Below are 65832 nucleotides of genomic sequence, written 5' to 3' on the forward strand. Positions count from 1 at the left end.
CGGGCATTGGATGTAAAAGGTGCAATAATATTTTGTAATCCCCATTCATTATTCACATATTCACATCCTCCTTGCATATAGGTATACCTCGTAGACAAATACTGAAATATGTTTCTTCATCCATATATTCCTAACTTCCTTACTTCTATTTTTATCTGCCTGACCCTGCAGTTAGCAGACAGCAGTTTTACCTTATTTTTTTCTTTTTATGGTCTCCGACAGTTACTGAGTCTACTCTGTTCTTTCTGTGTTTGATGTAAAAAAGATAAATTTGGGGACATTTTCAGGTTTTTGTAACTGTGAAAGTAGTAAGAGATTCCGCTTGTGGTGTGAGACTACCACTGTGGTGTGTTGAAAACGCGTTTCTGTCAAGGTTACCTGTCGTGGCGCCACCAACACAATAAACCTGTCATGGTAATTGCAAATGCAAGAAAGAACCCACAATTATGGTCTTTTGGAACGCAAAACAAGAGATTCTTCGTTAGAGTTATTTAGATACGGATATTGTTTTACATGTATCATACTTTGGCATATAACACAGTGAAGCTAAAGCAGTGGATAATGATGGGGTAGGTTGACATTTACAGGTCAATGGCATGGCAAAGAAAGTTCCTCAGGCACATCTCTCTCCGTCACATACTGGCAGAGTGAAGTCAATGAGTGAGTGAGTATGGTTTTACGCCGCTTTAAGCAATATTCCAGCAATATCACGGCGGGGGACACCACACATTCACAATGGGCTTCACACATTGTACCCATGTCGGGAATCGAACACGGTCCTTCGGCGTGACGAGCGGACGCTTTAACCACTAGGCTACCCCATCGCCCCTGAAGTCAATGATATACGAATATATCGAGGCGCGAGTTTCATGTTTCCATTTGTCTATATACATAAGGGGGCACGGGTGTCGCGATTCGCTGTGCAGAGTTGCGTCCCTTGAGCACGCCAGAAACCTATGATTGTGGGTTCGGGCTTTCCTCCCACATTAAGTTGTAATACCGTTAATAGCGGCGTTAAACTCAACTCACTAACTAACTATATTCATAAACATGTATTAAATGTATTATTTCGTGATCCGTGTGTGTCTACCCGGTGTAATCCCGGGTCAGTCTATCTGTATCTGTAAGTGTCAGGGAAAGACTGATTCCAAATGAACAAACTGAACACATGCATCTACGTGTACAAGTACAGGATAGGATTATCGTAAGGTGATAAAAAATGTCAAGATTCTAACGGAAAAAGTATCTTTCGCACTTATCTACTCCAGATAGTACCTCACAGTGTAAGTAGATCCAGATAGTATCTCACAGTGGAAAGATATATTCTCAAACGTCTCACGATCGCAGTTGTAGTAGGATGTCTTTAAATATATGCAAATCACTATGTTAACAAAACTGACATGATTCCATTAGCACGGACCACTGTTACTTCAGTATATGCGAGTTTGTTTACAAGAGAAAGTCCGGAATCGTGACATGCAAAGTTGAGTTGTGAGATCGGCGTAGTGCTAAGTTGCCACTGTGTCGGAGTGTGTATCTTTCCTGGCTAAACTTTATGTCGACAAACGATTTTTTTTATTCATAGCAAGCAACAATAAGAAAATTGCCTGGTCATTTTGAACAGAAGCTATTTTCTACATGTACTAACAGTGATTTGAAACCTTTGGTTGGCCGATCAGAAACTTCACGGTGGAACGTTTGGCAAGTGTAGAATATCGGTATACGTTAACTCTGACAGCTAAACTACGTAATTTTCGAGACGTTCGAACGAAAAGGTATTTTTCAAGTTCAAGAGGGCTTTTAAACGACCTGTAGGATTAAAATGTTAGTAGTTCTGTAAACTGTTATCAAATGATAGCTAACGTTATAGATGTGATAAAGTAATCCAAACAAAAATTTGTTATCAGGATTCGATGATTATGCAAATTAGGTCACCTATGGGGAAGCACTTTTGAATAAGCTCCTTACATCGATGCAATGACTATATGGACGAAGAGCTAATGCTACAATCGTTCCCAACATGTTTAGATGAAAGTTTCCCACTGTGTGGGTGTGTATAAACACTAACGTGGTTGCAAATCATTTGACACTATATACTAGTAATACATAAGCGCATCACTTCGGCATTGCGGTCATGCACGGTTTCAAAAGCTTTAGTTTATGAAAATATGGCTTAATGTTTTCAATCATGAAGAATGACATTATATAATAAAGACATTAGTACCACTCATATTGTCCTTATAACATATCATATCTTAGGAACATATATATATATATATTCCTAATAGTTGATATTTACGATACCAGCCCCATTCGTGCATTAGTCCGTCGTCCGTCACTTTTCTGTTTCTGAAAAATGACTTCAACAAATGTTTGTGTCCTTCAAGCAAATCTGATTTGGGAACAATGTGTAATAAAGGACAGGTCAAGTAAGATGGCCAGTCAAATCCGTGACTATGTCCGAGGTCACTAGTCACTTAACACTGACTATGCGGATTTTGGTCTGGTTTCTGGGCGGTGTCTTGAACACATATTCATGGATGGGGATATACTTGGGAAATACACATTCCTCAGATCAACTTCCATCACCAACAAAGATAAGGAGATATATGGGACCATGTGACAAGGACCTGTTAAATATGGTCCAAGTTGGGATGCTAACTAAATTCCCCAAAGTTGGAGGTCGCGTGGGAATGACTGATGCTGGTCTGTGGGTTTTGTAACTGGAAGAAAAGAGATGGACGGAGCCAATTTATATGCATAGATTATCAGCGAAATCGGGCCTATCTGCCGTGAGTAGTGCACCTAATAAGACTGGTCCGGGTTTTGTTTCTGTAAGATCATTTTAATAAGCATTCATTAATTTAAAACAGTTTAAATATGTTATCCAAATATATATACTGAGAAAACATGAGCCAAAATCCGATGGGGTTTGGTTCCAATTATCACCAAGTCATTGAGCTAATGATTAAATCAGCATGAGTCTTTAAAACACATGAGCATGATGAGCAATATAGTTCCATCTACCTACATACTTAATAAATGTCGATGATTGGTTCAGTTGTACGGAAATTGATCCAGACTAGGCTATTTCCGGCAAGCAATTCTCAGTAAGCAATCACATATTAAAATAATCCGTGCGCGCAAAAAGGTCATATTTTTAATTTGTATTAATAACGATGCAATGATAAGGGAGGTAGGGGTGGGGTGAGATAAGATATGTTTTCACCTACAGCCACGAAACCAGATATATATAACTTAATGTTAAAAAGATGACTATAAGAAGACATGGTATACACGGTGTGTGTACCATCAGAAGGCGTAAGATACATGGCGTCTGTACCATCAGAAGACATTACTTACACGGTGTCTGTACCACCAGAAGACGTGAGATACAAGGTGTATGTACCATCAGAAGACATGGGATACATGGCGTCTGTACCATCAGAAGACATGAGATACACGGTGTACGTACAATCAGAAGACATGAGATACACGGTGTACGTACCATCAGAAGACATGAGATACACGGTGTACGTACCATCAGAAGACATGAGATACACGGTGTACGTACCATCAGAAGACATGAGATACACGGTGTACGTACCATCAGAAGACATGAGATACACGGTGTACGTATCATCAGAAGACATGAGATACACGGTGTACGTATCATCAGAAGACATGAGATACACGGTGTACGTACATCAGAAGACATGAGATACACGGTGTACGTATCATCAGAAGACAAGAGATACACGGTGTACGTATCATCAGAAGACATGAGATACACGGTGTACGTACCATCAGAAGACATGAGATACACGGTGTACGTATCATCAGAAGACATGAGATACACGGTGTACGTATCATCAGAAGACATGAGATACACGGTGTACGTACATCAGAAGACGTGAGATACACGGTGTACGTACTATCAGAAGACATGAGAGATTCCGGGGTAGAATGGGTCTTCAGCCACCCATACTTGCCGTAAAAGGCGACTATGCTTGTCGTAAAAGGCGACTAACGGTATCGGGTGGTCAGGCCCGCTGACTTGGTTGATACATGCCATCGATCCCAATTGTATGGGTCGATGCTCATGATGTCAATCACTGGATTGTCTGGTCCAGACTCGATTATTTTATAGACCGCCGTCATATAGCTGGAATACTGCTGAGTGCGGCGTTAAACAACAAACAAAGCAAAAGAAGACATGAGATACATGATGTTTGTACCATCAGAAGACATGAGATACACGGTGTATGTACCATCAGAAGACATGAAATACACGGTGTACGTACATCAGAAGACGCGAGATACACGGTGTCTGTACCATCAGAAGACATGAGATACACGGTGTACCTATCATCAGAAGACATGAGATACACGGTGTACGTACCATCAAAAGACATGAGATACACGGTGTACGTATCATCAGAAGACATGAGATACACGGTGTCTGTACCATCAGAAGACATGATATACACGGTGTACCCTTCATCAGAAGACATGAGATACACGGTGTATGTATCATCAGAAGACATGAGATACACGGTGTACCCTTCATCAGAAGACATGAGATACACGGTGTACGTATCATCAGAAGACATGAGATACACGGTGTCTGTACCATCAGAAGACATGATATACACGGTGTACCCTTCATCAGAAGACATGAGATACACGGTGTATGTATCATCAGAAGACATGAGATACACGGTGTACGTATCATCAGAAGACATGAGATACACGGTGTACGTACCATCAGAAGACATGAGATACACGGTGTACGTACCATCAAGTTTCAGCCAGATTGAAAACAACAGATTTATTACGGAATATATATCAGTCTGTGTGTGAGTGATGAACTGACATATTTTAAAAACAAATATCTACATTATTGAGCACAGTCGAAGTGAACTTCGTGAACATTGATCGTCTGAGGGTTTCGTTAGATTTTAAGAGACTTAGGCTATGGAAAGTTGTAAACCTCTTCTCATCATCGGTCTGGTCAATCATCACAAGTCCTGCACATGCAGCTTCATCAGGTAGATCAACAGAGTTTGGTTTTCTCCGATAACAAAACCCGATTTGATAACCTTCCTTTCCTGAACTGTCGCAATGGCTGCTTACATGTTGTTCGTCTAAGTGAGAAACAACAAGACAAAATAAGCTTAGTCGAGTCCCATGGCCTTTTGGAAGGTGAACAGTGTTTTATCATGGCCTATGGCAGCGGGAAATTAGAGAAAAGTGTTTCAATGTTGATTTTGTGAATACTTGTCCCACTTGTCCCACCTCTGTGGTCCCCTCCACCACGGCAATGACACAAACTAATGATCGTAACCGGGCAGCAGTGGACCCTCGGACCCACATTCAGCAAATCCTGGTACGGCTTACGGGTGAAAATCTGCTCGTGGCTAGATGTGGAAATTCACATATAACAAAGTTACGAATAAACTGTTATGTGCCGTCAATCTGGTTTTTAACGGCATCAGTAAGTAACATAAAAGCTAATGGTGGTGGGGAAATATGAAGTGCCTGCACCAGGTTCCTGTGAAGTCAACTAATGTGAGTTAATTTTATTTAAAACAAAACACCCAACTTTACGTCAGCAATATGTCCTATCACTCGATTGATAACGGTGTTGAAATCTACATCGAAACATCGCTACAGCTGTAATAAACGTTGAACATTATACAGTCTTGCGATGGCAATATGTGTTGTTAAAGCTGGCGCAAGGATACATGCCACAGACGTATTTAGCACCAGTGTGCGCATGACAAATTGCAGCCATGAAGCTATGATACTGACCTCTGGCCTCTTAACCGTTTACGGCCTGACTTGATTCAAAGGACATCATTGATAAACGTATTCTGTGTAGTCCCGTTGGACATCATCCAGTCCTTTTCATCCGCGTCGGTTGTATGTTTACAAAACACACATGGGTATTTATGTAAACAAACCACATGGCCGCGTTAGTTTACATTACCAGGAATTAGGATTCCATGCCCTGAACAAGTGTTTGTGTATTAGATACGAATAGCATGTGCACTCTGTGACCCTCTCACCCAACTGATCATAGGTTTGCACCTTTTTTTTATAAATATGCTCGACATTATGAATGGTGTGAACGCATCGGGTGGCAGGATGTTTGGAGGTCCATACTTGCAACAACGGCAGCGATGTCTGATGTCTTAATGTCATCTGCTGGTCAGGTTCTAGTGTCCCGCTGACGTGTTGGAGCCCCTGTTGGACTCGAATGAACTCTCTAGCCCGATTGAATCTGTTGTCTTGAAGTTTAAATTACGCGATCGTCCCATAGCGTTATGGACATTATGTGACACTGTAATTGTTGGCTTATAGTATTTTGTTTCACCATGTTATCTACGCTGGAACATTTGTACGGACTTATTGCTCGACTGACGCAACCGACATGAAGAAGGGATTAGTTTTGTGGATGATGGTAAGATCATTGGTTCAGTCTGCATGAATGTCTGCAGTTTTCATAAACATTCAAACCCCTTTACACTCTCAATAAGCCCCGTGGCACACAGTGCTGATTCTCCTGAGTAAACCTTAGATATCCTGGAAACAGTGTATGTACAGTGGCCCCCTGTCTAGACATAGAGTATATACTAGGGTAGGGTTGCGCCTTAGCCGCTGATCGATGATTTGCCCTGATCCATCTGATCCTAACTTGACCAGTGAGACTGCCAGATAGTGTGGTGTACCTAGGAAAGGACCGATAAGGACAATTATGTAATTAGCCTGCAGTTGGAGGCCAATTTCATTATCTATTTAGGTGTGAGGCTCGTCTTCAACAGAGCATCGACTTTATTCTTCAAATATCTATCATCCTGCCAAATTGTGTAAATTATTCAACTTATGTAACGTTGTAGATACCCGTACAAAAAATGAAATAGAACAGTCTACATATATCTGCCAAGTTGGTATATATTTTGTATAAATAGTTTATGTTTATACTCAGCGTTGGTGGTTTGGAGACTACACTCGTTTGATAGAAATTGAATGACTATCACCCTTGGTCTCTCGGCAGCGAACAAAAGTTCTTGTTTGGACCACGAAAGTGGTCAACGTCTAAGACCTACATAAGTACATACTTTCCTTATGTGTAACTGCCAAGTCGTGTTAAAAATTGAAACTCAGTCTCTTTGAAGAAATGTAGAAATGGGCAAATTTACCTATTGGATTGACTTCCGGTTATTTTGGCGATCACCGATGCAACATAAGAGATAAAAAAACACTCCTTGAAATTAAGGAAGAGAATATATGGATGTCAACTTCTTCATTATGAGGAACACAACGTTTCGGAGTATATGCTTACTGATGAAGGAGCAAGCATATACTCCGAAACGTTGCGTTCCTCATAATCAAGTAGTTGACATCCATATATTCTTTTTCCTATGTGTATCACTTCTAAATGCCTTTCAAAGTCCTTGAACTTAGTTTTAAAGGGCAAGTTCACACGGAAATGAACCTTTTTTTCTTGTACTTTTTCCACATTAAAAGTGTTAACATAGAAGTGTCATAGACAAAAATATAAAAACATCATATTTAATTAACATATTTTTGCACTAAAACGATTTATATTTTTCACATTTACCAAGTGTTCTATTTCCATAACAAAACCACCATGGCTTATGTCCCTTGCAATATGACGTCATTGGTGCCAATTGATAAACATTATGACGTCATCATGCTTTGTTAGAGCCGCTTCACGTGGTGTAGGTACAGTTTTGTGATTCTAGCATCTCAGATGCCAGCCAGAATTGTGTTATGCTGAGTCACCACTGCGCCGGAGTGTGTCGTAGACAATGTTGTTTTACCGCAAACTGGTCCTTGATATCTTTTGCGTTGAGAATAGACAGGGACCCAGTTGAATTGGCACCAATTACGTCATAATCTAAGGGGGATAACTCAGGCCTATTTCGCTCGTAAAACGAAGGCCTCATAACGGCATATCACTTTCACACTATTGTGAGCTTCCTACTTTCACTGTGAAAAAAAATGAGTGTATATTTTCAAACACAGATACTAACTAATTCTAAAATTGCTTTTTGTTTAGAAAAAGAAAGAAAGTGATTTTTGCGTGTACACTTCCCCTTTAACGATGAACTGCAAAGTTCTCTGAAGAAGAATGTTTGCATCATCATTATATCTCTCTGAGGACACAAATTAGGTACGTGATAATCTCAAGGCACATTCTTCTAGGACAGAACGTGTTGAACTGACACTACAACACATGCCACATGACAGGGTGGTTATGCCTACACTCGCTTCTTGGGTCTCCGAGGGAAGATATTAGAGGGTCTTATATCTAAGTGGGGGCTTTTGGTGTTAAGAAGCGAAGAAGAGGAAATAGAGAGCGATGAATGTCTCCTGTTCGCAGTAGAAATAGCTTGGATTACAGAGACCATTTCCTGCTCCATGGCTCCCAATCGTGATGTGTATGGTTCCAACATGTATAAAAAAAATTCCTCAATAAATAATTTAACTTCTTAAAATCGTTAATAATTTCAGTTCTGCTATAGCACTGTCGTTCCTTTTAGTTGCCTATTTTTATTTAGTTTGTTTTTTGCATCTGATGGTGGTTGTAAAATCCAATGTTTTGTTGAACTCTCCCAAATCCGGTACTTAATAGTTGAAAAGGTCATGAATGCTGTGTGAAGAAATCCGAGCCTGCCAAGTTAGGCACTTATATCTATCCCGTGTGCTTCTGGGATAAACACCACACCTCGTCAGGCGGACAATATTTCAAATAGTGTTGACACAATCTTCAAGGTGCTTTCTTCGGCAAACCTTAACCCTTGTTTTACTTCTTTTTGATGCTAATTTGGGAAAGGTTTTTATCAAACAATCTTTCAGGCCCACACAACTTGGGCTCGTGAGCTACTCAATATGTCAGAAGCTTTTCTGGTGATCTTACAGGCTAAACAAAATAAACCATCATATTTATTAATTTATCCAATACTCTTGATTCGCATTCCTCGATGTCCGCCCACACAGCGTCCCCTCCCTTGAATGCGTTTCGCCGTTGACTTCCGTTGTGCGCTCCCTCCACTCCTGGTAATTGCACGGTTCACCGTCAAATCAATAGCCTGGCGTGAAGAGGGTTCTCTGCTGTCGTTCAGAGAGCTGCGCGCGCATACATGCTCCGCCCCTTGCCTTGTATACAGAGCCTGCACGTGCAATAGTAAGTAGGTAGACTGATTACATATTTATGCGTCTCCACACCGATCTACAAAAGCGACGGCTGATTGTGTTGCGTTCATTTGTGTTGAGGAAGGAGCGAGCGCTTGAAGCCACCAGAAGGCCCCCCAGAAAAGCTTTTCGCATCCAGCAAGGAGTACCGGGTCTAACAGTGATAGGTAAGTCAACTTTACTTGTACAGACAGCCAAGTTAAGACACAGAAAGGAATTTCTGTGACTGTCGTGGGAGCAAGGTGACATCGGTATGAAGTATAATTTTGTAAATGAAATTTTATTGAACTGTGAATGTTTCGGACAGTCAAAGAACTCAGCATGTTGTGAACTTCTTAGGATGTTTATATACATGTAAGAGAGGTATTTAAGATGCTTTTCAAATCATTATTTTAATGACGGTGCGTTTTATCAACACTCGAGTAGAGGTAGGTTCTTTGAACTTGTTTTGGGGGTTGTATCAATATTACATTTTGTACTTCATCTGGAAAGAAGGGTGTTGCGTTTGTAGGATTTGTCACAAAATGGAATTAAACTGAAAAGCGGAAATAGTTATATCTATTATTTTTTGTTATCTCATTTCTCGCATATGTGTAAAGTAACCCTTAAGATGACAAAATACAAACATACTACATTTGTTAAAAACACACGTTGTAAACTTCACCAAATTTATTGCATAAATGAATTCTGCAAAGTATACCCGTCACTACCACACATGGTATGTAACTTATGATCTAGACAAGACATGGAATCAATACTAGAACCACACTACAACAGCCAGCAACTGTTCTGTAGCGGATCCGGATTCTTTAACTGCGACTCTCTAAATTATGTATTTTTAAATTGTCTGTTGTTTCGATATTCAATGTCTTAGCATTTTCAATCGGTGAGAGAGATAATCTATTTATTCTAACATTTGCCGATGTCATGGCAGCATTTTCTGTAATGTATATATCAATATGGTACTGCCATTCTAACCCACATTAAAGGATAACCTTGCAAAATAGTTTAACTTTAATAGTCTAAATAAAGATTGTAAGCACATTTTCGTAAAAACCCAAACTGAAATTAGTTCTCATCTGATCTGACTGAACGCACCATGGACTGATAATTTATTTAATTTCAGTAGAAACAGATTGAAATGAATATTTGTGCTTTGCCGCGACGCGCCTCCATTATACATGTTCAGTTAATACTATCTACGTTGATATTTCCTATCCCGGAAACGTGTAGAGACATAAGTAGTGAAACACAGGTTATAAACAAGTTGTAAATCTATTTTTCTGGATATATTTCTTTGGAGTTACTGTAGATGGGTGTAACTCAATGTATGATTGCTTTACATAATTCCTGATTCCCATTTTTAGACTGTTTCCTGAAATACATTTTCAGACCACCTTTCGTTTTTCGACAGATTAATAATTTTTGTTTTACTCAAAGTGGTTAAGCCCCTACCGACCCGAGGTCAATGCAGTCCAATAGTCTAAGGCGCCTGTGCTATCACAGTCACACACACACACAAATAATTACAATCTCAAAAACAAAATAAATATTTTCACACATTAATATTTTTAAACGTATTCCTATGCTTGACAAACCTGCATTATATAGGCTCGCCTATCTTGAACTGTCTTTGAAAATCCTGAAATGTTTTTTGACCGCCATGCCCCCTCGACGATCACTGACTGTCAGAGATATCATTAAGCCATCACTGCTCCTCCACTTCTCTTGGTCAACATCAGTTACCTGATGCCTCTCTTCCCCCCACCACTGTCGCCCCTAGATCAAACCCGATAAGGGTTCCTGGTACTGTCAACTCAATCTCACAATTTAATTTTAAAGTACACTTTTTGACCGAATGCCTTTGAAATGTGAATGCCTGGAAACTTAGATGTGGCTGGAACTTGTGGAATCCCTCTGGGAAGGACGGTGGAGAAGGCCATTTTAATCTTTTAACATTATTTGACGGTTTTTGGAACATTGCCACGTCTTTAGGAACCAGTTGGGGCTGCTGCACGCGGAAGAACCAAACACACTAACAGTAACTCATTGAATGTAAAAGAATTGAATGGTACGTGTTTCTGTTTTCTTGAATAGTCATTTATTTGCGAAGGTTTCTTGTACGTGGGACCTGGACGCTATGTCAAGAGTCAATGAGGTTAATGTTAATGACAGAATACACACAGTTGTGTATATTGTTTCAAACAATAAGCATTGGATTCTGATGATTCAAGTAAACGTTTCTAACCACCCAGAGTCATCAAGTTGTTTCTTGTACTGGCAACTTTTTAAGTAAGTGGAATGTCGTAGCTTACTAGTTTCTCGGTGTTACGAAAGCATTCAAACATTGCCTTAAGCAAAGCCGTCACATAAACTAGCTTTATCCGACGGCAAAATTAAGAAGTCTAGCCAAAATCCTGATAGGGATTATTTGCTATTGACGAAGAGTGGAAATTGGACAGGAGGCGAATTGGGAGACAAGAGAGGTGACGACGAGATTGGCCATGTTCGTGTTAGGTTTGCGGTCTGGTGGCAGGCTTGGCTAACACTAGATGTTTGGTTTGGGGATTTGCAGGCATTTGCAAAGTTGCCGTTGGGTTCTGTAGAGAACTTCCTCACGACACTAGCATTTCAGTCTACTAACAAACGGCCATTAAACCACCCTGACAGAATCTATTTCGATCCCCGTTACCGAAACATATTAAAATCATTTGTCTGACTGAATCCGTTTAGACAGTCAGACTGGTTAAGCTACTGAAAGCATCTCATTTGAACTACAGAAACCAATGACACCACCACATACAGTGCTCCTGATGAGACACAGACAAGGATCTCACAAGGCAACATCCACATTGTTTATTAGGTCCGTGGAACTTGTGTTAAAAGCAGCATATCTTCCAGATATATTAAAATCCTTTATTTGTGACAGTAAATCACAATTATTTCAATCGAACTGGATGAAAGTGCGATCGAGAGTGTCATCTGTACCCCTAGCAACATCAGAACAAATCTTTTAAAAAAATGCTCATCAGGTTTGTCCATTGACTTCCAGTGCAGTATTACAAGACTTCCTTTATGTCCTTCTCTGACCCAGCTTCCGCCCTGTATTGTAACAGCTTATAGCAATGCCGCAGCTACTCGGGTGTCAAGCCCTGTATCCTACTCACAGTAGTAATTATTGACGCCCTCGCCTGCAAGTTTGTTTCAAATGAAGTCCGCCAGAACGCACAAAGATTTCAAGGACATCAAATTACGCCAACCTGACTCTGGCAAAAGCTGGCGATGAGCCTGTTTTGTAGTCTACTGTCGCGCATACCAATCTGTATATAGCTGTATATGCGTACACATGGATTCCACTACACTTGACATATTTCTGGGACGATGTATGAAAAAATTCTTCTTTATCTGTATTTTTCGAGTACTTGTATTTTGTGCATTTGTGCTATTTCAGCTGTTCCAATGTTTACAGTGCTGAATGATCTGGGTGTAGGCGTGCCTACTAGTCTCGAGTGCTCATGTTGTTTGTCTGCCTTGTATTCTATACTACAATGGTATATCTGACGTTCTCATATTACAATTGCTGGTGTTGTAATTATCATTTATTAACACTCTAATCCTTGAAGAGTTATTGCAGGAAAACGCCACTAAATGGTATTCCATGTATTTCTATACAACATCCATACAACCACCCACTCCGTTGTATCCCGCGGAGAACGACTCAACAAAAGAACCAATCTAGGTGTGATGCAGTCAAATAATACTGCTAAGGATAATTGACAAGTGGCTGGACGAAATTTGGTTTCCCTGTTCAGAAACAAACTGTATGCTCTGGTGAATGCACACACAAGTGCGAACAATTAGTTTGAAAGCTATTTGTAAAATTAGATTCAAATGCTGGAAATAGTACCAGACTGAATAACATTACATTACATGAATTATAGTGCTCACATCATATCTGTTGTTTTAATAATTAAGTTAAGAAAATGTCAAAAAATGGTAAACGGTGATGAATGCCCTAAAACTAGCCCACTTCACGTTTCTTAAATGTATTGTAGTTTAGACTACTTAACGGTACCTTAAATATCAAAGTGCATAGAAACGCGTAAATACTATATTTCTCGAAAAGGAAATGAACAAAACCCAATGACAAGACAGCGGTGAACACGATGTAATATATAGGAGAGAGAGGGAGAGGGTGTTTGAGATAACCCAGACCCAGCAGGTTTTTCTCGCTCCGCGGAATTTGTTTCTGATAGCTCTCTGTTTCCTCGGATATATCGGGAATTTTCGATCATTTTATCAGCGCGCCACCATTTTCTTCACATAAATGATATCCCGTCTGACACATTGCATGAGTCAAGGGGATGGACAATTGGACGACATTACGTAAAATAATGTTCGGTGTTCTCAATGTTTTGTACCTGTGCTAGCCCCTTTAGTGGATGAAGATGGTTTTACTCGCTATTAACGATGTTCCAGCCTGAATGGGCTTCGCATCGGCTACACTACAGTCATGTGTCGATCCGTGTAAAGGTGTGCGATGTACAGTGTTCGTGGAAGGGTGCGCAGTTGTTGTTTGTAGTGCATGGTTACGTCCCACCGGAACGTCGTGCGTGCTGTGTCATGACTCACCTCAACCCGACCTGTTAGACTATATCACTGTACATAACAACTGCCCAGCCTATGTAAGTTAGTTTACCAGATTAAACAGTTCACTATAAATCACAAACGTTGTTATTAAAGGAACCACAACATCTCTGGAGCAATGTGCTGATGACTTCAAGGGCTTGGTGAATAGTCTCCTCAGTCACTGACAACTTCTCATTACTCTTATGATGCCAAACTGAACAAGCAGTCCCTGCTATCATGTTGCTGTATATCATTTATACATCAGTCAACATATTGCTGTAAGAGATAAGACGAACACAAAAACCGAAGCCAAAAAAGTATTAAAAAATGCATGAGGTTCTTACGTTTCAAAAACCTACAATACACCTAACGCCTCTGAAGACAATGTAGCGTGACACACTCTGACGTCATCGCCAACAACAACAAATAGGGATGGCGCCTTCGTCATCCTCCAGATTTATAATTACCTACATTGCCACCAGAAGAATCGAAATATTAAACAAGACATTTTGACGATTACAGCATTTGCCTTTGCGTTTGTGATGTTGGGCGGCTGACACAGTTTCTGGGTCTGCAGCTACAGAAGATACTTTTCTCGACTTCCACGTCTTTGTGGACACCAATCAACCGCATGAACGTGTTGGCGTTTTGAGACTACATTATTCATCGATTTTGTCTTTAGTCTTTTTGGTTTGTTGTATTTGTGAAACGGTTTAACTGCGGCATAGTCAGGCTGATACGAACAGTGTATCGCCATGGGACATAACTAAGTGTCTCGTCCTTACTTATCTGGGGTATAAAAGACAACATAAAAAATTGAAACGGTTACAATCTGGGGGACTGTTTTAGGCCCTTCTACACGTAGCTTGCTTCCTATTTCTCAATCAAACTAACGTATCTAGTGATATTGAAAATAGTTTTGTATTTGTGGTTTCCCCCAAATCAAAACATGTCTATCGAACTTCTAATGATGTATTTCCCCATGGAAGTGTTGAAGTATAATAACCAAATACAAGGAATAGATGGACCAGAGGACTTCAACTGCCCATTCGCAGATTATACACACATATCATTCATGGAGGCCGTTCATACGAAGTGATCCCAACTAAATGATTACTTCAGCAGAGACTTACGATAGTCGTCGAGCAAAGTGTGCTTTGCGAAAAGTGACAGTTGGGAGCAAAGTGGGCCCCCGGTATATTTCAGTTATGTGTAAGAGCCGACTGGAATGAGGTTCAGGAGAACAACTTTCCCGATGACGTAGGCCGTTGCTCATATTTGCCGTCACTGGTTTGTGCGGCCGTGCCTCGAATATCGCCTTTAGATGTCTGGAATCGTACATGATGGAGCATTAAACAACATTCACATTTGCTTTGTGGATCTGATCCTGACCGATTTAGAACCTTTTCGATCGCCAATTTAAGAATAGTTACGCTGCGTGCCTTCTGGTAAATACCCGGTGTGACGTCAAACATGTCGAGTTTTTGACCAGTGTCAAGGGGTTGTATCGAAAAATACATATTTCCCCGAAAAGTCTTGAAAAAATTCCAGACTGTGGAAAATAAAAGTAATAGTCAACACACACAAAATGCGTTTTTTAGAATAAAATATTTATTAAAATATCTTCTAAACGAAACCCCAGCCAATCCCAGTAATACCATATACTGGTTTCTACAGGGCATTGATTGTGTACGGCGAACCTAATTAGTTATCTAAGGAAGAAATCGCTATCACATCAGTTATAAATTGAAAACCTTTGCATGAAGTTAGAATGTATGAAGATACCTCTTGTGTTCTATTTATAGCTGCATTAACAGTCGTACAAAAGAAAGGCCGATATCTTTGATAATTGAGATTTTGCCTGTGTTGAAATCATATACATACACGTGACGTCATAGCACGGTGATATTAGAAGTGGCATGTCAAGTATGACGTCATAAAAAGCCACTCCTGCAACGCGGTGAATTATGTAAACATGAATCTCATTTCGTTCTGCCAGATCGCTATGAATGTCAGTTTACGCACAATCCGTCAAGCATCCAAACGAAAGAAAGATGTTTCTTGAAATTCCATCATCAAAATAAGAAATTTCATATAGAACATATTCCTATTTTTTCCCAGGGAAAAAATAAATGAAAACCGCAGGATACATTTGTATAGCTTATTGCTAAGCTGTGAACTAATTACTTTTGTTAGTCAGGGTTAGTGCAGTAACTCAATCACAGGTCTTTCCCAACTGAGACAATTGCAGTATTCACAAACACATATTGCTCGGACCTATTAAGTATATTAGCCATTCAGCAAGCGACAAAGCCAATGAACATTGCTATGGATTGTAGTGGACAACGAGCCGTGTCAAGTCAGTGCTCCCGGGCGTGTATGTGGAAGCCAAGAACAACACCCCAGATGCTGAGTTGTTAAGATGGAAAAGATCTAATCCTGTCAAACAATCTCTGATGGTCTCTAAGGCGGCTTCCAGAGCTCGATTGAATCCAGAAGCTTTACTTCTTAGCAACATGTTAATGTTCTAAGCTGTGAACTAGTTATATTTTAGTGCAGCCAAAGCATAGTTAATAGGATAGCCTCAATTTTCAGGGTATATTTCACAGTGAAGATGATTATGATGTGTGTTAGTGCCGCGGTCTATGTCGTCGCTGCGTGGATCGTGTTAATCAGCCACAAGGGACATGGTAGCAATACATGAACTTGTAAAAAGATGTCCCTACGGCTGCCTGATCTCATTATCTACAATTTGAAGATCACCAATCTTTCTGTGTTTTATTATTTTCATAATAGTGATTATAATGAAGATGTGATGATGATGATGATGATGATTATTATTATCATTATTTGTTTTATAATTAAAAAATAATAATAATGATTTCTATTTTTATTGTTCTCGGAGCCTTAGGTTTTATACTTTCCAATGTTAGGAAGCCTTCACATTCTCCTAAATCTTTTGGGTTGGTTTGACTAGGCAGCTCATCCTTGGAAAAGTCCCGTTCGCTGTCTGGGCTGCGTGTAGAGGGGGCAAGGGTCATGAGCTGCTGATGATGATGATGTGATAAGTACTAACACTTAGTAGTGTTCACAATACCAATAACAACATTTTTCTTTCCGACACGTGCATGTTTTGAAGCCGATACAATACTAAAGTCTACTATTCTTACCTGAGCAAGCCTTTTGATCAATCTTATTTTTCAGGAAATGTATTGACATGTAGTGAAGGTACTAAAGCATAAACATATATTTAAAAATTAATCTTGGTTCACGGACTTGCTCATGGTACAATTGCCGCCAGGTGTTCGAAATAACGGCACGTGTACCCATATTCCTGTATTTCTGTGGACCAAAAGGAGTCCTAGTGTCGTTTTCGGCCACTTTTAAAATGTCACAGATCTGTCTGTTATTAATTAAACCATTTGTTAGTTGACACGAATCAGCATACATCGTGTACACTGAAACAAGGTAGGTCATTAACGCATATAAACACTAGCATCTGCAGCCTTATGTCAACCGTTATTTCCCCTTAGTTACTACAAACAAGTCACGACAAAAAATATGCACGTGTAATATATCAACCACCTTAATCGGTTAAAGGAATAAGGAGACTGTAAACTAAGAAGGCAGATGCTATTGAAGTATTCCATGATAACGATGCTGGCACGTTGGTTGTTTCTTAAACATCAATCCTCCATTGTAAAACTGTAATTGATAATATATGATACGGATTTTTTACGTACATATCTCAATAATGAAATGAAATACTTCCCTGAAGCCTAACTTTGCAATGATAGTGCCAATCTCTCATGTACTTGAGTAATGTAAAAGACGTTAGAATTTCTTATTGAATTCATCGTTTCAATCTATATACAGGAACTGTTATGATATTTCCAATCATTGATTACCACAAAACTCTGGTCTCAATGACATCCTGATTTGGATTAAATGAAGTATTAATGTATTTTACCTTGTTTTGTCAATGATTTCGACCCCATCCCATTGCCCTGGGATATGTGGTGGCAAAGGACTTCTAATTGACGCCATGTTTCTTCAGGCGGGCGCCCAGTGTGTCCAAGGGGAGATAATCAAGGACCCTTTCATTTTCATTTCCGTGATCTCGAGAGACTTGAACAAGGCCCTACAGGGAGGTTTGGGGGCCCGCGGTTTTGAGTATTGCCAAGGTATGAAAACCCTTAGTTATTGACCTCATTCTCAGATATGACATCGACCGATATATTTTTTTTTAAATTGCTGGTATCAAACTTAAATATGTGACATTAGTTTGACCCAAGCTGCATCGCCAGCTGTGGGGACGTTATGCAGGATGTCCTCTGGTATCGAGTCAAAAATGAAGTCGGTATTAATTGGTCCTACATCAAAGCGTCGCCTTATGTCCCAAAGGGCTAGATAGTCCCGTATTAATCGTCTTTGTGTCGATATAGACTCAATCCCGTTCTGCACAGCTTCCAAAACCATATGTTTGATCGAATTCATTTGAAGTGCCAAACTGAATCACGTGAATGACTGCACACTTTCATTGACAGTAACATGTTTCGATTGATTGTTAGTGTACCTGCAACAGTCCCATGGTTTATTCAACACTGCTGACTCCCAGCGCATCATTGGCAAATCCTCCCACGCAGTTTCAGGTGCTCTCATGTCCCTGACGTCATAACACGTGTGTCAGTCAGAGAGATGCCCTTGTGCTCGGCCTGCACATACGACACCATGCAGTAACTGGCATACATAGGAGTGTCGAACATTAGCATCAGATGAAGTGAAAACTGTGCGGAACATTAGTGTAAGACAGAGAATGCATATTAGTGAAAGGTAAAGATGTCAGAAAAGTTCAACTTATCATACGAATACTTGAATATTTTGTAACAGAGAAACATTGAATACTTGGTAACAGAAACATTGAATACTTTGTAACAGAAACATTGAATACTTGGTATTTTGTATACGACATCTACTCAGCATACACTTTAGTATGCGGGTGTACGGTATTTCTGATGAGATAGTAAATACTACGTGTCATACAACCAAAGCATAGAGTATGAGACATACATAAAATATAAATGATCAAGTTTACTGTATTTAGCCTAGGTTATACAATACTTATCTATGAGTACTATGATCACAATACATTATGCGTGAGATATACAATACGTGTGATGAAGGATAAAGTTATAATATAATAAAAAAATTAACAACCCGATATCCAAAACATTTAAAATGAGATACATTGCTCTTGAAGGATACGACGTGAGTCTGTGATGAGTAAAGCACAAACTCATGGGGCCATCATGTCATCAATATGGAATAAGGTATACAGTTGTGAATTAATAATTAACTACTGTACTGTATTGAAACATTCACTATTAATGAACTGGAGGCTTTTATTTCCAGTGAAACAAAGAATTCGTAATAGTCATGGTCATTAAACTATAGGGAGGGTGGGGCAGGCTCGTTGTTGAAGCGTTCGCTCGTCACGCTGAAGGCCCGAGTTTGAATTCCCACATGGGGACAATGTGTGTTGTCTCCTGTTGTGATGCTGCTGGAATGTTGCTGAAGGTGGAGTAAAACCCAATCCTTCATCCATTAAACTTTTTATGACAACTCAAACATGCAGGTATAACACATACATGATATGGTATCATACGTTTATTAAATATCAAGATGTCCTTTTTATACTAAAAAATAATCACTGTTCCCAGCACTGAGTTCCACATCAACATAACTAGTTTAATACAATATTCATGATAAAATATATTATTCAGGACATAACGATGAGAAGGGAATCCATAGTGCTAAGTTAAACCAGTTGTACTGAAACGACAGATCTACCGGTCCACGACAACTAGAATTATATGATCATATAACTAAGACAAAACGACATTTGTCGCTCTCTGCTCTTTCTTTGTATGTGGCTTAACACCGCACTCATCAATATTCCATATATGATGGCGGTCTGTTAATAATCTGGAGTCTGGACCAGACAATCCAGTGATTGACATCATGAACATCGATCCAATCACTTGGGATACGATAACATGCATCAACCAGGTCGGCGAGCCTGACCACCCGATCCCGTCAGTCGCCTCTTACCACAAGCATTGGTTGCTGAAGACCTATTCCAACAAGATCTTCACGGGGGCTAAATTAGTCAGCTACACATAAGCAGAAGAGTAGAAAAGAACAAGCTTGATGTTACGTATTCCAATCTAAATAAACTCAGGATTGACCCACACTGCAGATGGGGTGGTATTTTATCTCATCTCACAATAGCTCCCTACTTACATGATCTGCAACTTGCCTGCATTTATTTTCCCCTGAAGTTTTCGTCTGTAGAGAGAATCGCAGTCTGACGTCATTCTGGGGTTGAAGGAAGTTTGGTCGTATTGTAACTAACAGATTAAATCAGAATACTAACAATGGCAATGTGATATAGTAACGGAAGATTACATTTCCGAAGCGCTGAGGGTAAATCTGTAGCCAAACAAAGATATGTCATAGGAAGTAAGAAAGAATCCTGTATTTACTTTTCCACAACCTAACCAGATTACGTTTTCATCAAGTCTGAGAAGCTCCTGCCTCCGAGCCAGATATAATCCATTTGTAGCAAACGTATTCTTCCGAATGGATTGCCTTGTAGCGAGGAATATAGGATTTGATAACCCGGGCACGCTCGGTCCCACACACGTTTTATTAGGTTTAAATTTCGGTCTGCAATTTGCCTACTTGTCACCACTGCGGGAATTTTACGATAACACATTTGTCTGAGGAAGACCTTCTACCTTTCTGGCGCAGTCATGATAGGGCTGTCTCCCTACTGGAAACTGAATTATATAGTCAGCAGATACTCTGTAAAGCGTGGAAGGTTTTGTTGACGATGTGCATTGAGGTTAAAATTACATCAAATGTGTATATAAAGTTGCACAGTATCACCGTCAGGTCCAGGTTCCATGTGCAAGCAGTCGGAACTAACCAGGATGTGTGGCTCATGTGACACGTATGTTGTGCATCGCGATGATCTCACACAGATGGACACGGATGTGTTGAAGTTGCACAGCGACGAATTTATGAGTGGGCTCCACTCAAGCTAATCTAAATAGGTGCTTTGTCTTTGCATGTAGTGGACGTGCTGGGGGCCACACGGTGCGGTTACAGCATCACTCTCACTTGGGGACTGCTACTGCAGCGTTTTCTCAGGCTCCAGTCACTATGACATTATCATACTCATCCCTTTACCATAAAACTCCGTCAAGCATTTCGAGACGTACAGCACTGTTCAAGGACGTACAGCTGTTTTGTCACTGTAAACCCACAACGCATGCAAACAAATGGTCTAAATTGCTCTGCTGAACTGATATTCGGTCATTAACTTTACCTAGTTTATATTGCTTTAAGTCATCATTGTAACAACATACCAAATAATTAATTTGAATAGAGGACTTCATCTCGGTTGTTGCCCAGCAATAGAGCGCGCACAGGGTGCTCTCTCGTGGAAGACCTTGGGGAATTGCACCTGACAAGAGTTGGTAGCGTAGTCTACACGGCCGCGCCCCCGATGTTCTGTCGCCTCGTGTCACAGCAGAGGACGGCATGAGCTGTATAGTTTAGATATTTGTCCATGAAAAGTTAAAATAATGTGTTTAATTAAAACTGGGGATATCTAAACTGTGCTGTTGAATGTTTTCACGGCTATCAATAATTTCAGGGTAGAGAAACCCCAGGGTCTCTCTATTCCAGATTGTGCGGGTTTTAACGAAGGAGTTTATCTAGTGTTTTCTCAACAATGCCGCCATGTTTGCTGACTTGAGGCCTGGTAACCTCGTCGTTTTGAATCAATTATTTGTACAAGGCAGTTGTGAAGCAACCCGCAGTCAGGTCAGGAGACATTTTGGACGGAAGTACTACACCTGAATTCATAACTGTGTAGGTCTGGACTGGCTGTTTTAAAATCAACGGGATATTTTAGAAAAAAAACAAGAACATTGATTCGGTAGCTAAGATGGGCAAATATCAAAGCTACCTTAGCACGTTGAATGTCATATCTCCCAAACCTAAGCACAGATTTACAATAGATGTAGCGCCAATATGGCATAGGAGGAAGGAGGTTATGGAATAGTTATTGTCGTTTGTCAGGAAATGCAGAAATTGTATTGCCTAATTCAGACGATAATTACTCACCCCCGCTCCAGGGAAATTCTTATATGCTAGTATCATTTATTCCATGCCACGGTAACTGTTGATTTCAGTTTGGTGCCGAAGGTACCTGCACTCAGGTATACCTATAATTTGTACCTCGTGTACCCACTTGGATAAGGGCGTTATGGAACATGAAAATACAATTGTATTTTGTTGATTTATCTTGAAAGAATTACTGTATATCTGATATTTTCCCGAAGTGTTAATTTACATCCTGCTTTTTGCTTCCAAGAAAATAATTGCTGTATCACTTAAATATTTTGACTGTATCATTAAACTGTTTGTCAAAGGAAGAGACAGCCATATGTGATGAATGTACATAAGTCACAAAATGTCAACCGCATCCATTATTGAAACAGTTACCTTGGAAACCAGACACAAGAGAGAGAACCCTTTGTTTGTGCAGGTATGCGGTGGATCTATGACTTATAAACTATAAACGCCATAACCGTTTATTGATTTAGCCTGTCACTATTATGTTGTTTGTCTGTTGTTTAACTCCGCGCACAACATTATACCAGCTGTATGAGCGTGGTCTGTAAATAACTGAGTCTCGACCGGACAATCCAATGATCGATATTGCGAGTAACGATCTACGCCGTTGGGGTACAATGTCTGACTACAATCCATCTGTTCGCTGTTTACGACCAGCACATTTGCTGGGGATTCTAACGCGTGTCGGTATTTAGAGGAAATGGTAACAGAGTAGAAGAGTAACTGTAGGTTCAGTGTTGAACCATGCGACACGGTTCCTCCTGAGATTGAGATAAAATAGTCAATTCCTTATAATATGTGCCTCATGTAACATTCAATGCAAATCATAACATTCCGCTTGTTAAAGATGAACTTTTATTCACTCATAAGGCTCATTTTGATTTATGGAAACTTTTCAAAGCGGCGTTAAACCCCACTTGCTCGCTCATTTTGATCGATGAAATGTCCAACAACCAATAAATTGGATCATTTCACAGTTTTACAATTGTCCCGCTATCTACTATTGGTTACGCCTTAAAGAATGGTTTTATCGTTTAAGTCCACTAAAATATTACGATTTCTTTTAAATTATTTAAAAAGGACCACCCTGAACATGGTAAATTCCATCCTTCAATATACTGCCACTTACTATATTTGTTTTTTATGCTCATTCTTCTAGCTCGAATAATTGAAATATTCTTCTTCATGCATTTCCAGAAGTGACGTCATATTGACTCAAAGTAAGTTGTAATCTTCGGCCCAGCGAGTTCATAGATAATTAGAGCTGTCAATTAAAAAAAAATTACAATTTGTAGATATGAACAGGTGGCCAAGTCGTCTGAGCGCCGCAATTCGCCGTTCGCTACCTTTAGACGTGCCATTAACATATGACCTTATGTCCGACTCCTTGATTAGCTATGATTTTTTGTGGTTTGTCAGAACCATACCAGTGCTAGTAGGTTTCACCAAATTGGCGAACGTGCAAGATCTGCAGCACTTCCGGTTGTCATGAACGCCGTGCTATAACTAAAATACCCTTCAATCGGCATTACACCAAACTTACTCACTACACCATACAGAAGTGTAAGGTACAAAGATATGCTGGCCGCAACTACAACACTATAACCCAATAAGACGATTCTAGCGGAGGATCCTCCTGGTGTGCTAATCATGACTAATCACCCACCACAGAGGAGATAACGATAAATGATTAGATCACATCATAGGTTAATGCTCTCAATAAACACGACATATTGGATAGAACGGCAAACATGTAGAGTCAGCTTGGTCTCGCTAAACAGACGGGCGGTAATGGGATTTGAGATAACACTCTCCACGAGACTGACGACTGACTGTACCGTGTGTGGCGTACGTGATTCGCAGACGCTGGTTTGGATATACAAGTCGTATGGAGAATAGCAGCAGGAAATAGAAATGTTGGGTCAAGCTAAATCTGGATTGGACGAATTGTTGTGAAAAAGGAGTTCCAAATCAAGTAAATACATTTTCATCGATCATTAGCATAGGATATTATGTCTAAAGTAGTCAGAAATGCCACGTACGTAAATGTCAAATAAAGTATGTAACCCATGGTTCTTGCTGTCAAATAAAGTCTGTAACACATGGTTCTTGCTGTCAAATAAAGTATGTAACACATGGTTCTTGCTGTCAAATAAAGTATGTAATTCATGGTTCTTGGTGTCAAATAAAGTATGTAACACATGGTCCTTGCTGTCAAATAAAGTCTGTAACACATGGTTCTTGCTGTCAAATAAAGTCTGTAACACATGGTTTTTGCTGTCAAATAAAGTCTGTAACACATGGTTCTTGCTGTCAAAAAAAGTATGTAACACATGGTTCTTGCTGTCAAATAAAGTATGTAATACATGGTTCTTGCTGTCAAATTAAGTATGTAACCCATGGTTCTTGCTGTCAAAACAAGTCTGTAAACATATAACGTCCACGACAGTGAATAACCTATGATGATTATCCGACAAAACAGTGCCATAAAATATAAGTACTTGTTGCCTGACACCGCACAGCAATATTCTTGCCATGTACACAGGATTCTTGTCATATAAAGAGTTAATCACCAGGTCCTTGTTGCCATATTAGGTACACAGTTCTTTCAGATAGGTCATGAATACAATACACAGTTCGAGCTATCATCTTTCATCTTCCGTATCGTCTGCCAAAGAATAACGCATTAGTTATCCACGCTAATGAGAATACAGACCCGTCATCAGAGACTGCTGGGAGCTAGTTGATGTGTTGGGTCGGAATCATGCCCAGGACTGCATGTGGAGCACATGTGAAGTGTATCCAACATCATGCCATCAAAAAGTAAAACGACTTCATTAACTCATAAAAACACATTACCAGCAGGAGCTTGATCATAAAATATATCTGTGTTCACCCAAACGTCAAAGTTATAGCGTCCATGTGGCATTCAAATCTCTTCAGGCCATTGACAGCTGATCATGGAGAAATCAAGTGTAACATTATACATCTTCTCTGTGTTCGGTTCACCCTGTAGTAAGCGAGCCGAACAGTACACGGGTATTCTCGTGGGCATCAACAATTTATTATGTCTATTCTGACACACATAAACTGAATCCATAACTCCCATATCTGATAGCATGCACATGGCCCCCCACAACGTATGACATAATTCTATGTCCCGTGCAATGTGTTCTCTGTGGGCCTTCAACTGCATGTTGATACCTGCTGAAATAACAGCCAGTTTGTCACTCCTGCGTTCTGGAGTAGTCAATTCTATAGGATGCTGCAATGTCGTTTTACAGAGTGATGAATAGGTAATACTCCCGATCCATCAGGAGTGATATCGGAGTCCAACACCAGCAATGACACAATTGGGATGTGGAGTTTGGTGTACATTCTCACTACTTAGATTTGTTTGTGTGTTGTTTAACGCCGCACTCAGTAATATTCCAGCTATATGACGGCGGTCTGTAAAATAATCGTGTCTGGACCAGAAAATCCAGTGATTGACATCATGAGCATCGATCCAGGCAATTGATGTACCAACCCAGTCAGCGAGCCTGACCACCCGATCCCGTTAGCCGCCTTTTTCAACAAGCATATTCGCCTTTTACGGCAAGTATGGGTTGCTGAAGACCTAATCTACCCCGACATCTTCACGGGTCTCCCTACTTAGAGCTGGTTTGCTGATGTACCACTGAACAAATACGGTTATAGCACGGTATCTCACGGTCGCATGAAGGTCCACAGCGCTGTGTAGTGCCCTACCACAAAACAAAGAGTCATTACTAGTGTTTTTGAGATAGATGAACTTATTGTATTTGACATGACTGGGAAGTCATTCCCGCTTCTGTTGTGACATATCCGTACAACAGGTTTAGCTACCCAAACGATGTCATTTATTTGGGGGTCTGTGAAAACTGGTAGGTGTTAGGCATGAATAGTTGACATGACCTACACACGGCGGACACCTCGTGGTGATATGGTTTCGGTGTCCCTTAAGGTGGTGTGGAATACCTCCTGTCACCGTCCGCACGTGCAAAACGTGATACAAACTGTATTTATTTATTTATTTATTTATTTATTTATGTTGTTTGTTTGTTTGACGCCCCACACAACAATATTCCAGCTATATGACGGCGGTCTGTAAATAACTGAGTCTAAACCAGACAATCCAGTGATTACAACATGAGCATCGATCTACGCAATTAGGATACGATGACATGCATCAACCAAGGCAGCGCACCTGACCACACGATCTCGGTAGTCTTACGACAAACATAGTTGCTGAAGATCAGTTCTAACCTTTCACAGGTCATTTATTTATGTACAAATATATTGATTAAAATCAGCATATAATTTCACACATATAAACCTGCACATCCACCTGTACTGGGCTTACATGACACAATGACATACTTCACAAACGGTATACACTAAAATATAATTAGGAATGATGTAATACTTCACTTAAACAGATTCCAAAACCTTCAAATCCTTCCTGTACCAAGGCTGTGCTGAGTTCACTTTAAATGTTTCCAACACAATGTCGCAACCTCGATGAAATAAGTTGAGAGGTAATCAAGTCGATATCTTTAATACATACCTTAACACATCAGATAATGCTTGAAGTCCTTGATCTGAATTTTATGCAAGAAAGCTCCAATTAAATTTCCGCAATAAGCAAACTAGTTCCTTCTCTTTGGAACCAAATGACTGAGGTAATTATTTGTTCTCGAAGTGAATATGCCTTTATCTAAATTGAATACATTTAAACTTCGGATTTTATCTAAGTAGTGTTTATACGTGTAAAGTATGTTTTGGTGGACACTGGAATCGTTTTTGTAGCGGCGTCGCTACATGGCTGAAATATTGCGGATGGAATGTTCAAACCACTCACTCAATGTCACTGTTATGTAACAATGACGAAGAGATATGTGCTTCAAATTGGGATTGTACCTCCTGTCAAGTTACGACAAGTTTATATACGCTGAGATACCGGTTTGTATGAAGAGGCTACGCCTCACAATCCCTCAATTCACTGGAGAAAAGTAATTGTTTTACTATAGATCTGTGGAGGTCTGTGGCCAGCACCGTCTGACGTGGGTTACGGCAGCGTGGTGGGCACCATGTAGGCTTCATTAGATGAAGCAGATGAACAGACCGACGCAGTGACACAAACCATGCTCGTCTCGGGAGCAAGATCGAAACAATCTTAATACTTTCTAAGACGAGCTTTGCTGTAAAGACGTTCAGGCGTGCATCTTACTTAATTAAGACGATTAAGAAATCTGAAACTGGAAAAGTGCTATAAACAAAATTTACCATGAGCTAGATGCAATCATATTTATGAAAACGATGCGTCTGGAATAGATATAATTTTGCAGATGGGAAGAATGTATGCATATGTGACGAAAATAGAAGGGCTGTGTTGTGTTATTGTGGATGAGGGTTGTAAATGGCTGCAAAAATACAAAGCCAGCGACAATACAGTTCAGCTGCTTGGCTCAACGTTCGAATTTCGAAGACGCCTCATTCAAAGGAAAGTCTTCCACTTTCCAAGAGTTCAGAAGAAGGACTTGATAACCCAGTGGTAACCACCCAGTGGTGATAAAGGTCTCGTTTGACGCAAGCTAAAACAGAATCGTCAAGGAATGACGCAATATGGAAGTCTTTATATAACCTGGACAGCCATATACACAACACCAACGCCTTCGGTTCACATGCTCTGAAGTCTTTATATAACCTGGACAGCCATATACACAACACCAACCCCCTTCGGTTCACATGCTCTGAATGTAACTGTTGGTTCCTAAACACAGCAATGTTATGCACAGGAACTATAAAACAAGTACTACTGTGTATCCATCAGCGGATACACTCGGGAAATACTTTCCCATGGATTTTAGACATGCTTGGCTTGAGAACCTAAGACTATGAATTAATTATGAAGACATCTGATCTGTTTTTAGCCTGTGTATACCTAAATAGTGATCGATTTTCACATATATATTATAAAGTGGTCTTACTTTCCGTTTACATATATGAATTAATGCATCACTAACTTTGAATGTTGTATTTAATAACGAATTGTTCACTTTGGTCTACCCCGCGACTCCATCTCTTCAGATGCTCCTGTTCTTCTGTCCGCCCCGATCTCAGGATTTACCAATCGCAATTGACTTTAGTTATAATATCCAAGCCCCTCACAGCTACATGTGCGCATAATTAATATCTTAGCATTCATTGGACTTATAATCAACAGTAATGTACAGTGTAGGACAGTTCGGTTGTTTCTTTTATTGATTTGGTTTACGGATAGTTCGCAAAATATTTTTTCACTATTGTGAAAATTTGGGTCGGCGGATCCGTAAACCAGGCAATGAAAAATAGCAAGCTCGGCTTTTTGTGTCAGGCCGGTGATAGGGACGGAGACAACCGGTCAGACATCACAGGCCAAAGCACCAGTAAGTGTCTGATTATCCAGCGCTATCAAGACTAACAATCACAGTGCCGTCTCATTATAGATTAAACACATATTGAAGTGTCCTAGGGGTATGTCCATGCGGACACCAACGGCGCAGTTAATCTAATGAACAATCTAGCTAATTCCTGAGATGACGTATACTTTAGCAATTCAGGCTTAAGTTCTATACGGCAGCAATCCAAATATACATGTTTTAAATCCTACCGGGGATCGCCCAACGAGATGGAGTGACCTGCCTTAGTCTCAAGGGTTGGCCTTAAAGGGCAGATAAGTCAGCAGCGGTGCATGTCGCCGACCGCTCTCAAAAGATCCTCGTTGTACCTAAAGATGGTAAGAGAAAGGTTGAACGGTAATGACAGGAAATGAAAAGTGGTGAAAGGCTTTAATTAGAACATGGAGCCTAAGATAATAATCTGCAATTTTGTAAATAAATGTTAGAAGCAGGAAATGAAGTCTGGATTTATTACCGGCTCGTGGTCTAATGAGCCAGGTGAATATCTTTCATCTTGAAGGGCGTACAGTGGGTGGCATCTCCTGATTAATGCATCTGGTTGTTATCAATGTGTATCAACTCGTATACCTTAATCTAATTGAATCCTTAGTCATATATTGTCAAGAGCAAGCCTCTGTATTCTACTGATATCTGAATCTCGCGAATGATGTGAGGAAATATGCCTTGAAATAGCCATGTTCTCGAAAGGACATATATGATACATGCGGGGGCTACTTCAGCTGAAGACTGCTATTCCGGGTAATTGTCGAAAGAGGGTTTTGGAAAGAGAAAATATGGTGTTAACAGGTTTCAATGTCTTGGTCCCTGCATCATTTCTTGTTCAGGTCTGTGTTAGCGTATGTGGTGAAAGTTGCTGCCCGTCATATATCAGAGGGACTTGTGAGTCATTGCCAGACAGTACGTGGCTTGACTTTAAGCAGTGTTAACTTGATTGAGAGAGATAATAGTCGCAGGACGTAATTTGGGAAAGTGAATTTATTACTATGCGGATTCTCTAAAACACAAGGTTTTTGCAATTTCAGAAAAGAACCTAGTTTGATTATTACAAAATATATATATTTTCAACTTTGTACACCCCTATCCCTTATGGCAAACTTAAGAAAAAGCTTTTCTTGATCCAAATGTTTTTGTTTTATTTCATTGCACGTGGAGATCACTACAGGTACACATCTGTCTTCAAAGGTTCAGGGTAATTGTCTACATGAAAGTAAATGTTATTTGAAGTTTTGCCGAGAAAACAATAAATGACAAAAACAACTTTTGAGGTACAATCGACTCATACGACGCTTGCTCAAAAGTTGTTTCATTTAAGTTACAACATGCAATGTCTCAGCTAGGCTTTCAAAAAGCTTTATGGTAGACATGTGTATATTTCCAAATTGGACGCATCTGTGACAAACATGATGTCATGCAATTCCCAATTTGGACTTGTACCATATCTTCCCGTGTTTTTCAGGGGAACAATTGAGTTGCCTTTGCATGTGTTTGCAACGACTGCAAGAGGTGGGGCATGAAACGCTCACGTTGTTCACAAACACTTTTTGACAGTGTTTCCTAAACACATGCTTATGACTTAGTCGAAAGACAACAGACTCTGTTTTTGGGAGAGATTACTTGTCGTCATGGAAAGGGTTGTTTGGCTGTTATTTACCTGTGAACAGTCACACCGGATATGTCTTTTCCTCGTTTTTATGTTACGATTGTAACACTTTGCCAAACTTGCATCAGGAACATGCACCCAGTCGACACTAGTATCCAGTTTCAGATTGTATATATAGATATATTTCTTTGTATATAATTGCTGCACGGCTACACCAGACACTAATGTCCCACTTTCTACCTTACAGAATCATGGATGTGACTACAACCACCGTCCTCGGCTCACTTCTGCTCGCTTTGTTGGCAGTGGCGACATCTAGCGGGCTCCCAGCAGATGAAGGCAGACTGGATGAGGTACGGGAATTATCTGTTTACTTAAACATGTTCTGGATCGTTGAATAACGCCCACTATTGGATAATAGGATACGAATTTCGTCATCTTTCTCCCCATCACCACTAATTCTTCTCACAACAGTAGGCAAGGCTAACAGATTCGTGACAATGCGAGTTGCGACCGACAATTGCGGGTTCGAACCCTAGATTCGCCCTGATTAGGGATCTTGGTTTGTCAATCTACGGACGGCATCACTTCGGGCTATCCTCCCACATCAAGCTTACATACCATAATGTTGCTACTTCCATGTCCCTCAACGCTCCCTCCCATACTGCTACTGCCATGTTTATCTCCCCCCCCCCCCCCCCCTCTCTCTCTCCTCCCTCTCCCTCCCGTTTTGCTTTGACCACCTGCAACAACGCAGTTTGCGAAAGAGGATTTAAAAATTGATTTTGAAAGGATTAACTTTCAGTTAGTCTTGCTGCGAACCCCCAATCTCTTTCGACATTTTATCACGTAAAGCATTAAGTTTAACGCATGCAGCTTTCATAAACAGTCGACAGGACCCAGGTTGAAGAGTTAAAGAATCAATGTTTGTGAATACTAAAGCAGTAATGTATACCTGCACATGATGCGCCGATCCTCGCGATATATCGGGGGAAATCAATAAACTCATCGATCATGCAAATATTTCCATGACAATTATTATCAAGGATAAGAAGAACTGAGCAATACATGGCACACACGGGTACTCTAGACACAGTAACACATAAAGGAAACACTGAATAATTCAGTCCTAATTCATACAAAAACGTTGGAAATTGAATCTTTATAGCGAGATGCGCAGCAACAATCTTACTGTCAGCTGATGCCCTCATGCATTATTTGTTGGGTGGTGGTTTATTGTAAAGACATAATGCTATGCTGCCGTTCCCAATTTCCTTGCACACAGAAACTGATCCTCAGGGGCGAGGCGAGTGTCCCAGGGGGAGTCACACCAATCATTCAATATAGATAAAGCTGTCATAGACACCGATAGTTGTCAGTGTCACACTCCGGGCGGTTCTCGTGTGGAACAGAATTCTGACACCGCGAGAAATAATTGTCACCAGTACCATTGCAAGAATTCGTTTGATATAAGTTTGTCAATTCCGATTCCCGTGATCCTGGATTTGCGGACTTGAATTGCATTGGCGATTATATTAAATAAATGTTAAAGCCATACCCGAAGGTGCAAAACATAGTCAAATTGATTACCTTGATAATTTATAACATGATAGTACTGGGGTAACCAGAGAGTCAGCACCGAGACAGACCCCCTTGACTGTCGAGTAGTCGACATTGCTTCCAATAGAACTGGTGGGCACGGGTGACCTAGTCGTCAAAGGCGCCGCAATACGCTGAGTTACGTCCCTTGGGCACGCCAGAAACCTATGATTGTGCACCATGCCCTATGCTTGTGGGTTTCACCAAAGAGGTAAACGTCTGAGACCAGCAGACCAGGCTTTCCCCCCACATCAAGCTGACACACCGTGATATATGTGGACTATTGCTCAATGCGGGGTTGAGCTCACTCACTCACTCACTCAACCTCTGTAGTGGTCCTCTGTAGTCATCACACCAGGGCCGTCTGTGATGGTGTATCAGCCGTAAGGATTACTTGTGACCAACCCCCAAAAAACCCCACAAATTTGAAGAGTTTGAAAGATCGACTGATCAACACACGATTAAGAAACGTGGACGTTTTACTCCCAAATCCCAATAAGATCTTCATGACTCTTGGCATCACACCTTGGCAAAGTTAAAAGCACTTCTTTTTGCAAATTAAAATCGTTTCATTTTAGTGTTGTTAAAAGCTCATTCATCAAGGGACTATTGCCAGTATGCTGTCATCATGCATTTTCAAACAAAGTATTCTATGCTTGTCGGATGATCGCGGGATCGCACAGGAATCATCCATCACTGTTCACTACAGATCAGTCAACCTATCGTGCAGAACTTCTGCATCTAGCGTCTGCTGTATCCGCAGCTGAGAAAGATTTTCTTACCAACTAAATTCGGAAATGTAAAACATGTATGATTACAAAGTGCATTACTGCCTACACTTATACACGTCAACTGCTTTGTGCCTAATAAAGTCAAATGCTGCGATGTCAAGTACATTTTCCCATGATCAAATAGTTAAGGTAGGCTTCCCGTAAAAGTGCGATGGAGTGTTATGAACGTCAGAGATAATGGTAAGAGCGGGTGGTCCCCCACGGTTATCAGCGTTTATGGTAAATAGTCTTGAAGTGGCTATAGGTGTCGTTGACGTTGTAACATGTGGTTGGTGGTGAAACAACGATGTTGAATGTTGTGTGGAAGGGTGCAATGAATAGTATTTATCGATAGCGACGCTACAGTTGCAGTAAACTGTCAGACACTTGCCTTTAGAGAAGCGGCAATTGTCTGTGACGAAGTGACGAAGTGGCGTTTCTTGTGGCAGTCACTTTTTTGTAGTCGCCAATATTAATCATGAATGGTGATAGTAAACAATCAGTTGTGACGAATCGTCAATGGTGATAGTAAACAATCAGTTGTGACGAATCGTCAATGGTCATAGTAAACAATCAGTTGTGACGAATCGTCAATGGTCATAGTAAACTCATTGTTCGACTAAACTGAGGATCCTGTAGACACAATGTGTCACCAGATAGATGACGTGGCGTGGTACTCCGACAGCAGGGGACATTGTTCATGCTAACATCCCTTCATTTTAACGCGATTATTGTTTAGGCAATACGTGTACCTTATGGTAGGATTGGTCGTAGTAGTAGTTGTAGAAAAGGTGCAGTTACAGATGCAGTTTTCAGACGAAACAGCGTGACAAAAATAGCAGCTACATCGAGAGTCACACAGAGAGCAGCAACAGTAGATAAAGATGGAGGTGGTAGAGTCTGCTGCACTTCCGCAGTTACATGGATCCTAAAGTATATACAATATTTGCTTTGTTATCTTGACAGGCTAGCCTTGCAGCAGAAAAACGACCAAAGTACATGGACACACGCCAAGAGGACTTTGAGATGGTCAAACAGACAGTATTGATAGCCATGGAAGAGGTGAGTTGAAACAATCACTTACTGTTTATCGTAGTGATAAATTAGACTGCTTAAGTTGTATTTACTTTGCCGTGTTTGGAACGTTCGTGCACTATCCTTCAATAAGGAACCTTTCCCTAAAGGCCTGTACAGGGCTGGTAGGTGTAAGCTCAGTGTTTGTGTAGGACTCTTTTGTTTGTTTGTTGTTTAACGCCGCACTCAGCAATATTCCAGTTATATGACGGTGGTCTGTCAATATTTGAGTTTGGCCAGACTATCCAGTGATTGACATCATGAGCATCGATCCACGCTGTTGGGACACGATGACATGCATCCCGATCACGTTAGTCACCTTTTACGACATGCATGGGTTGCTGAAGACCTATTCTACCCCGGATCTTCACGGGAGCGTGGGAGCCTAGATAGGTCATGTATGATTTCGGGATAGTGACACGGCTGGCGGTTAAGGTATCGGCTCGTCATATCGTTCATTACAAATCGTTTCGGTTCACATCAAAATTTGAGAAGACCGTTCTTGATGTCCTCCGCCGTGATTTGACTGACATATTGCTGAAAGCGGCGTAAAACGAAAAGCACTATTGAAATAGTGCAAATTTATATGAACATCTTCAGACATAACTTCACCTGCTTGGACTCCAAGACAGACACCAGACAGCTCTCGTGAGACCCCATTACAGTGGGAACTGCTCACAATTTGTAACCCGCCCTTTTTAACAAAGCGATGTTAGATCTAAGATCGCTTTGTGGAACGGGCCCTGACAGATTGCTAGTCATCAAGCCCAAACAGCGTGGCTCGGTGCTCGTGTTGTCAACCACTGTTTCACCCATATCCGACCCAATAATAAGCCCGCCACCGTGTTATGACTTGAATACTGACTGGACTGCGGCGTAAAACAACTGTCACCCACTCCCTAGGGTCCTCGTTAGTATATTGGTTGAGAACCAACATTGTAACAACAGTTAAAAAGAATTCCACAGTGACGGGACGGATCGTGTAGTAAGTGATGTTTGTAGATAAAACGGTTCCAGATTGACTCCTACAATTGTTGCCAATTGTCCCATTGTAGGATTCAGTGACTGTGTTTTACAATCGCTCCCGAATGCTCCTGGTCGATGGATATCTAACCATGCGTGTTTCGTGTGTCATCAGACAACTACTCCTTTCACACAATACGAGATCCATCAGTGATGCGTAGTAGATGTCATGTTGTGAATAATTCACACACAGTGCGGGATGCACGAGTCCTATGTCGGCTATGTTTAGACTTGTTTTGTGCATTAGATGAATTAGACATTTCAAATCGGGTCAACAAATACTCTCATGGGAACAAGGAGTCATAGCTAGAATATGTTTCGAAAATACAAAAAATGAGATGATCCGTAGCATCAGTTGTAAATTGGACTTCACCATAAGCATGTGGTAAGACAATGTTACACGCTAATGCATGGATTAGTACAATAAAACTGTCGTGAATCAATCAGTCTTAAACACTACTTAGCCTAAAGATAAAAAAAATAGAATTCGAATGGGGTTCCCTTTTAACTACATAATGTTTGTAGAGAAAATATTCAATGACAGTGCGGCATCAATAGCTGATTGTACAAGTCTGTAGTAGTAACATCAGAATTACAAATTTACAGTTTACAATATATGGACCCTGTTTCACTAGCGATCTTAGCCCCGCGGCTGTCGTACGTCACATCCCTGTACACAGACTGTCGGGACTCGCAGTGTACCAATTGTTTTGAGAAACGCAGCCGTGGTGAGCTAGGTCAGCAAGACGTATGAATAAAACAATAGATTCACGTTTCACATTAACCTGCATAAATGTTTAACACGCATTGGTAATATGTATTAATTGAATACATTCACAAACATTCACACATGATCACTATATCAACCCCTCTGAGCCAGCGTGCTACATCACGACTTGACATTGGTCTCTGAAACCTGAGATTTCACAGTCTCAACAAGCCCTCTGAGCCAGCGTGCGACATCACGACTTGACATTGGTCTCTGAAACCTGAGATTTCACAGTCTCAACAAGCCCTCTGAGCCAGCGTGCGACATCACGACTTGACATTGGTCTCTGAAACCTGAGATTTCACAGTCTCAACAAGCCCTCTGAGCCAGCGTGCGACATCTAGACTTGACATTGGTCTCTGAAACCTGAGTCTTCACTGCCTCAACAAGCCCTCTGAGCCAGCGTGCGACATCACGACTTGACATTGGTCTCTGAAACCTGAAATTTCCCATCCAACACCTACTGGTTTCATCTTTGCCTCACAATCTTTTAATGGGACACAAATCGCCTTACCCCTACTAAATGTGCTTCCTTAAGTCCCCCTGAGACAGAAACGATGTCGGATACAACTACAAACAATCCCTTGTCACTGTTTTAGACATGTTCACGTCTTTGGCTGTCACCTTACCGACTTGTCACTTCTCCATTCCTTAAGCACCTTAAGTTGTGTTTGCGTTACTGCATGTCGCTGGGTATCAGTTTGAAGATAAACGCCTCGTAAACTTATTTAATTGCAGGTCATGTTTTCTTTTAATTCATCACACAATGTTTGTCGGACTTGGTTGAATGACATGTGGCTTTTTCTTCATCCCAGTGTGGTGTTTTTAGTGTCTCTCGGTGATTTCTCTTCGATCTAATCTCACGATCAGCTTCTGGAAATGAATACATTGAAGAGGGTGTCAGACAGCCCAAGTAGAGCTCCTCCCATTTTGAAATGAGAAAATGTCTGTCCTCTGCTCATTAACCATAGGATATCTGACTTTCTACACGATACATTTCAAGTGACCGTAGTCTCTAAGTGATCCTAAAAGGAGCCTGAAAGAGTTATATTCTGAAAAATATAAAAGTAGAAATATCTAAAAAGACGCTCCCAAATTATATATAATAGTTACATATATATAGCACGGGGTTTTCTTTTCTTTATGTCGGTTATTACCAACACACAAAATAATTTTTCAATCTAGTGTTTATAATCTTCTCTTTCCTTTCTTTCACTTAAAGGATAAACATAAACAATATTTAAAACACAGTCATTTGGCTGTAATAGATTAATAATATAATTACGTTATGACTATGAAATTAAAACCGGTTGATACTGTTTAAAAACAGTTCGACCTGTGAGTAATGTTCAGCTTAATCTCCTTAACCGCTGAATTTTATCCATTACATTATATTCAATCCATTCACGTTTCGAAAGTGCCATCTGGACTTCTACTTAAATTGATGACCAATTTGTATGCTTTAAGCGAATACATCTCCAAAACACAGGCTAACACAGCAGTCTCTGCAGACATGGCTGTCGGAAGTGACTGATCTCTTCTCATCTCAATATTAATGTCGATACGTTTTACAGATTGGTTTTCTGTTAAGATCTTCAGTTTTCAGATGGATGTCACGTGAATATAGTAAATTTAAAAGGGAAAAGGTGGAATTGAACTTGATCTGTTTGCATTTAGCTGAGAAATGTTGATATTGATTTCAGAGAATTCCTTTTAAAATCGATGAATATATTGATCCCAAAAGAATGTTTTAGGAAATGGGAAGTGAAATAAAGATGGTTTTCATTTACATAAAGTTTGGATTAGATGGGTAAAGGAAATACTTTAAATTGCAGTTACAGTTGCCAAGGCATCATCCCAACGTTCATGTTACATAGAGGATTATCTAGCATGAATAGATTACAATAGAAATCCCAGGTGCATATGGCATGTGTGTGCATGTGTATATCTGCGTGGTGTCAAGCAATAAGAGATGTTATACAAATCCAATTAGAGCTATGTTTTATTGCTGTTATGGGGGGCGGGGTGTAAAAATGGAATCATTCTAATGTTCTTTCTGCCGCGACGCGATGTTGACTGACAATACAGATGCTGACTGACAATACAGATGTTGACTGGCAATACAGGAGATTATATTTCCATGCTGTTGTATTCTGTCCACTATACTCACCTCAGTTATTGAGGAAAGCAGGGGGAGCGGCCGGTAATGATCGAGAACAAGCTGTATGTATGGCGTGAAACACAGAAACTGATCCATTGAAAAGAGAAACATTTGAAAAGAAAAAGAATGAATGACGGAATCGAATTACCACATTCAGTCGATTGGTCCCAGGGATGTTGATGGCAATGCGGTGATCCGTTAGGAGGAGATAAATATACAAACCTCAGTTATGGCTTTAGAAAGTATTTATTCAGTATCGGATCGTGTCATTATGACACGTGGCGCTGGCGACAATTTGGGGAGTAATACGCTTTGCAGATAACATAATAAAATAATGATGGTACTCCCCACAGTAGCGAGAGTGACTGAAGTAGCGTCATCAAACGGTGCCTGTCATATCAGACCACAGATATAATCCAACAACAAAGAAATCATATGTTCTCTGTTAATTCTTTCGTTTCCTTTGGCCTAGCTTCCCCCATATCATCATACGGCATCTCCAATAGAATCTCACTGTGAGGCTACACAAACTGTTCCAAAGGCCATGCCGAAAAAACAATCGATAATTTCTTAACTGGCAAAGTATTATTGGATGGCGAGGAATAAACTCGATGAGCAGTCCGAAGCTGCTGATTCTGATGTCGTCTACTGCGCTCAATACAGCTATCGCCGTTAATGGACGTCCCATGAGCACCATGTCAACACTGTACGGGGGACTTTTTCACCATTGTAATCAAACAAGTGTACATAGGAACATAAATCAATGACGAAATACACAAGGGACGAGAGAGACTATTGGTCACGTGATATGCTTTATGTGCACACGTCACATACGTCAAACATAAATCCGTGACGTAAACAACAAAGAACTGCAACAGCAGGTCCCAAATCACTTTTCCACAATGGAGCTGTAGAACCTGGTGATAAGTTGTCACACTGAACACAGCGCCCCATGATACGATTGACACCGAACTATTTGAGTTGTCAGGACGAACACGCCACCTGATTACACTATTGACACCGAACTATTCACGTAGAAATTACGAGTCGAATATGAAAGCTAAATGAATTCGCCGAGCAAGTAATTCTACTCCTATGTGAGAAAAACTCTGAATTTTTATGCGGCTTCATCACGTTAATGTATTGTGTCCCGGCTGGTGCCCTTTTAGCATGTATCGGCCTGCGATGTCAATTAATATCGTAGCACAGTGACATGGCATCGGCATTTTCTGTGATCATATGTCATAAAGCAGCATGGCGTTGGTGCCTCGTTCCATTCCTCGGAAGCTATTGCACAGCCGCCGAGTTTGTCTTATCGCTCGACTAGATTTAATTAAGAAACATTTGATTCGTTTCAGGGGAATAAAGTAAGTTGTTAAAGAGGAAAGCGCAGAATTGGTTCAGAATAATACATTATTGTTTGATTTTCGATTCATTTACTGTGAGCGTTGCAGACAGACGGGTACTGCTGCAGTTCTCGGTGGAGCGATACACGTTGATTGCATAAACACAGTTGGACTGATTCAATGACTGGTACAATTATTAAGACAAATACTACTCAAGAGAAGTTAAGGAACACTTGATGTTTTCATATGACTCTAGTTAATACGTCTTGCCCGGTGGGCTTGCAACACACAGCCTTCAAATTGTAGCATATTTATTTCAAAGTGACATAATTCCTTCGGCCTGGACTGGGGATACTGGCACAGTGATATTGACCATTGTTTCGACAATGTTATGGAGTGGTAATGACTATGATGTGGTATGGAGTGGTACTAGGCTGTGGCATGATTGGTATTCCCTTTATGAAAGGTACTAAATGACTATGATGTGGTGTGGGGTTATATTGACAGATGTGGCAATCAATGTTTCTACGAGTTGATATTCAGTGATATTGCCAATGGTATGGTATTGATTGGTACTAGCTATATGACGGGTACTGAATGGAATTGACTATGATGAAGTACTAAGGACTGATGTTGCATTCATTGGCATTGACTATGATGTGGTTTTGGGGGGTCTTGTGATATTCAGTGATATTGTCATGACACGGTATTGAATGGTTGTGTTCCAGCTGGTCCAGGAAGGCAAGTTGAACCCCAGTGTGCTGGCCGGGGGACAGGGCAGTAAGCCCGTGGAGAAGAGGATGTACATGGGCATCTGTATGCGGCAGTCTCACAACCACTTCATCCCATACCCCTGCATGAGGAGCGGTCAGTAGGGCTGGGTCGGGTCGGGTCGGGGCGGGGCGTGTCGGGGCGGGCTGGGGCGGTGTGGGCAGGGGCTGGTATGGGCTGGGGATTCGGGCTGGGCTGGATGTAGGGCTGTTGACAGCCGTGTCCTATATATAAGGACCATGGTAGACATGGTCTTGGGACTCATTTGTGACCTCATTAAAATCCAAAATATCATGAATATTTATGGCGATACCATAAAAGCATAATCTCGTATATTAGCAGCATCGTGAATGCTTTGACCTGGAACCTGTTCGCAGTTAGCCTTATGCAAATGGACAGGTTGCATCTCATCACGGCTCTCATATACGCAGTTTGTATTTCGATCATCAGTATACTAGTAAATCATGATTACATAACGATAATAACTAATATATATTTGTATCCATTTCAGGCCGCAAATGAGGTAGTGGCTGCACCAAATTGATGACATATCAGTTCTCTATTACGTCACCTCTTGTCTCGTGTGTATATTTCGCCATCTTTCCCCAACTGTCATGAAAGTACATCTGACTGAAGTAAATGGACTGCCGCAATAACCCCATCGATTCATTAGAAATTTCACATACATATTAATCTACAACAGTAGATTACCAAAAACAGCTGCATCTAAAGAGGAAAGTCCAGAACGGAGTGTGTTACAGCCGACGTCATAACAACATCGATGACCTTGAACTTGACCCACTTTGACCTGTCGCTCTCGTTAAGCCTCTGTATTAATAAGCCTCATGGAGAGTTTGTCATTGTTAATAAAGCATTGTTTTGCGTCACTATTTATGTGTTATGTTGTGAAATACTGTGAAGTTTTTCATTGCAGTTTCACACTCGCATAACGACAACTACTTTTGGTTATTCATTAATGAGAGGGGCGGTAGGGTAGCGTTCGTCTGTCATGCTGAAAACCCGGGTTCGATTCAGCACATTGGCACAATGTGTGAAGCCCATTTCTGGTGTCCCCCGCCGTGATATTGCTGGAATATTGCTATAGCGGCGTAAAACCATACTCACTCAAGCAGTCATTAATGAGAAGGTTGAATACCGTGTTGAGATATCTTTTTTCCACATCACAAATGATGGAGATCTGGAACAGAACTGAATATTACACGTCATTGTGTAATGCAATGCAAATCCTCTAATTCATAATTTATGATGCCGTTACTGTCAATCGGGAAAGTTAACAAAGACAGTTTGGGTCAAAGACAAAAGGTCCCACTTTCAGAATATATATATATTCTCAGGTTCCTCCTCAAATATATATGAGCGAGGTCTGATCACCATTCAAATACACTGTCAGAATATCTTTGTGACGTTTGACCAAAACAAACAACCAGCACATGGCAGGATATAAAAATACTGTTCAAACACACTCAATCACTACACCAACTCGCTGCATAGGTAGATCGTCGTTGGCAATAACTGACGAGTCGATCAGGGATTCGAACTCACAACAGTCGTATCCTGGCAGCTAAGGGACATAACTCGTAATCAACATCGATCTTGACGATCACCAGCGTCCTGTCTTGCATGACGTCATTGTTGTGTTTGATAAACAGAGTTGAACATCCCTTGATTAGGTAGTACTGTGGCGTGTCTGATCTTCATTCTATCTCGGCAGATGCACGAGGCATCGTTTTACTGTTCCGTCCCTACTCTATGACAAATTTAATTTTGTAATATTAATTAATACATTTATATCTTTAACTATCAATAAATCGAATTAGTGATATAAAAAACATGAATTATGATATGACAAATTGTTTTTAAATATCACAAATCCATTAAAGAATCCAATTTGTGAGGATAATAATGTATTATCCTTCATTGCATGTAAATAAACTAATGGCCAACCATATTATCTTTCACGGACATCACTCATTTGAATTCATGGCTGAATTTATTTCTGTGAATTATTAAAAAAGGTTTCAAGGCTTTACGCCTTTTAATATGATAAACGTGACATTTAACCTAATCCACAGAGGCAAGGGAACAAACAACCATAGTTAAGAGGTATTTTAATAATATAAATTCACCAAGAACTGAAGATATTTGTAATATTAACATACATCAGATATTTAAATATCATGAAATATTTCTTTAAATATAAAATCCATTTAGTGATATCATAAATACATTTATAAATTCATTTATTGATATCAAAAAATCAAATTTGTGACGTCATTTATTGGTTTACGATATCATAAAATTCGAACTATTTGTATGAATAATTCATTTTGTAATATCAGTAAATGAATTATTGATTTCATAACGTGTTGCAAACATGTAAGACGGGGCTTCATACAGGTGGCATATCACACAGCACACTACATCCACTTGTTCATATTGGCGTGGCAGTCATTGACGAGTTAGTGCATATGATCAACTTCTTTATCAAACAGTAGAGACATTCGATGTGGATTTGAACTCTACCATTTGCTGGGTGACGGCTGTGAATAAATAAGTTGTTCCATCCGTACAGTCTTGTCAGTGTATGCTATGTGCTTGGGTTATTGTGTGCCGCACTGTGCAACTAAGCAATATTTGTATAATATGCAATTCCGTATCCGAATAGATAGTGTATGACAGATGGGAGACAACACTTTTAGACGTATTACACCAGATGGGAATACTACCTTTACCATGGGAACACTTTAGCTAATTAGACAAGACAATTAGGTCTGGGTCACAATGGATGGCGTTCTACAAACTGTGTTGTCGGATGACTGCACGATTTGTAACAACAATTTGTTATTAAATATAGTAGAAGACGTAGAGAAAACCTATTTTGTTTCTGAAGGTATGTCAAATATTGGTACAGATGCGTCCTATTGACACCTATTCCCAATATGAACTCACCAGTTACTGCCCTGCCATCTGACGGAGCTAACGTTGGGCATGTTGCGCGCTGAATGGGTGACCAGCAACAACTGACTTGCGTGTCTACACACGCAGTTCCTACCACGATGATCCGGGTTAGAATTGATTTTAGCAACTAATGATTGTCGTAAGATGCGATTATTTGGAGGAGGAGATCAGACTTGGTCGACAAATGTCTTCGTATCCAATATGCGTAGATCGATGCTCAGGATGTCAGCCACTGGATTGTTTGGTCCAGACTCGGTTATTTACAGACCGCCGCAATACAGATGGACTATAGCTGAGAGCTGCGTTAAACAACAAACAAACAAACAAACACATACGGTTCCTGACACAAAACTGAACCCATTCGAGACGTTTGTCTAAATGAGGGGTGATACATCATGCCCAGTCGAAGATTCGAACCCGCACCTTCTGCGAGGCGATCCACCGCTTTAACCCCCGGGCTGCACCACCCTCCCTTCTGCTTGAAAATCCTTCTGTCAACATCAGGTAACATAATGCATACATTCAGCTTTGGGGAGCACGTGGACAATGTCAAAGCTATGCCGTTGACACAATGGACTAGGTCTTGATCAACACTTGGTAGAAACCTCTCTGAAGCTATGAATATGCATGACTGAAATTATTTCATTTCTTACGATATATTCATTATTATAAACATAAGCCTTGAAAGAAAACAGGTTGTTAGCTGAGATTAGATAAACAAAGGTGACCTCATTTTCGTGATCCTGACGAAGCAACTCAAGAAGCAATAATTAAGTCTGAGCTTGAGGGCTACAGTTCACTCGAGCAATCCCCAGGGTAATGGCACGATGTGGTAGCCAAAGCTCGATTGATTTGTCGTCAGAGTTTTTCAAAAAGTGGAGATCCGATTTTCAAGACTGCAAGATTTTGATATTTTCTCTCGGAAAATTTAATATCTCCTAAAATGAATGCTAATAATTAAAAATTATTGATTTACGAGTTAAAGGATTTCCCTTCTTCGCATACTATATCAGCGAGTTATTGTTACCATGGTTTCTAATTGACAGTTTCAGCAGGAAAATAGTTTATGAAATTCTTACAAAACGTATAAAGTATTTTAGAAGAAGGAATATCTTTAAGGAACAATAATTCGCCGGGACTACAATGATAGTGGGCTTCAACTGTAACAAAATGCGACATTTTATATTGGGTATGTACTTTCGAACCGGTCCCAGTTTGAAAATGATAGGCACGTCATGCCACTTGACAGTGCAGTATCACCTCGCCATGGCACCGGAAACATCTTTAAGTGTGTCCACACATAGAGCGAACAAAACAGTTCGAGTCAGCAATGTTGATGTCAACACGTTTCTCTATTTCTCTTCTTTCCTTTCTATAAAAAAAGTATTAATTATGAATAAGCATACAAGTTAATCTATGGGAGAGGGCGATCTAAGTTGGAATAACTTTTCTCCCAGTCCTTTGTATAAACAATGTTTTAACTAACTAAAGACACAAATAACCGTCGATGTGACTGAAGACAGTTACATACAGAACGTATAGTTTAGTACCGTATTAACATACAGAATGTACATTATGGTGCCGTATTTACATACAGAATGTACATTATAGTGCCGTATTTACATACAGAATGTACATTATAGTGCCGTATTTACATACAGAATGTACATTATGGTGCCGTATTTACATACAGAATGTACATTATAGTGCCGTATTTACATACAGAATGTACATTATGGTGCCGTATTTACATACAGAATGTACATTATGGTGCCGTATTTACATACAGAATGTACATTATAGTGCCGTATTTACATACAGAATGTACATTATGGTGCCGTATTTACATACAGAATGTACATTATGGTGCCGTATTTACATACAGAATGTACATTATAGTACCGTATTTACATACAGAATGTACAGTTTAGTACCGTATTTACATACAGAATGTACATTATAGTACCGTATTTACATACAGAATGTACATTATAGTACCGTATTTACATACAGAATGTACATTATAGTGCCGTATTTACATACAAAATGTACATTAAAGTGCCGTATTTACATACAGAATGTACATTATAGTGCCGTATTTACATACAGAATGTACATTATAGTGCCGTATTTACATACAGAATGTACATTATGGTGCCGTATTTACATACAGAATGTACATTATAGTGCCGTATTTACATACAGAATGTACATTATAGTGCCGTATTTACATACAGAATGTACATTATAGTACCGTATTTACATACAGAATGTACATTATAGTACCGTATTTACATACAGAATGTACATTATAGTGCCGTATTTACATACAGAATGTACATTGTAGTGCCGTATTTATATACAGAATGTACATTATAGTGTTGTATTTACATACATAATGTATTGTGTACAGTACCATATTTACATACAGAATGTACAGTATATCATACCATATTTACATACAGAATTCCGGTATACAGTACAATATTAAAGTACAGAATGTGCAGTATAAAATACTGTATTTAAATTAAGAATAAATATTTTTATAGTACAATATTTACATACAGAATGTGCAGTACATAGTATCGTATTTACATACAAATGTATGGTATATAGTACCATATTTACATAAAGAATGTAGAGTATAGTACCGTATTTACAAACAGAATGTACAGTAAATAATATCATATTAACATACAGAATGTCGAGTATAGTACCGTATTTACATACAGAATGTACAGTAAATGATATAATTACATCCAAATATTGAGTATAGTACCGTATTTACATACAGAATGTACAATCTACAGTACCGTATTTATAGAATGTAGAACATAGTACATAGTACCATATTTACATACATAATGTAGGGTATAGTGCCGTATTTACGTTCAGAATCTTCAGTGCAGTACCAAATTTACATATAGAATGTATAGTATAGTACCATATTTATATACAAAATGTAGAGTATAGTACCATATTTACATATAGAATGTATAGTACAGTACCATATTTATATACAAAATGTAGAGTATAGTACCGCATTTACATATAGAATGTATAGTATAGTGTCATATTTACATACATAATGTATGGTATAGTTCCTTATTTACATACAGAATGTATAGTGTATTACCATATTTACATACAGAATGTTTATTTCAGTACTATATTTACATACAGAAGGTATAGTATAGTACCATATTTACATACAGAATGTTTATTTCAGTACTATATTTACATACAGAAGGTATAGTATAGTACCATATTTACATACAGAATGTATAGTATATTACCATATTTACATACAAAATGTATAGTACAGTACTATATTTACATACGGAATGTATAGTACAGTACCGTTTTTACATGTCAATCTTGGAAGTGTATCAAATGGCATTTGCAAGTCATACTGCCATAACAAAATGGCTTATGCTCAAGTTAATGTTCGATTTGTTGCTAACCCCCGAGGTGGACAGAATTTAGTTTTCAACGGACACAGATTCCGAATTAAGAACAGAAGAAACACCACCATACGTTGCTGCAGGAAGGACTGTCCGGCGACAGGAGAGAAGTGTGGAACCATTTTGGGACCCTGGGTTCCAGGACAACCAATCAATCAGAAGGCTGGCACTCCAAGCTGAAGAAATCGGGTCCAAGTCATCCAAATATCTTTAAATTTATTGACATTATCAAGAATGAACAATCACGCTCAGAGACATTATGGTTGCAAATTCATGCCGGAGGACGACTGCCACCAAATTGACGACAACATCCTGATAGAGAAGGACAACTTGTTGACTGGCAGACTGACACCAATTGAATAGGCTGACGCTGTGGCTGAATATTTTGGATTGTGAACTGAATATTTCTGCTGTGAAGTGAATTTGAAATGTATATTTATTTATGCAATACGTAAACTATCAGTATGACATATATGAAATTTTATGAAATATATGCTTCTGTAAAGTGAATGTACTGTTGAAATGTATACGAAATTTTATGAATCTAACAGATAGTAATTTTCTCTTTATAGACATGCAACAGACTATAGGTAATCCCCCTATTGTTACCCACTGAACCACGGCTGACTGCATCTGTACCCTGTAACAACAGGGGAGGGCACAGTGAGGTGTTCCCACCTGGAATAGTGTGCGGGGTTAACATAATTCACGCGCTCGGCGATGACTGACGGTCATGCGCAGTGCGTGTAAAACCATTCTAACAAAGACGACTCATCCAGTTTGCGCGCAGCGACAGTAAATTACGATTTTGTGTCTATTTTACTGCCCAAGTCCTTGAAATGTCTTTTGAAAATAATGGTTTATTTAAATCCTATTACATAATAATAAACCTGCATCCGCGTGTCACAATTTACGGTGTTTATCAAGATTTAGGCTACGCGACTTTTGCACTTGCTACAGTAAATAACGCTATTCAAGTTACAAGTCCATTCATCGATTTTTTTCTTGATATTTACGGTCTTGAGATCACGACCGACCAGTGTATTTGTCGCAGGTTCCCTAGAAAAGAGGAAAGCCCTTCGTCCATACATGTCGGGAAACAGTTTAAATTATCGCAACGTTGAGACCATTTTGGGATGAAAGGAACTGCTGTGTCTCTTTGCATCACAGGCAAATAATCCCCTGCCGAACGTATGCCATCCTCTTGAAGGCGCTAAAGCTATATCTGTTAAGCGAGTGATCACCATCTGCAAGCGTCCCGTAGATTCAGATACAAACTTAATTTGTAGAAACGTCGTAGACCGGGCATGTTCGGTGGCTTTGATCTTTCTTTTTTTCCTCTGGTGAACTTTGCAGAGGTTGAATTGGAAAGATACAACAGTTTTCACAATTCCCTGTACGTTGTCATTTTGGTAATTGAATGGAGAAGATATTGATCACTGTGACAATACGCAGTGCCCACATATATGTTTATATCAACACTAACACGAAATGAATGCGGACATAAATGTCGCCGAAGTCAAGGATTGTATAGTTTATGAATAAAAAAAACTTTCTAGAGACTAAAGTTAATATGTTATTAAATATCTCTGACAAATGTTTGTGAGATTAATGTCCTGTGACATTTACCATACCGCTCTAATAGATTGCTTCAGTTCAATATCAGACGGACATTAAAATGCGCTTGAAACGTCAATGTATTTTGCAAACAACGAATTTAAGAAGTCGCAGGGTAAAGTTGACTCACAAAATTACGCAAATATTTGCTTACTTGTTAATTCCTAACAGCGATACCAAGTATTGACTTCAAACAAGCAGTATAGATTGCGAGTTTCAATCAATCAACAGCCCGATGACATCAGATCCAGCTGTCTGGGTTGGATGTAAAGTTTCTGTTAACGCGGGATGGGAATAACAAAACACTGGGAGACAACTCTGTCCTTGTAATGACAGAAATGAGGCATTCTGGGATGACATGAATCAGATATGATTGTCAATATATAAATATATATATATATATAGTGTGTATAAACAAATGCGCTGATTTTGTTTTCTTTTTATTTGCCGATCGTGAAATCGAAGTGCTGGTTCCTTTTATGGAGGGCGGAACTTGCCTTTGTTGTGTACTCGTGGTCCTGAATCTGGAACTGACTTCACATTGGTGTTGATATTAATGTAGTCATCATCCTTCTGTTCTCTTAGATGTTTTTTTTTTAATTCGATAAAACGAAACGACATGCATACACGGACAGTGCGTTTCTACTTTGTGGCCTTGATGCAGGACATTAAAACCTCATTGCAGCGGTGGATGTTTGTGAGAATGTTACACAAACCTCGTTTGGAACAAACAAAAGCAGTTATTGCCTGGACTCGCGCTCCACAGAGTAGCGTCATTATGGTGACACCGAACACTTGGAATAGGTCCATATACAGCATCAGATATATCCAGGCCAACAAACCTGATCTTGTCCCTTTTGATAATTCCAATGAAATCAGTTATATCACTGAATTTTCTGTCCCTTTTGACAGTAATGTGATTGACAAGATTGAGACAAAAAAATGGCAAATATGCAGACCTCGCTTGCATACCAAGTACCAAGTTGTCCGACTCCCCATTGTTCTCGGTCCCATTCGCTGTCTGGACTACGTGTAGAGGGGGCAAGGGCCCTGAGCTGATGATGAGCCTAACCAGGCTGACTGTGCCAGGACCACCCAAACCCTCTTTGCTGCATTTTTTTAAATTTTAATCTGTAAATAATAAATACAATAACAACAACAACACCAACAATGCAACCTCAACAACAACAACATTGAGAGAGTACCCGGGTTTGCTACCAGGAATACAGCCCTTCTGACAATCTAGATAAGGGCCCTGAGCTGATGATGAGCTTAACCAGCCTGACTGTGCCAGCGTGGTGCGGTGATCTAGAACACGAAACCACTACCAGCAGATCCTGGAACGGAAGAGAAGCAACTCTTGGATAAGTGACTACATTCCTAATTGGCCGTTTCCAGTTTGGCCTTGACATTTGTTATTTTTGGGGTAGACAAATTTCGGGGTAGACAAATTCTACAAGTTGATTTACATCCGTAAGTAACGACGTTACGCATGCGCACCATAACCGGATATGGTCCTGATCTGTAGCTCATTTCTTGGCCGCCGAGTGTTGGTAAAAGCGCCCAGCTTGCCGCGTGAACTAACAGTGGAACCAGTTTACTTGGATTGCCGGGCCAGCAGTTACCTAAGGAATGGGACTCAGGGAATGAATACTATCGACACAAGTTATCACAGACATAAATTCTCGAATAAAGAAAACCGTTTGTGTGGAACCTAGTTCAGTTGGCTGCAACACACTTGCTTCCAGCATCATATTCTTAGCCATTCTTAGTCTAAATGCCTTTGTTTTGGATATCTCAACTACAGTAAGTTTACACCGTGGTTTATCAAAACGTCCGTTTCAACCCAAATTCCTAACATGTTTTTGTGGGATTGTGGGAGGAAGTATTTACGTCGTGACTGAAGCTTACAAAATGCTTTGATGAATCCAAGTGTTTATGGAAATAGTACGAGAAACAACTATCATCCTAAATACATCTGACTTAATGTTCATAAATAAAGCTGGTATTGTGGAAAATACAACCTGATTAAGTGTAGTGAAGTGAGCTATAGGAGTTGTTCACACGAAAGAAAAAACCTCATTCCCCCGACTGTTGAACGTTCTTGAGCTAGCGGGGTGATGGATTGAAAGCAAAACTATCTGCGGCTAGTTGCAATAGGCTGAGTTTTGAAATCATTAAAATCTCAAAACTGTAAAATCAGCCTCAGAAAAAGACCCGATGATACATTTCATAGGATTGGCAGAATTTCTTTTCATGTCTTCGAAATATCATTGTCTTTTTTTATGTCGGGCGATCCACCTTTTTACTTTGATATGGAGTAGCTGAGTGACCCAAGTGCATCTGCTCTGACATTCCGTTTTAAGCATTGACAGCTGATAAAGTTTAAAAGGTTTACATAAAAATATCAGAGCTTTGAACTGTCTTGTATAAAACATGCTCGTGAGAGTCAACACCTGACAAAATGGGGAGTTTAAAATCAAACTATATGACATTCAGGGGCGTCCATGAGACAAGCTGCAATTAACGGTCACGGGATTCAGACCAGGTGCCAGGAAGCAGTTCTTACCATGATTAGGAGCACTTTCGGGAAAGTCAATTCGACAAAGGCGGGGAATAATAATACGAAGGACATCAAACGTACAGACAATGTGTCAACCAGACATGTACTGTCATTATTTAATTCCAAGGTCAGCCTAACCTCGTAGTCTCTGCACTCTCATCCCCAGGTCAGCCTTGCCTCGCACACTCTACACTCTCATCCCCAGGTCTGCCTGGCTACTCACCCACTACATCCGCATCTCCAGGTCAGCCTGGCTACTCACGCTCTACATCCGCATCTCCAGGTCAGCCTGGCTACTCACCCTCTACATCCGCATCTCCAGGTCAGCCTGGCTACTCACGCTCTACATCCGCATTTCCAGGTCAGCCTGGCTACTCACCCTCTACATCCGCATTTCCAGGTCAGCCTGGCTACTCACTCTCTACATCCGCATCTCCAGGTCAGCCTGGTTACTCACGCTCTACATCCGCATCTCCAAGTCAGCCTGGCTACTTACCCTCTACATCCGCATTTCCAGGTCAGCCTGGCTACTTACCCTCTACATCCGCATTTCCAGGTCAGCCTGGCTACTTACCCTCTACATCCGCATCTCCAGGTCAGCCTGGCTACTCACCCTCTACATCCGCATTTCCAGGTCAGCCTGGCTACTCACCCTCTACATCCGCATTTCCAGGTCAGCCTGGCTACTCACTCTCTACATCCGCATCTCCAGGTCAGCCTGGCTACTCACGCTCTACATCCGCATCTCCAGGTCAGCCTGGTTACTCACGCTCTACATCCGCATCTCCAGGTCAGCCTGGCTACTCACCCTCTACATCCGCATTTCCAGGTCAGCCTGGCTACTCACCCTCTACATCTGCATCTCCAGGTCAGCCTGGCTACTCACCCTCTACATCCGCATCTCCAGGTCAGCCTGGCTACTCACTCTCTACATCCGCATCTCCAGGTCAGCCTGGCTACTTACCCTCTACATCTGCATCTCCAGGTCAGCCTTGCCTCGCACACTCTACATTCTCATCTCCAAGTCAGCCTGGCTACTCACCCTCTACATCTGCATCTCCAAGTCAGCCTGGCTACTCACCCTCTACATCCGCATCTCCAAGTCAGCCTGGCTACTCACGCTCTACATTCTCATCCCCAGGTCAGCCTTGCCTCGCACACTCTACACTATCACCCCAAGGTCAGCCTGGCCTCGCACACTCTACACTCTTATTCCCAGGTCAGCCTTGCCTCTCACACTTTACACTCTCATAGCCAGTTCAGCCTGGCCTCTCAAACTCTACACTCTCATAGCCAGTTCAGCCTGGCCTCTCACCTTCTACTCTCTCATCCCCAAGTCAGCCTGGCCCCACACACTATCATCCACAGGTCAGCCTGGTCTCGCACCTTCTACACTATCATCCACAGGTCAGCCTGGTCTCGCACCTTCTACACTATCATCCACAGGTCAGCCAGGTCTCGCACCTTCTACACTATCATCCACAGGTCAGCCAGGTCTCGCACCTTCTACACTCTCATCCACAGGTCAGCCTGGTCTTGCACCTTCTACACTACCATCCACAGGTCAGCCTGGTCTTGCACCTTCTACACTACCATCCACAGGTCAGCCTGGTCTCTCACCTTCTACACTACCATTCTCAGGTCAGCCTGGTCTCTCACCTTCTACACTCTCATCCCCAGCTCTACCTGAACATGTTACACTCTCATCCTCAGGTCAGCCTGGTCTCGCACCTTCTACACTCTCATCCTCAGGTCAGCCTGGTCTCGCACCTTCTACACTCTCATCCTCAGGTCAGCCTGGTCTCGCACCTTCTACCCTCTCATCCTCAGGTCAGCCTGGTCTCGCACCTTCTACACTCTCATCCCCAGCTCTACCTGAACATGTTACACTCTCATCCTCAGGTCAGCCTGGTCTCGCACCTTCTACACTCTCATCCCCAGCTCGACCTGAACATGTTACACTCTCATCCTCAGGTCAGCCTGGTCTCGCACCTTCTACACTCTCATCCCCAGCTCTACCTGAACATGTTACACTCTCATCCTCAGGTCAGCCAGGTCTCGCACCTTCTACACTCTCATCCTCAGGTCAGCCAGGTCTCGCACCTTCTACACTCTCATCCCCAGCTCTACCTGAACATGTTACACTCTCATCCTCAGGTCAGCCAGGTCTCGCACCTTCTACACTCTCATCCTCAGGTCAGCCAGGTCTTGCACCTTCTACACTCTCATCCACAGGTCAGCCTGGTCTCGCACCTTCTACATTCTCATCCCCAGCTCTACCTGAACATGTTACACTCTCATCCTCAGGTCAGCCAGGTCTTGCACCTTCTACACTCTCATCCTCAGGTCAGCCTGGTCTCGCACCTTCTACACTCTCATCCCCAGCTCTACCTGAACATGTTACACTCTCATCCTCAGGTCAGCCTGGTCTCGCACCTTCTACACTCTCATCCCCAGCTCTACCTGAACATGTTACACTCTCATCCTCAGGTCAGCCAGGTCTCGCACCTTCTACACTCTCATCCTCAGGTCAGCCAGGTCTCGCACCTTCTACACTCTCATCCCCAGCTCTACCTGAACATGTTACACTCTCATCCTCAGGTCAGCCTGGTCCTGCGATCACCACCATCTGCCCGTTTATCCCTGGTTAACGCATTCCTTTAAAGTTCAGAAGTTTAACATGGATCGTGAGATTACATGTACTCAATTCTTATTGATCACTTCCAAATGAGAAATTAATGATTAAAGTGACTGAGGGTGGCTTATTTTTTATAAATCGTTGTGGGTTTTCGAATCTTACGTATATTAGGATCAAGTTCAAAAGACTCCAAAATGACACACACAGTCGTCTAAAGCGCCACTATTCACTGTGTGAGCTGTAGGTTCGAGTCACTGGTTATGGGTTGGAATCCCATCTTCGCCCTGATTATGTATTTATATTTGTCAGCACCATACACATGTATACACATGGACCACTGGTATTTTCCTTAACTCACAATATCATAGTAATTGTTTGAATTTTTATTCTATTGAAGTTGAAATGGACTATAAAAGCCATAAGAATAATCATTTGTATCATAAAAACCGTGATGTCATCGTATCCCAATTGTGTGGGGCGATGCTCATGATGTCAATCACTGGATTGTCTGGTCCAGACACGATATTTACAGACCGCCGTCATATAGCTGAAATATTGCAGAGTGCGGCGCTAAACAACACACAAACAAACCTGTTCACGTTTGTGTGATTTTCTACCTTAAGTCCGAAGATTTAATGTGTAAAAGTATATTGAAGCCAAACATGAATATTATGATATCAGCATAAATGTATGGAAAATAAACTTCACCAAATACGTTTTTGTTGAGTATATTATTATCCTATCCTATCTTGGAGTGGAGTGACAAAATATCAGTGACTGTTTTGCACTGACCATTCAAGCTCTATGTACACTCTGACGTCAAGATATTACTTAGGCGCATGCTCCACCTCTGTGTTTTTTAGGTAAACAAACGAGCTTTTGAAACACCGATTTGCAGATTTCACTGAACACGTAAGTGCATATTTGTAATCTGATTGGAAAACAATGAAGAAGTTTGTACACGATTATCCTGAGCAGCATTCCGTAGTGGATCGAACCAGCACGCCATCACAGCTTCTTTCCATGGTACACCCAAGGAGGCACTTAAGAATTCCAAAGTAAAACTTTACATTCTCGTCCTGAAATCTACTTATTTTGGGAGATTGGGAATAGGAGTTCTCAAAATACAACCAGTTTTTACAATTAGAAAATACGTTTCTTTTGTGCAGTATGTTAGCTCAGAAAATACAAGCCTTTAAACTTATTATAGGTGAATCCGAATGTGTACTGCAAGTTGAGAAAATTGATCGATTGTATGTACACGCTAGTGAGAGGGTTGTGAGACAATTACATTGCCGTTCCGTCGATTTCTAGACAATTTACATAGTATTAGTTCTGTAGTGTCGGGTCGTCTTTATCTGGGTCCATGTTACGTACGCAATTGGTAATTAATTGTAAGTATACAGTGTCAGTATGTAAACTGTAGGCTTCCTCTGCAGCCATGTACCTATCTTCCTTCATGGCATACTTCTGGAAACTCTCTCACCATCTGTATCTCGAAATTCTTAATTTTACACGCTACACATCAATCATAACGTGGGGGAAGGCGTCAAAATAATCAAAAGTTAAATGCTAAAAATTGTCTCAGCTATTTTTTTGTTATACTTATAAACTGCCTGGCAAAAGAAATTATACACTTGAAAATTGGATTTGAGGAAAACATTACAAACGTTATCAAAACGTTACTAGGCTGAAATAGCCGCCCACACACTGCAAACGTCGGGTCCAAAACAAGTTTAAATAGCAATGCTCATCTTACCAGTAACTTTTAATGTCCGTTTTGATGTTGTTGCTTATAAGTTGGGCATATGTTCGGACACCGCCTGATCCATGCCAGCAGAAAGTGTGGTACCTTCAAACTCAAAGACACTTCTTTACGTGTACTTTGTTGCGATGTTAATAAGTTCAGTCGCCAATTATTATATTAAATGAATTCTAGTCCACATTGGCGACTTACTTACTTTTGAAGTGAAAATAAAGACGTCAATTTGTACTTCCCTCTTAAACTTTAAACTGCTAATTAGGTATGCAAATATCCCAACATTTCACAACAGGGCGTGTAAAGAAAAACAACAACTTTGCAGTATTTGAATTTAAAGATGAATATAAAAAATATATAAAAAATACAAAAAAAAGTTTTAGAAAGCTTTTTGGGTCCAACTTCAGTCCAACTAAACACAGTTACACTTTATGTCTGTTTGTCTGTTTTAGTCACGTGGTTCTGAACATCACAAAGTCAAGAAAAGAATATTGTCAAAGCTGCTTTTGCCTTTAAGCGTAAAAACACATATCTTGTAACATTTTGTCTTCTAGACTTGAACAAATCACAGAAGCCATCCCACCTATCTAGGAATGTGAACGGAGAAGGAAACATCAAGTTTGAATACACGAATACTGATGTGTGAATTTTATATGTGATATCCGACGACACCTGTCATATTAGCACTATAATTACATAACGTTTCTTATTGTAGGATTAACATGAACATGTCAAATATTGATGCTTGGAGAATTTGTGAGATCGGGAATGTGTTGGTGGGTGGGTGACACAAGGATTGGTTAAGACATTGAAGATCAAAGGAGGACATATGTTTCAAACATCACGTCCACAGAACAAGCGTCACTCTTCACATACTTGCAGAAAAACCACAAGATGCTGTTGGAGTCGCGCTAACACATTGTTTATACGCTCCCGGCGCTGACCACAATACTTAATCATCTGACCAGCATGGTCAGGCAACTGATACATCCCTCAAAGAGATTAGATTAATATTGCAGCGTTAATCTGCTGATTGCAAGGCAGGACATCGCAGAACTCTGACACCACATACTTACCTCCAAGGTACACACCGCGGACTTAGTGTGCAGGAGGGCGACCACAAGTCGGAGAGAATGTTTGTGGTGTTCACTGTAGTGTGTTTTATTGATAATGCACATCGCCTTAAGCGAAAGTTATATATTTGTGAATAGGTGTGACAATAATAGTTTGTGACGTCATGAATTTCAAAATAAATTAGAAAACATGAAGACCCGTCTCCGAGTGCAAACTGATCGCGTGACGGTTACTTGGTGAATGCAGATGTCACATGGTGGTTGCCATAACGCGTGACGTGTATTCTCTCAGCGACATTGTGGTATCGAGCCGAGCCTTGTTTTGAAAGCATTGTTCTTTGAATGATACTGCATGAAGTCAATAGATGCTGCCATCATGGCATTCAAAGTGTGTTACTCGAAACTGTATGCTAATGACCTGGTACACCAAATGAACTTAATTGTATAGTGTTGAAGGAATATTGTCCTTTCATACAAGCACGCAAAAAGAAAATACTTCACGTACACTAAATTTATTTTAACATAATACGATGTCAAGATGTTGCAAAACGTTGACCGTATCTGCCCATCACACAAATAAACTTGAGAGATGTATATTTAGAACAGGGCAATTGGAATAAAAACCCATTTCTCGTCATTTCTGTTTTATTCTGACTTTAACACAACTGCCCGTATTTTACCACGGAGTCTTTTTCTTTGCTTCATGCTATGCTAGCGAATTTTCAGCATTTTGAGAAACAAATGTTTTAAAATGGCGACCTGTTCATTTTGATAATTAGTTTATGATGAGAAACACTGAATATTGTTTTTATGTCCTTAGCTTTGCCGAATTCTCAATTTCATAATTGAAACTGTCTACCGAGATATCAATATTTGATGAGTCTCAAGGTAAATACTGTTTCCATCTCCCGTTCAGGGCGTATCATTGCGATTGGCATTTCTGTACCACTTTCCTAACAACTGACCCAGACACAACTGTCAAAAGCCGTCAGCTGAACAGACCTGGAATCTCCTGGGATAGTAGATAATATATGTAATCAGCACCACTGACTCTTTCCTCGAGCTGTTTAATTTTCATTTATACATTACCCGAGTTGAAGCCTTCGGGGAACCTGCCGACGACTACCAAAGCTTTCCTCGGGGTTACAGCGGACTGAGAAGTATTGCTACAAACAGCAACTTCTGCGCGGGGTCATCTTTATGTCTTCATATGTCCAGATCCAGGGTCCACGGGTCCTATTAGTGGTTTTAGTTTGATAAAAGTATAATCAATGAAAGAGTAACATGATCAAATACTTACTTTTCATTATTATTACACCCGTGAAGATCCGGGTTTCAGTAACACATGCTTGCCGTGAAAGGCGACTACGCTTGCCGTTAGAGGCGACTAACGGGATTGGGTGGTCAGGTTCGCTGACTTGGTTGATTCATGTCATCGTATACCGTATCACGATGTCAGTCACTGGATTGTTTGGTCCAGACACGATTATTTACAGACCGCCGTCATAGAGCTGGAATATTGTTAAGTGCAGCGTTAAAAGAACAAACAAACAAACAAAAACTTATCCTATTTAGAGGCAAGTCACTCCAATCACATGAGATCTGCGGATAATGCCCTTGCGTTTACAGAGGGAGAAGATGGACTCTATAGGCCTTCTTTTCTATTTTTAAAAATGAAATTTTAATCAAATTCAAATCTCAAAATATAACTTCTCCTTTTCAGTTTGGAGGGAAATAGTTGTTTTAGTTGTTTTACAGCAAATTGACAGGAAAAGAGATATCTGACGTGTGGTACCAATATATCAAGCTATCCTGGTCCTGGTCATATCCTGGTGACTTGGTGCACTTCGCGAGGTAAGGTCCGACTTATTACAATATAGATGAGGTCGTCTTGACTGGGCGCCGCCATTTTATTTGGAGGTTATGCGAGTTGGGTCAATCGGAGAGACATAGAAGGGACATCACTCGTAATAGCCACTGGTGGCGCTACGATCGAGCCACGAAGTTCAAGCCTAGTTCGTCAAGGGCGGAAACTGGTGGTAGTAAGCAATCGTTCAGATAACATGAAGGAGACATGAAGGAGTATACGTTGCCAGGAAACTTAATGATGGTAAGAAGAAAAGAAAAGACAATAACGTCATGCTATGTATTAAAACCTTAAGCAGACACTTTCATTTCTGAAACAAGAAATACTCGTTTAATATAAAAAAATCTTCATGACAGTATGCTAAAATGATTTAAAATCATAGAACTAAATATGTTTAAGCTATTCATTCTAAAGTACATAATATTTTCCAGGTGAATAGGCAAAATGTTACTCTGCCCGTTGCAGGAGCCATACCCTATGTTGGGGGACAGCACTTCTGAGAACATTTAATTAGGTAGTGTTCCACAGTTTCAGAAGTCTCAAAATTGCAATGGCCACGCTTAGAAGAGACCATCCTATCAGTGTTACTCGTGTAGACATTAAGCCCACAGCGTCCAAGTCGTAGTTGTGTCAAAATGACCTCATCACGCCCTTTATGGCGGCCAATTTTATGAACAGAGTTTACAGATGGCCTACGTTTGTTCTTATGTCGGCCGGTACTGCCAGCATTCCACCATTGTTGCCAACTTATTGAAAGAGATTTCGATAAATCTTTAGGGCTTAGTCGAAAATCTAATACATCATCTTCAGGATTTTATAATCCAGATTTGGACAATTGTCTGCGATTTTATTCCCATGTATTCCAACATGCTGGAACCCAAACAATATCGCATGCTATGTACTTCCTGTTTAGAAAGGTATCTGATTGTAATATCTCATGAACAATGTCATCTCTAGGTCCATTTATACCAGCTTCTATAGCATTAATTGCTGCTGCCATGGAATCTGTAATACTCATTGCTTCATGGCCATTTACCCATCTGAGGGCTTGAAAAATGGACAAAAGTTCAGCTGCAAAAAATGACAGATAATCAGGGAATATCATCAGTGTATACATGTGTGAAATTATAATAACGTTCAGACAGAAAGTCTTCAGATATTACTTTTATTATGTTTTGGACCATTCTCATATTTACAATTAAATAGTGTTGACAACTCCAGGCTTGAGCAGGAGCCACTGAACAGCTGAAAACAATTGCAAAGTCGATTCTGAGCAGCCAATCGCTGTATGTTCAACCCAGACGGAATTTTGTCATGAGACCTGTCACACATGACATATTCCCACGCAGTCATTTACAACCCCTATGAATTCTTGGTTCTTACACACATGGCGACCATCGCCAGGTCAAGATAAGACCAGGGTCTTGTGAAACAATGACATGGTTGGACATCTGGACATCTCTGGAACTTTGGTTAAATACCAGCGCTCAAATCAAAGTAAATATCACGAAACGTCAGGCTGTGCTTGGATAGCAATTCAGAAGTAACTACCCATTACATTTTATAATTATTTATTAATTATTTTTCTCACGAAAATATACAAAGCATATTCCATCGTTTTAAATCTTCCAGAATGAACTTAAGCGGGAGTTTAGACAGATTTAGAAACATTTGGTCATCATGTCATACACTCTTTCTGTAACACGGAAGACATTGTTTGTTTTCTGTTTGTAAAAAAAATATGAAATGCAACAAATAAAACACAATAACACTATAGTTTTTGAAATACGCTTTAACATATTGACGATCTTGTTACATGTACTGTACAAATGTGTTATATGGTGTGACCATGTAATTCTGATCAACTCTGATCAACACTGACACTATTTCCCATTTATAGTGCCCGAGACTTAGAATAATATCGTCTTGTGATCATCATCGTTACTGATTTTGATTGGGATATCTTAAATCCCCAGTTTGAACACCAGGCACTGATTTTACTTCAGCAGTTGGGATAGAGTCCAAGACAATTGCCAATGATGCTGGAAGCGATGGGTGTTTTCCTGGTTTTGGTACTGGAAGTATTACAGCATGTCTCCAGGTTTTAGGCATGGAACAACTTAAATCAAGAATAAATCAAGAATAAATCCCGAATAACATGTAGAGCAGAATCTGCCATATGCTTAAACATGTCATGCCATAGTTCATCTGCACCAGGTGACGAGTGATGTGTTCTTGCTATCACTGCTTTAAGTGAGTGAGTGAGTGAACGCAGCTACTTTCCAACATGGCAGAAAAGGTTGTTTCAAAGACTTGTTTATATTCTCTTAAATCTGAACTGCTGACAGATTTCAATTGTTCAACAAGAGCATTAGACTTTTGTAATTAGTTTTCCAGAGTCCCATTACCGGTAAAGGCGGTCGAATATTTGTCCCACTGATCGTCTACACCTGGTCATGATATTAGTGAATCTATTGATATTTGAAACATATTCTCGCCAGTTTGACCGTTAAGTAAGACGAATGATACGTTGGAACATGGATAGTTTTTTACGGCAGTCAAATCACATGGCAGTGAAGAGTGACAAACCTCATTATATTCTTTTCTTGCGATGTTCGCCTTTTTGCAGTTATCATTCCACTAAGACTTTGGAGAGAAAGACGATTTATTTCATAGATACGTTTCCAATGGTTACCATTTTAATTATTTGTGTTATGACATTTTTGTGATGTGTTCAGAGCATATATACGAAAAACAGTTCCTATCAACCTTCTTGAATTTCCACCGAGGGACACAGGTGGAGACTTGACTGTTACAGTCATGTCACTCCCTTACCTTTAGAAGATGATCCTGGTCTGTCTTGACGAGCGGTTCAGAAGATTGGTAACTTCCTCAAGTCACATAGTCCAAATCATCATTCATGATCATTGCAGTATTATCAACACATTTCTGTGATCACAGTTACGTGTTCCCTTAAGTATATATTTATAGATGTCATGGTAGTTTTTGAAGAAATAGAGTCAGAATTAGTAATTGCAATGCTTTGCTATTTGGAAATGAATGTGTTGTGATGTGACCATTAACATTTGTTTTCGGTTTATGTAAATCTAAAGATGATGGACAAAAAGTTCAATGTTATCAGAAAGACGGAGGCGTCGTTGTAGGTATGATGACGCTAGTGGATATGCTATACTATACTATACTATAGCTGTGAGACAACGGACGCAAACGAGACACTGTGGAATTCCTCCTAAATAAGTTAGGAGTTTGTTTAATATCTAACCCAGGGACATCATGTATTTCCCTTGTGAATGATATAGCCTTCGGCCATGATGGCTGCCAATCTGACATCGCCTTGTGACCGCTGTATTATCACCTTACAGGGGCTACTGTTGCTGTTACTGACTTAATTTCCAATATCCCTCGCATCAGGTTTGCCTTTCATCCTGTTTTATAAACCAAGGAATACCTCATGCGTTCGTAATGCACCAAATGCGCAATTCCATACCGAAATAGTTCTTCACAGTCAAATGATGTTCCCATTTCTCCGTCACGAAAAGAAAGTGATTTATTTTATACATCCACCTACATATTGGAGCGGAGAGAAGTGGAGTGGAGTGGGAGGCAGAAGTAGAGTGGAGTGGAGCGCAGGGTGTGTGTGTGTGTGTGTGGGGGGGGGGGGGGGGGGGGGGGGGTAGGGGGGGGGATGGGTGCTTGTAGGAGTGGAGCGGAGTGAAGACTGTGTGAAGCCCGATGTTGGCGTATTATGGCTGGTATAAATGCTAAAAATGGTAAAGGCCCGTTCACTCACTCACTCACTCCTTCACTCATTTCTTTCACATATCTTTCACGTATCTCATCACAAAAATATGTATGGCAATATTGCATGAATATATCAGTAACTTTATCAGATAATTGCACAGCGAAAAGTGTTGATGTATAAATTTAGTTTGGACCAATAAAACAACAAAGAAATGAACAGAGAGTACAGGTGTGGTAAAAACGTTGTGGCCATCGACTACATCCGGTACTTGATCTGGTGATGCCGTCAAGTGTCTGACCGTCTCACTTTCCTGCTTAGACTCAGGACGTGCCCTCCAGTGTGAAGTATGTACTTGATCTGGTGATGTCGTCAAGTGTCTGACCGTCTCACTGTCCTGCTTAGATTCAGAACGTGCCCTCCAGTGTGAAATATCTAGTATATAACTCAGTAATCAACCTTTCAGACAAGACATGGGGTTATCGTCATGTGGGTAACACAAGTTAATCAGACTGCCATAGTATGTTTGAAGCAATGAACGTCTGGGACAAACTGTACACTTGGAACCAGTTCTGCCCGGGATCCTAATATATTCTTATATACACGGTGGACGCTCGGGGAGGCATGACAGGGATACGCTTTCAAGCATCCAACGATATACACCTGGTTAGTCGATAAAACGTCAGGGTGGATGTATTATCAACGCCATCAAGTATTCTAAAAAAGACCCTGTATACATCAGGTAATGTGACGTTAGGGTATGTTACCAACTCCATTCAAGTATTCTGCTAGAATCCCCGATATACAGCTGGTAATTCGATGTCAGGGTGTATTATCAACTTCATTCAAGTATCCTGCTAGAATCCCAGATATACAGCTGGTAATTCGATGTCAGGGTGTATTATCAACTCCATTCAAGTATCCTGCTAGAATCCCCGATATACAGCTGGTAATTCGATATCAGGGTCTATTATCAACTCCATTCAAGTATTCTGCTAGAATCCCCGATATACAGCTGGTAATTCGATGTCAGGGTGTATTATCAACTCCATTCAAGTATCTTGCTAGAATCCCCGATATACAGTTGGTAATTCGATGTCAGGGTGTATTATCAACTCCATTCAAGTATCTTGCTAGAATCCCCGATATACAGCTGGTAATTCGATGTCAGGGTGTATTATCAACTCCATTCAAGTATTCTGCTAGAATCCCCGATATACAGCTGGTAATTCGATGTCAGGGTGTATTATCAACTCCATTCAAGTATCTTGCTAGACTCCCCGATATACAGCTGGTAATTCAATGTCAGGGTGTATTATCAACTCCATTCAAGTACCCTGCTAGAATACCAGATATACAGCTGGTAATTCAATGTCAGGGTGTATTATCAACTCCATTCAAGTATTCTGCTAGACTCCCCGATATACAGCTGGTAATTCGATGTCAGGGTGTATTATCAACTCCATTCAAGTATTCTGCTAGACTCCCCGATATACAGCTGGTAATTCGATGTCAGGGTGTATTATCAACTCCATTCAAGTATCTTGCTAGAATCCCCGATATACAGCTGGTAATTCGATGTCAGGGTGTATTATCAACTCCATTCAAGTATCTTGCTAGACTCCCCGATATACAGCTGGTAATTCGATGTCAGGGTGTATTATCAACTCCATTCAAGTATCTTGCTAGACTCCCCGATATACAGCTGGTAATTCAATGTCAGGGTGTATTATCAACTCCATTCAAGTATCCTGCTAGAATACCAGATATACAGCTGGTAATTCGACATCAGATTGTATTATCAACTCAATCGAGTATTCTGCTAGCACCCCCGATATACAGTTGGTAATTCGATGTCAGGGTGTATTATCAACTCCATCGAGTATTCTGCTAGGACCCCCGATATACAGCTGGTAATTCGATGTCAGGGTGTATTATTAACTCCATCGAGTATTCTGCTAGAACCTCCGATATATAGTTGGTAATTCGACTGTACGTCAAGGGTGTATTTACAAATTACCCCGTCCTATTCCAGATCTGTCACATTAGTCGCGTGTAAAATGTACAACGTGTAGTATGTACACCGACAGCCTTAGGTGACCCCACGGCTAAAAACTCAAGGACGGTCTCCCTGATGGTCCACTCCACTTCTATGAAGTGTAGCAGTCATTACTGGAGACGTGGAGGTGAGGAGCGATGTCACGGGACCGTCACGGGATCCATGTATTACAGAAACCGTTGCGTGACATCAGCTGCCGCCAGCCATCAATCGTGTTTATTAACTAATATTGCCCAGTCACGGCTTGTGATGGGGCTGCGTTGCGGGCTGCTGCAGAAGCTGGAGGCAGTGATGATGTAACTGTCCTCTGTACCTGGGGCGCGTCCCAGGGGAAAGATGTTATCTCAGTATTTCATTACAATATTTGCTGAGATGTCAGAATTGAAGTGACTCACCTTTTTCATACCTTAATAGTATCAAAATATAGAGCGAGGAGCTGATCCCAGTGGGTATTAATTGAATGGATGTCAAAGGCTACGTGGTCGAGTTATAATTATCAAACAAAGTAATCAAACTTTTCATTAGTGAAAGTCCATTTTAGGTAAAACAAGGACAGATTGATGGTTGAGCCGCTTTGAACCGTACTTTAGATACAGAATGGCGTGTCAGCTTAATGTGGGAGGAAAGCCCAAAGAGCCTCAAGTCAAAGATATTTATTACTATCGTGAAATCCACGAGTTTTAGACCGCCTTCGTGATCTTTTTGTAGAGCGTCTGCCCGGAGAGCGGAGGGTCGGGGTTCGATCCCGGCCGCGTCATACAAAAAGACGTTTTAAAATGGTAATTGATGTTACCATGCCGGGCGCTCGGCTTTAAGGAGGTAAAAAAAAGACTGGTCGGGTCGAGGCCAGTATACTGTGTCTGAGTGGGGTATTCATGTTAAATTGCGGCATGGTATCTCAGTGAGTTAGCACTAGAAAATCGGCCTTAGTCCGGACTAGTACAAGCAGCCGCACACACACGAGCCCGTATGCACGTCGCTATATCAGTGCAATAATCTTGAACGCGACGCTAAATCCCATTTCACCTCACTTTCACCTCATCGCGAGTATTAGCATGGTCCTGTGAACCCACTGATCCTTTTCAGGCCGAATCTGGGATTCGAACCCACAATCCACGGATCCTGGCACGAGCTAAGAGCATAAGATAGCTGTACCCAGAAGGATGGTAGTGTAAATTTATTGCCTCGGATTTAAGAAATTACGCAATATGTCAGTCCGAAGTGAGGCTGGAAGTTTGTACAGAGACTACAAACTAGTATTTCTTTAGCTACGACTGCAAAACCCGATATTTTAAAAAATTAAAACTTTGAGCCTATTTTTTATTTTTTAAAACCCTGCTTACAACAGTGTAATTTTGGTGGTAGACAATGTATGTTTTTAAACAGTCTGAAGCATAAATATTTTAAGCATTTTCTGAGATAATTTACTTCTTTGGACAACATACCCAGCACGTGATAATATATCCCTGGTAAAATCGACCCCCTGCCCCTCGGGTTTACGGTCACTTTTACAACAGTCACAAAGCAGGAATAACTCGCCAACTTCATTGAACCTTGAACGGATGAAAGTGCACCTAAAATCTGTCATTTTCAAGTTCTCGGTAAAATAAACCAATCACAATTATAAAAAACGTGGGCCATTTCACTCGTGAATAACCAACAAGTTGGGAGCGGGCCTCGTTTCCCACGTTTTGAGACACTCACCCAAGCTTCATTGGCTTTCTATCATCTGCTGAAAACAGACCCAAACGATTTTCTTCACAACTTTGCACGCAATGATCTACGTGTTTTGACAAAATAAATTGAATTCAAAAGAATTAAATGCCACGCTCGCCTGACCTATCAGTATCAAAATTTCCTTTGAAAGAAATGGCAATAATGTGACTGTGGGTGTCTTGCATGGCACCTAATTGCCAACAAGGTGGCAGCGTGGAACCCTCACAGACACATATTAGGGCGAAACAATTCACAATAAAGAAGACCATGCCTCACATTAATAAACTCAAGTTGGCAGTTAGCTTTGATCCCCGACATTAGCGTCACAAACCACCTCCTCGCACCTCGGCTGAAGTACCGAGACCTTGAGTAGAGATTTGCTGGCTCGAATCAACAGATATCAACCATCTTCAACGACCACCCGCCATGGTAGCAGTGAAACTAGCAGTTAGACCCACGGGACACGGTCAACGGTAAAATGGGTTCTGTGACAGCCATTGTCTATAATGGTATTTTGATACCCAGCTGATTAGATTACAGCTGGTCCCATCTGAATCTAAACAAGGTGTATTCTCACATGGTCGTGAAGAATTGTGTCCACCCTAGATGATGTGATCAGCAGGGTGAGACAGTGCGTCTAGGAGCCTGGCTGAATGTTATCATCCCCGAGCACTACCACT

The 65832-nt window shown here is 40.6% G+C and overlaps 1 protein-coding gene across 2 annotated transcripts; it reads left to right on the forward strand.

The window, feature by feature from the left end:
• Nucleotides 1-9224: 9224 nt before the first annotated feature.
• LOC139473374 (uncharacterized) lies at nucleotides 9225-40547 on the forward strand. Of its 2 annotated transcripts, XM_071255926.1 has the most exons (5): nucleotides 9232-9392; nucleotides 30392-30497; nucleotides 33480-33575; nucleotides 39615-39753; nucleotides 40169-40547. In XM_071255926.1, exons 2-5 carry the CDS (start codon nucleotides 30396-30398, stop codon nucleotides 40177-40179), a joined length of 348 nt encoding a protein of 115 aa, XP_071112027.1. In that variant the 5' UTR covers nucleotides 9232-9392; nucleotides 30392-30395; the 3' UTR covers nucleotides 40180-40547. The 2 variants fall into 2 exon arrangements, with proteins under 2 accessions (XP_071112028.1, XP_071112027.1); XM_071255927.1 differs by lacking the exon at nucleotides 40169-40547 and having other exon boundaries at nucleotides 9225-9392; nucleotides 39615-39761.
• Nucleotides 40548-65832: the final 25285 nt, after the last annotated feature.

This window comes from Haliotis cracherodii, unplaced genomic scaffold (genome assembly GCF_022045235.1).
Source record: "Haliotis cracherodii isolate W230 unplaced genomic scaffold, xgHalCrac1.p SCAF_28, whole genome shotgun sequence".
Lineage (NCBI taxonomy): Eukaryota > Metazoa > Mollusca > Gastropoda > Lepetellida > Haliotidae > Haliotis > Haliotis cracherodii.

Excerpts from the sequence above, each read along its gene's own strand:
- LOC139473374 (XM_071255926.1), top strand. The coding sequence starts at position 30,396 with ATGGATGTGACTACAACCACCGTCCTCGGCTCACTTCTGCTCGCTTTG. Across the intron at positions 30,498-33,479 it reads ATGAAGGCAGACTGGATGAG|GCTAGCCTTGCAGCAGAAAA; the intron begins GTACGGGAATTA and ends TTATCTTGACAG. Across the intron at positions 33,576-39,614 it reads TATTGATAGCCATGGAAGAG|CTGGTCCAGGAAGGCAAGTT; the intron begins GTGAGTTGAAAC and ends GTTGTGTTCCAG.